At 43.0% G+C, this 58,839-nt stretch overlaps 2 protein-coding genes across 2 annotated transcripts in view; one reads left to right on the forward strand and one right to left on the reverse strand.

Moving 5' to 3' along the window:
- Nucleotides 1-23,498: 23,498 nt before the first annotated feature.
- On the forward strand, nucleotides 23,499-53,444 carry LOC136287130 (gamma-aminobutyric acid receptor subunit rho-1). Its single transcript, XM_066179567.1, has 10 exons — nucleotides 23,499-23,620; nucleotides 36,809-36,862; nucleotides 38,515-38,621; nucleotides 40,004-40,071; nucleotides 41,856-42,079; nucleotides 45,462-45,544; nucleotides 46,730-46,870; nucleotides 47,337-47,489; nucleotides 49,187-49,383; nucleotides 50,223-53,444. The coding sequence occupies exons 1-10, from the start codon at nucleotides 23,499-23,501 to the stop codon at nucleotides 50,508-50,510; spliced, it is 1,437 nt and encodes a 478-aa protein (XP_066035664.1). The 3' UTR covers nucleotides 50,511-53,444.
- A 2,731-nt stretch (nucleotides 53,445-56,175) lies between these two features.
- PM20D2 (peptidase M20 domain containing 2) overlaps nucleotides 56,176-58,839 on the reverse strand; it is a 17,507-nt gene continuing 14,843 nt past the window's right edge. Inside the window, exon 7 of the mRNA XM_066179568.1 lies at nucleotides 56,176-58,434. Coding sequence (XP_066035665.1) covers nucleotides 58,232-58,434 — 203 coding nt within the window. The 3' untranslated portion in view covers nucleotides 56,176-58,231. The remainder of the gene's footprint in view (nucleotides 58,435-58,839) is intronic.

A 58,839-nucleotide genomic window follows, 5' to 3' on the forward strand; every position in this document is an offset into this window, starting at 1 on the left:
CTGAGTCACCAGGTCAGTGCATTTACCATTCATTGCTCATGGAGCTGAAACCTGGATACTCCTCACATTGACAGGTGGAGATTACTACAAGGAAGACACAAAAGATATTAAAGAAATAGACCACTCATCTTTTGAGAGATAAAAGCCTGAGCATAACAGTGCATTCTTCAACATTAGCAGTTTTGAGTGTAAAACAGGAGACAATGTCCCAGCTGGCAGCAGGGACATTGACAGCATGACAACTGCTCATTTCCCCTTTGCTGGGGAAAGGCAGCAGAACTACACCATGAAGCCACCAGAGGGTTCACGGAGTGAGAAGCTTGATTCCTGTGCCCCCCTGTTTTGCCAGTCTTTCGGCATTACCCATGACACATGCCATTGAACTTTGCAGTGCCTCAGCTCCTCCATCTATAAAGTCAGGAGCACTAGGATTTGCCTACCTCATAAGGTGCTGAGGGGCTCAACAGGCATAGATAGCACTTGTGTGGGGCATGGCTATGATTTCTGAGCAGGTCACCCAGTGGGAATCCAATTTTGTATTAGTTACCAGCGAGTTCTTCAAATGCATCCTCTGAACCAGTCCAGCTGGAAGAAAGCAGGTATCTCTCTTGCCTTATGATGCCATTATAACTCCCCTGAATAACTATGATATTAAACCAGGGATAAATGTAGACAAACAGCCAAAAAATGAGCACTGTCAATGAATAATGCCTCCTGGAATACAAAACCCAGGATGTTCTAGTGCTTTACTTTGCCATTTCTTTTTATTACACTTCCCGTTCCCTTGGAAGTTATGTGGTAGCAAAGATGTCCTTTAGGTCCTATCATCTTTGTACTAGCATTCCCAGTAGTTTTAATGTCTAATAGGCATCTTTTGGAGAGGATACCTTACTGTTATTTTATTTGAATGTATACATAACTGATAGAAATTGATGTCTGCTTTTGCCAGCCTATAAAACCATCAAGAGGGTATTTTTCCACTTAAAAAAAAAAAACAACTCCTCTATCTTAGGCATTACTTAAGCTCATTATTAATTGAAACAGTAAATTAAAAGTATAGATGCAAATAAAGCCAAGACTTCTACTTCAGTCATCATTATGAATTATTTTTCTGTTTATTCAGAGGAGAGTGGCTAGGCATGAAGCTAGAACAAATATTTGAAGTGTGGTATTGACAATACATTTCACCTTTGATTTCCCCTGGATTACAAGAGATTCCATGAGCATTGTCTAACTTCCAGTTGCCAGATCCCAAAACCAATGTTTTGAGAGAGAGTGCCTGAAGCTGGGCTCTGAATGCTGTATGGATGGATACAACCCAATTCTGTGAAGCACTAAGCAGATGGACAACAAACCTACTGAAGGAAAGGATTTTCAGAAGTGCACAGGAGATGTGGGCAAATTGAGGCCACTGATGAAAATGCCTTCTCTTGACAACCTGGTCCAATTGCAGAGAGAGAAAAATGTCAGCTCTGCTCATTCTAGGTCTGGCGCCATTGTAATTTTACTTCTAACCAAATCATGTCTTTGAGAAAAAGTAACTATATAGATAAGTCTGCATATGTATTGTGTGAATGCAAGCATAATGTATAACAAATGAAGACACAGGAATGTGTACCTATGTTAAGTAGTGTCCATGTGTGAAATTGCAATATTTTGTATGTAAATTACCATTTATTATGCCCAGAAAACGTACTATGTTGAATGGAAAAAAGGCTCTTATTGTCAGTCAAGGGCCAAGAAATGAGATATTGGCAAAAAATACGGGTTCTCTTACTTTTTTTTTTTTTTCTGAAAAAGGAGGTGTTGATAGGATACAAGCAATGCTGATGCTAAACTTGTGCAGTGGGTACAATCCACTGTGCTGATTGCTGTAATCCAACCTGGTAATAAAATAACAGATGGAAAGGGTGGAAAAGAGTCAATTTCATGGTGTGAACTTTAAAATGTGATTTTAATTCTGTTTGGAAATCTGTTACCTATAAGATGATACCCAGGGGCAAAGGATTTGAATAAACACCTCATTTGTAATTGATTCCAAGTTAAAAAAAAAAAAAATTCAAAAGGTGGAAGTATGCAAGTACTTTGAAGTATGCGAAGCCCTTTGGGAAAAGAGAGCTGTTAATTACAGTTATAAGCTATGGAGACCTTTTGTGAAAACTGCAACCCACAACCAAAGAAATTTTAATAATTGCTTTCCAGTTAATGGCACATTTTCAAAAGATCAGGTGGCAGGTATGCAGCTCAATCTCCGTCTGACTACAAATGAGAACTTGTCATTTAATTCCTGCTTTGTGCCTTTGAAAACATTGTCTTCACACTTCCCAATGGAAGATGAAACTGCTCCAAGGTCCCAGCTGCCTGATCTCAGCTATTATCCCTAATGCAGACTTATGGAACTAAAATAAATGTGCATCGGTGAGGCTGATGCTCGAACCACTGAATAATGGTTGTTGTCAGTCACATTTCCACAGTGGAGAGATTACAGCAAGGTACAGCCCAACTAAGTGAGATTCTGCCCTGCTGAAATGTAAAGAGCAGAAAAAATCATTTAAAAAACAGCAAGCATTTAGCACTATTAAATTAAAATGTAATCCAGTCTCACATTAAGCTGATTAATTACTTTGCACAAATGACATTTGAAATAATGTATCAGGGTCATTACTCTCCTGGTCAGAGGAGCTATCATTCCAGATGAAGAGAGAAGGGAAATTGCACACAAGCATGGAAAAGGTGCCGCTCTTGGTATCCAGCTCTTATGGAAGGACAGGAGCGACCACCAGGCTGAGCAGGGCCTGCTATGGAGGCAAGGGTGAGGGGAAACAACTTTCCCAAGGTATTCGGGTCTGGAAATCACTCATCACCATGTGGCACTCCTTGATTTGGGCACAAAATGTTATCCTCTGCCAGAAGGGGTGGGATCCCCACCAGCCATAGGATAGTCATGAGAGGTGGTGCGGTGCAGGTGGTGTAGCCCATTTTGGCCAGAGGTTTGGGTTCAGTTCTGGCCATGTGTGTCCTTAGCTGGTCCTTGGTCAGGGTTTCACACAGGAGCCACGTGCTTGTGGCAGCCACAGTCAGAGTCCCCTCCTTACCAACACAGAGAGACGTGCCCAGCTCCCAGGTGTACCCCCACCTCACAGCCCATCCTACAGCACTGAAGAGTTGGGAGCTACATCATGGGAATGGCACAGAACATGTCAGCCCTCCCTCTGCAAGCAAGGCAGCCAAGAATCAGGACAGTCCTGCATTTCCCACTCCCCAGAGCAAGCAGCAAAGCCCTTAGCAGATAATTTGACACCTGATTTTAAATATTTCCTCCCCGTGAGAAACTGCTGAAGACTCCTTTTGGCCAGTTGTCCAAACTGGACTTCTTCCACAAGTCTTTGAGAGGTCTCTGAGTGTGTATATGTGCACTAGCAACCATAGAAATTAGCTTGGGAGAAATGCCTGGCAACTCAACCAGTGCAAAATGCATATAAATGATGTGGAAAAAAGGAAGGAAAGATTTTACTGCTCTACTTGTCATGCAGATTTATAGAAGAAAATTGTGTGTTTAGCTTAGAGGGAATTCAGAGAGGGAAATGAAAGGACAAGTTAATTGTAACGACAGTTTGAATTACTTGAACAAATATATTTTGGGAAACGGAACAGAACATTAGAGCTGTAAAACTCTCTAGCCTCCTGGCTCTTTCCATTTTATCTGGATTTTTATTAGGGTCCAAATTCATTTCAACCATGAAATTTTAAACCTTTCTTATTAAGGTGCATAATGACCACATTTTCATTGGTACAGATGGGAGGAGACCTTCAGTGCCCTGCACAGATTGTAATTGCAGCAGCCTCCAAGAAAAAATACTGCTCATTTTGCATCTAGAGTTTCCAGAGAGCTGCTATTCCACAAAACAGGAAAGGCAGTTATTTACCTGTTGGGCAGAGACACAAGATGCTCTCCAAGGAGCTGCACAGGAGAAAGATCCTATCATTTGCACCAGATAGAGGCCTTGACATCTAACACATATTGCTGGGTGCTCAGGTGTGGTGCTGGAGGGGACTTTGTAAGACTCTCCGAAGAAGAAAGGAAACTCCTGCTTGGCCAGACCTGGAGACACCCACCATCTAGGTGGTCATCAGCCCCCATCCATGAATAGCACCATGGATGCAAGCTGCCACCCTGGGGAAGGTGACAAAGGATATTTCCTCAGAGCTTGGTCCATGTTCTGTGCCTCTGTGATATACTTTCTTTAGGGGTCAGTGTCCCCTTGCCCCACAGGTCTCTGAGGCGCTCCCAGGGTGGCACACTGAAAGAGGTGTTTCTTTGATTCTGAGGCTGAGGTGGGGGCTCTCCCTGTGTGTTCCATCCATGAGGGAGGCTGGTGCTCAGTTGAAAAGGTGGTGTCTGCAGGATCTTCCTGTCAAATTCCTGCCACATCAGACCTTCCTTTCATCCTAGTGGTGACCTAGGAGAGGAAGAGGAGGAGGACCTTTTGCTTTGAAGGGCTCCTTTGTTTGGAGAGGGGCTGGTGTGTGACACAGAAAGCAAATGAAAGGATTGAAATGGGAGGTCCTGCTGATTATTTGGGGTCAAATGATCTTCCAGGCTCTTGGGCACTCTGTGCCCTAAATGACAGAGGAGAAGCAATTCAATTTTGAACTGAGCTGCTAAATGGAAATGGCACTTGCTGAGCTGCCATAAGCCTTCACTGCCACTCACGCAGAGTAAGGCTAGGGTAGGAACTCTGTGTGTGTGGTTGTGTACCTCATTAATTTGTCCAGGAACATCTGGAGCTGTCGGGTAGTGATGATACCCAGCAGTGATACTGCCCAGGAACAATGCTGCCCATCAGCTTCCCCTTCCCCATGCTCATCCTCCCACAGAAGGGCTTTCCCCATCTCTTACCCACTCTCCTGCAGATGCAGCTATGCAGTGCTTAGCAGGACATGGCTTCCTTTAAAAAGAGGAAAAAGTAGGGAAAGAGGTAAGAAGAGGAAAAAAGTCCCCCCTGCCCCCTCAATGGAAGTAACTACTTTTGTGACTCTGCCAAAGGCAGTATTTTGCCAAGCCATTAGCTGCTCCTCAGTTCTCCAGCTTTTCTTTAATCACAGCTGTTTGTGCTTTCTCCTCCGCAGTTCTCTGGCAGCTGACGTAAATATTACAGAACGTCACTATTCTTCCCATGTCTCAGCTGTTGACAAAAGCCATGAAAATAAGTGACTAACAACTCCAGTGCAAAACCTTTGTTCTGGTGCTCTGCCAAGGGAAGGGACCATTGAGGCTGCTTCACATATACAAACTCTGTAAGGTTTCCTTACTATGTGAATCCAATTAGTTGACGCAATTTAATTGGGAAGAGGTAAAACAGCCTTAAAAAAAATAATAAAAATTAAAATTTGTTTGACTTCACAGAGGAGGAAGCAACCTCAAAAAGAAGTCCTAGGCTTACCCACGCTTTAGGTCTCAGTCAAGGCTGTGTGGATGCACAACACACAGTGGTGAGAGGAGTCATGGCCTGGTCAGTTGGTGGGTGTGGATCCAAGAGGCAGCCCACAGGAGGACCACCAGTGCACCCAGGATGAACCTTAGACCCAGAGTTTCATTCCTCAATCACTCTATCCCATGCTGCTAAGCTGCCTCCTAAACTATAAAATGTTCACAGTTGCTTCCAGGTGCATCCATTTCCAGTATGGAGGCTGCCCCAATGCTTCATGGCCACTCCAAGGCATGTTTCTGGGCCCTGGCTCAGCCTGTATGGAGCAGAATGCCTCAACGGTAATATCTCATGAGCCTCCAGCCTCAGCTGCCCGTCCAGGTTCAGTACTCTGGTGTTAAACTGCCACTGGTGTCACTTCCTAGCTGCCTCCCTGAACCTGGTAGTCCCTCAAGCCCTCAAGCACCTCACCCATCAAGCCCTCAAGCACCTCGCCCATCTCCCATCCCAGCTTCCCCACCTTATGCTGGCAGTAGAGCAGCTCATGGAGTCAAAGGCTTCAGATGCACTTGCAGCCAAACAGACACCCCTCCAACTGTCTCCTGGTGTCTACCCCAATCCTTGTTCCTGCTCCCCATAAGGCTGTGACAGGAGATCAGGAGTCACTCAGAAACAAGGTGAAGAAAGGCTGAAAAATGTTTGTCGATGATCAGGAAGAATAAGGAGGGTGAAGCTGCTGAGCTGGGTTCTCTGAGTGCTTGGAGCACACACACTTGGCATTAGGGCTCAGTGTGTGCCAGGTCTCAGGCACAGCAGAGCAAGGCTCAACACAGCTACAGCACCAACACCTTTTCGGCCAAGGAATGATAATCTAGGGGCATGTCATCACCACCAGGACAAGGCTGCCATGCCAAGTGCTGCCACAACAGTCAGGCCAAACAGGGCTGGAGGGGGGGACCAGGCAGCTGAGGCTCCTGCACCTGAAGGCATCATTGGCCACATTTAAACCATTTCTAGCAGGTGCTTGTGCAGACTGCTCTTAAAAACCTGCAATGCCACAGCCTCCCCAGAGAGCTTCTACCAGTGATTAACCAGCCTTAAAATTAAGAAATGTTCACCAGTAGCCCAGCTGAATCTCCCTTTCTGGGTCTGTCAAACTCTGTAGGAATGAAGTAAAGTTTATGTACAGTTTATGTACCTAAATTTCTGCAGGTATATCTTTTGTTTCCTCTGCACTTCCCTGGACTAAGTGACCTCTTCTCATCTGAGATCCTCCTCAGAGTTCCCCAGTTTGTTCATGGAAAAAATCTCGTAACAGCCTTACTTCAGTCACAGAATGGGTTAGGTTGGAAGGGGCCTTAAAGACCATCCTGTTCCAACTCCCCTGCCATGGGCAGAGACACTTTCCACTAGACTCGGCCACTCAAAGTCCCATCCAACCTGGCTTTGAATGTCTACGGGGTTGGGGCATCCACGATTTCTCTGGGCAACTTGCTCCAGTGCTTCACCACCCTCACAGTAAAAAATTTCTTCCTAATGTCTAATCTAAACTTACCATCTCTCCATCTGAAAACTGTTTCCCCTTGTCCTATTGCTATCAAGCTATACAAGCCCTGCTTGCATCCACCATTTCCTTCTGCAGAAGTGGCATGATTTGAGATTGGAATGTGATTTTTTTCTTGGCTCTTTCTTTTGGTTAGGTTATGGGCTTTTTTGTGTATATGTTTTTCGTCTATTTCATTAAATGTTTCATTATATTGCAGAGAGGTGGTAACTCTTTCATGAACAACAGCTCCAGCTTTTCCATAATACCTATGAAGATTACCTGGTACCCCAGAAGTGACTCAACTTGCACATCTAAAAAGTCCCACCAGGCAGAATAAACCAATGATTTAACCATCAATGAACTCATGCAATCCATGAATGCATAGAAGGGCTTTTCCATGCCTATGGCATTGCTGGAAATTTTGGTTCCCACCATGGAGGCAAATAATGCCCCCCAGTATAATGCAAAGCAGGACACTTTTTACAGACAGGTCTCTTTTATCAGCTCGACTGCTGGTGAGCTGAGGTTACACCCTGCAGCCAGGCAGCAGGAGGCAGGAGGATGGCTGAGGCCCTGCCCTGCCCTGCCCTGCCCGGCTGCCCTCACTCCCCTGCACCGGCACACGTATGGGCAGACGGGAAGCTGGGCCACGTGAATGCCTGGGATATGGATAAGTGCATTTTCATATTACATCTAATGTAATAAGTCAGTTAAATGCCCCTAGTCCGGGGAGGGCAGCATGTTAATAAATGGTCGTTACCAGCAGCTGACAGTTGGTTAGCACAGATTAATTCCTAATGAAGAAAAAAACTCTTTATGTAATGTAATGCTTCTGGCTGGGGATCAAGGGTTGCAATCATCCACCCACAGCAGACCTTTAAATCCGGCTTTGTTCCTCTGTGGGAAAAACAGACAAAAAAACCCAAACCCTGCTATTTTTTAAAGGTTATGATTCAGCCAGCGTCACTCAGATTCTAATTCCAGGAGCGCTGAGCTTGTTTCCTAAAGAGTACAATATGTTACACCATGGCCTGGTGATGCAGATGTGGCAGAGGGGGTGGTGTGAGGCAGGAGAAGGGCATTGTGTGGACCCTGTGCCCCAGGGATGCAAAAGACGGCCTTGTGGGGGCACACCAGGGCTCTCACAGCTGGAGGGATACTGCCGACTCCCTGATCTCAGCCATGGGGTTTGGGGCTGTCTGATGGGTGTTTGTGTCAAAGGAGTTGCCCTGGGAAGGTGCGAGGAGGAGGGATGCAGCTGTACCGGGCTGTGAGATGGGCTGTGAAAAGCAGGAGGTCAAAGGCAGCTTAAGCAGCAGGGGTTTTGGCAGGGGACTGTGCAGCTGCCCAGATCCAGGCAGTGGATGCTGTGGTGGATGCACACACAGAGACTTTCACCCTCGTAGCCATCAGGAGCCTACCGGGACCTTTATCTCCACTTGCAAGGAAGCAAGGCATTCCACTGACTCACTGATTTTTCCTCTCTCTCCCTTAAGACATTCCCTGAGATGAGGCCTTAGGTGCTGGCTCCTGGGCTACTCCACAGGTGTCACCTTCTCTCCAGGCTATGCCAGTGTCACCCTTGCAGAGGGAGCTTGCAGAGATGCTGGCACCCACCCCAGCAGAGGGTCTGAGATATTCTGCCAAAGTCATGGGACCAAAAGCCAAACTCACTGAAAAACTAAATCTCCTGAAGTACCAATAAATAGTGTCAATAATTACCAGTTAAAAAGCAAAATCACTATCGTTTACCCTGTGACCTAAGGAAATGGACACAATAAAACTGCTTCACATGCAGGAGAGTAATTTGTACTTGTGAGGTCTGTATTTTACTACATGTAGTTTTATTAATTATCTGATAAGAATCTTCCTACTAATTTACTGATGATCTGAGGAATTTTACAACAATGTCTTAAAGCAAGAATTATTCCATTTTACTTGAGCATCTTATCTTTTACGGAACACCGACTTACACAAAATAAATGTACATAAAGCAGGAGAAGCTCCAGAACTTGTGACATGTGAACAGGAGAAGGCAAAGGAGACCCATATCTCCTGAGCAGCATGGATGCTCAGCAGGTAAAATTGGATCTCTCAGATCCTGGGGATTTCTTTAATCTCTTTTCCGTTTCACCTTGCGTTTCTGCAGTGATGCCAAGCTGCAGAAAGCAGATTAAATCTGTAAGAAGTGTGAGAACAAAGTCAGTTCTGTGCAGGCAAAGGACTTCAAAGAGGGAGAAAGGCTGGTGGCAGAGATACCATCATAGGCAGAGACTTCAAAAGAGGCGCAGCAGGTGATTGAATTTGCAGCTGATCAGCGTGGCCAGAGCGAGGTACACGTGAGCGAGGCTGAACTCTGCAGATTTCTATTTATACGCATTCTTAGAGATTTTGCCATTTCTGTACACCCGTGTTAAGGGGACCTGGAAGAGCCCTGTTCTCATGTCTAGGAGCATGATGTTGCCCCTGAGGCCATCTCTCCAACTCCTGAGGATGGAAGGACAGGGGCACCACCATTGAGGGACTGCCAACGCAACAGCCCGGCCAGCAGCACCCCCAGACTGCTCTCTGCAGATTAAACTACACACTGTGGCTAATGAGAGGGGTGGAAAGAAACACCACAGGGCTGCTGCCCGGGGAATATATGTCCAGAAGTCCCTAACAACCAAAGGTCTGTCAGCTGATAGTACCTGGGTGTGCAAAGGAGGCTTCCCTGCAGGCTGCCATGCAAGCAATACGGGTTGGGCACTAAAGTGGGCAGAGAAGATGGTCAACAGCCCCTCTCTGAGGCTGCTTTTTACCACTAAAGTCCCTGAGCAGCTTTCTGCTTCTCAGCACAAAGCAAAATCCAACTACGTTTTACTCATGGACAACTCTACATATGATGTAGTGGAAATTACAGGCCACATTAATAGCCAAGAGAAAATTTTTGAGACCAATACAAAGTGTGCAACAAGATGAAAACATCCAATTATTGACATCAGAGATGAAACAGCCCCATTAGATCATCTTAATCATCTCTCAAAAATGCTGAATATTTTCTAATACTGTGTCTGGGCTATGAAAGAAGTTACTGTTAAAGGGATGCCAGTCTGAAGATTGTTAATAGCTTTTTTGGCTCTGGCACAGTAGACAATGTCTTCAATGTCAAATGGAGAGATAAAGTCTCATAAGGAACTACAGAAACCATGTGCAAAAAGCATGTACAGATTAATAACAACCTCCAGCACTAGAAAAAGACAAAACAACTAGACAACCATTTTTAGAAATCTCAATATAATCTTGAGTTTTGCACTTTAAAAAAAACCAAGTCTTAAAGAAAAGTTCACCAACATTTTCTGTCTCAAAACATGCTGCTTTGATATGTCTGCTCTGTATTTTTTGGGGTTTATTTAATTTCTTTGCTCAGCCTTTGCTCAGAAGCTGGGGAAATGAAGGAAGTCAACAGAAGGAAAAAGTATGAAAAGCTTTCAAGGAAAAAACTTGAAAAGATATATTTTATTGTAGAGGTGAAGACTGTTTCTCCTTTTTTTTTTTTTTTTTTTTTTAATTCAAATGTTGGAGAAGCAGCATTCTCAGAGCTCAACTCTGGGTGGTAGCATAGGACACCCTGCACTGACCACTGATGACAACCATGGAGAGGGCATGATGTCTTCCCATACATGTCACGCTTTATATGTTCAACACAAACCTCATCCATTGTGTTCCTACATACCACAGACTGAATTTCTCGAAATTTCTGGTTTTCCTGGACTGTTTCTGGGCTGACATCAGCAGGCTGTGCTGCAAAGCCATAAACTTGCTACTACACATGATAATAGTCTGTTTTTTGGGTCCTTGCCCAGAGCATCTCAAACCACTATCTCCCCTTCTATTAGCTCTGGATTTCTCTCTGAAATAATGGCATTATTTTCCTTTAAACATAAACCATTCAAATGCTATTAGTATCAAACCTCTGACAACAAATTCACTGTTGCCAGAGAGGGAGTGGGAAGGATTTAGCCTAAGAAATCAGAGCCCATTTTCTGGTGCCTGAGAGTTCAGTGAAGGAAAGATAAATGGTCATTCAAACCAGAGCCATAAACAAACCTACTAATGCTAGGCAGCTTTCCATAGCTAGAGTGATGTCTTTTGACGAGGGAGTGAGGAAGGAGGGATAGATATCTTTCATTTTGGGATTTTTGTATCTTTGGGTGAGTTTTACCACCCATGGAAACCGCTCAGCTGGCTCTCCTGAATCCTCCAGTTAACCACACATTGGAGCGGCTGTAGACTATGGCAATCTGGATTTTTTTTTCACACTTCCCCCACCCTAGGCAGTGAGCATCCTTTCCAACCCTCTGCCTTCCCCAAAGGCTATCAGGAAGATGTCATTTCCCTCCAGATACAAAACCACATCCGTTTATAGTCTCTTTCATGCTGAGATAAACTCCCCTGATACACCAAACTGCAGGACAAAGACCTCTCGATGACCCACCCTGGCCCGGGGGCTATGATGCCGGGGCTTCACAGTGTGGTCATTCCTGCGAGGCCCCATCTGCTGGGACGGGATCAGGCAGCTCGGAAAAGTAACTGAGGAACTGCTTGTGGCCAGCAGGTGGAAGCCTGCCTGCACCGATGCTGCCTGTTCTTGTACTGCTGCCTGCCTGGGTGGCTGCCTCCAGCACTCAGCACCACAGCCTCAACCACCGCCTGCCTGACTGTCACCCTGTCCCCACTGCTCCCCATGTCCCCGCCAGTTCCGCTGCCCACGTTACGCTCCAAGAGGCAGAGACCCAGCCTTGGTCGGTGTCGCTTCCTAATGCAGCTACCCATTGCAGTGTTTGAGATTCTGGAAAAGAAAAAATACCAAGTTGGTATTCCAGATGGAAAAGCACGTGAAAAAAATAGAACGAATGGCAGCAAAATATCCTCCTTTCTTTTTCTTAACCTCCATGTCTCTATACTCCAATGGAAAGAAAAATTGCAGGTGATTCTGTTCCCCTGACTGCCATTACAGGACTTGACCTGTCTGCACAGTGCTGGGTGTGGGGCCCACCCCCATCCTGGCTCATCCCCGAGGTCAGCCCCCAGGTGGGACACAAGCAAATGGCACTGGTGGCAGAAGTGGGGCAGTCTTGATGTGGACACAAGTCCTGTGGACAGGCAGTTGTTCAGGGCCGTGCTGTCCTGCCACTGCTGCAGCTTGTTCACTTACCCTGGCTTGGATGTGCCATGGAATGAGAGCAGGAGGTTGAACTAGAAAGGGAATGTGCTAACTATGAGAGGCTGAAGAGGATAAATGTGTGGAAGAAGAAATATGTGCATAAATCAATGATGTGAGAAACCAAAATGGTCATAGCAAAACCTGTATTAATTGTGTTTGTGGTTTTGACAAGGCTTTCCACTTCTGTGGTCTATCTAATACTTTTTAAAGTCTGCCATCTGCTAGTGTGCTGGCAACAAAGTGAACATACAGTTTTCTCTATTTTATCTGGAAATAAATCATGTAAGGTAAAGACTGCCTCCTCTATCTATTCCACCTCAGTGAGCTGCTGAGACCTTTCTGAACATCTTTTGTGCCTCAGTCCCTCTGGTGATGCACCTTGTGCTTGCTCATATACTTCAGTGACTCTTCTCAATGGCCTCCACACATGATGTCCTTAGAAGTACATGCATGGATTCATACAATTGGCATTGACCTGGTTTGGAAGGGGGAAAGAAGAAACCATGGTGAAATGACACGGAAAAGGTTAAAAAATACAAGGGCTGGCTTCTTCTGTAACACAGCTCACCCAACATGTCACAAGCCCACCACTGCACACCTTCATTTTCAATATCTGGCACTCTGTTTTTCCTATGCAACTTCTGCTTCACAGCAGGTCAAGGCATCTCTGACCCTGCTGAGTTAGCTTGTTCATCAATGATGTGGATGCCTCCTCAGCAAGTTCACAGATGACACAAAGCTGGAAGAGTGGCCGAAACCCCAAAGGGCTGTGCAGCTCTTCAGAAGGACCTCAGCAGTTTAGAGGGATGAGCAGAGAGGAACCTTCTGAAATTCATCAAAGGTAAATGCAGGGTCCTGCACCTAGGGAAGGATAACCCTGAGCACGGGTACAGGCTGGGGGCTGATCTGGCTGATCAGCTTTCTCTGAGGTGTAGACCTGTTCTCAGCAGTGCTCGGCGGAAGGCGAGTGGCAACAGTGACAAGCTGCAGCAAGGTAGAAGGAGAAAGCTGTTTAGAGAGGCTGTGAAAACTTCACCCTTGGAGGTATGAAAAATTCAACTGTACAGGGTCCTGAGAAGCCTGGTCTAATTGGATCTCTCAGGCTGAAGACCAGAAAGTACCACCAAAACGTTTTAGTAGACTGTATAGGAAAACAGACCTGTTCACTAGTGTACGGTCACCAGAAAAGAAACACTAACATCATGACTTCCTCTCAAGGCTCAGTTCGTACTGAACAATAAATACTAAATTCAAATATTCTTGCAAACCAAAGGGAAAAATTAAATCCATGGCATGGGATAAATACATAATCTCCAGACAGTGGCTGTATTAATAATAAATCTGAATCCCACACTATTTCTTGCTATTGCAAGAAACCAGAAACCAAGGCTAATGGTTTCACATCCAATGAACCAAAATTGCTTTACGACTTTGATGTGAAAAGAACCTATCAAAACCTTCAACTACATCTCAAGAGATCAATGATAATTTGTGCTGCAAAAGGAACATCAAAAGGATGCCAATAAAATATTTTAAATTAAATGAAGACCAAAATTAATAGAAGCTCTATTCCAAAAACAAATCTATTCTGTCACTAAGACTTGACAAATAATAGTTGTTACTGACCATGCAGCCTGAAAAATGACAGGATTAAAAGTCATGAACTCCCTCATTCTGCAGAGGGATAAAGCAGGGTGCTCTGACACTAAAGGATCTTTACATACTAAACTTGGTCATTTGCCAATGGAAGTGATTTCTATGCTATACAATCATCTGTTGATTCCTGTACACTTGCAGTCAATGTCTGCAGAACAAGACCTCTTATTAGCATTTTATTTTGGTTAAATATTGCAATCAGACTAATGGTCTACTAATTATAGTCTTGCCCCTTCCCATATTACACCATATGGTATCTGCAGACAAGAGGCAGAAGCTAATCTGGTGGAGAAACACAAAGCATTTCACTGTATTCAGCCCACTACTTCTAAAAAGACACTGACAACAGCAGTAAGACAAACTGAGCAAATCAATATTTTGCTAAATTGAGATCCTGGGAGACAATAAAAAAGTCAATTGTTTCAATTATGATAAAATTTTTAAAACATATGCAAAAAACTAGCTGTATCCTGTACCAAAATTTTTGACAGGGAATTCACTCATTGAGAAAATGGTCTAAAATAACTCCAGTTCATCTCTGTAAATATGGAGGACAGAGTGACTGAGCACCAGTGGGGTTATGCTTCTGGGTAACAGGCTAAAGGGAGACACTGTGAGAAATGTCTGCTGTGGCATTTCTGTTTCATCACAGGTCTGAAGACCTGGAAGGACTGCAGGAGTTTGAGATCCAGAGACAGTGAACAGCATGGGCCGTGCTGGTGAAGCTGTGTCAGGCAGGTTAATTTGTGATAACCAGCTAGCAGCTTTTAGAGGTGGCTGCTGAAGCCAGAATTTCATGTGACAGATTTGTGGCTCCTGTTTGTTGTCCTCTTCCTGGTGTGTTTCAGTGAAGCTCATAATACATGTCAGTGAGGCTCATAATACATGTTCAGTTTGGTTTTTACTGCTGCTTTGAGGCATCATTGTTACAGTGATGAAGATCAGTAGCAGTAGAAAAGGACCCAACCAGTAATTTTCCAAATGACCATGTATAATTCACAGAGCTTCATATATCCAGAAGCCAGCTAATATTTTTTCCACACAGAAATTCAATGAATGTTGTCGTTAGAGTTGACCCAATCTGCAGTCATGATCCAGTGCTAGTGCAAAACTGAAACGTCGCCAAATTGACAGAGCTGAAGATTCTGCAGCATATTCCCAGAGAAAAACAAAACCTACTGGATTTCTTTGTGCCAAAACTAAAAGGTTGCAGTGACTCCAGTGAGGGGAAATATGTAGGAAGCCGTTGGGAAGGGTTGCCCATGGGCATTCCACATACAAGTCTCCATCATTATGAAACAAGACTGGAAAGGTGAGACCTGCTGACGTTGATCATGTCATTGACTCTGCAGCCATGTACGAACTCTGTGAGTCCTGTGTGCAATGGCCAGACACCATTTGGGACTGGCAGGTGAGTCCACCAGATGGACACGCATGAAAGGGAGTGACTCCAAGAAGGAGCTAAAAGACAACCAACATGTGCCTCGGGTTACACCTATTTTTTAAAAACACAAACTGTTATAGTCTATTATTTAAGAAACTCTTTTTGGCTTATCATTTTGTAAAACTTAACTGTTGTAACATCCTGCCCTCTGAAGTTAATTCACCGCCAAATTCAGCAAAGGTTGTCACATCCAAACAAATTTGAGTTTCAAAAGCACTGTTCAAATTTATCACTTATCTGGTGCCAACAGTTGATGGTTCTCAGCCTGGCTCAGTGAGTATTTAATCATCTAATCATCTCTTTGTTATGGCCCTAGTATTAGACTTCTCCAGATTTATCCCTGTCTGAGAACTAATCCAAATCCTTCAGAAAATCATGCTATCTTCAGTCAATAAATACATGCATAATGAAACTAACTTCATTACTATTGTCAAAAAAAATCTATTACAAATTTGTGTTTTGTGGTCTTCCAGGCACTGAATCTTGTAACAAAATTAATAAAGCTATGTTAATAAATCTTTAGCTTGATGGATAGAGGAAAACTCACTTTCAAGACTTGTCCAGTTTTCATCAACCATAAAGAGGAAATATAACCGTCATGCTTCATACTCTAACACCATTCCTTTTTTAAGCACAAAAGCGAGCAAATTTCGTCTCTATTTTCTTTTTTATTTACTTTTTTTAACATTCCATTGGTGTCCAGATTTTCTCCTCCTTATCCTAAAATTATGAGCCATATTCTTGACTGTTAGATACAGTCTAGTATCTACAGAGAGGACAGTTTTTTAGTAAGCTGTGGTCAAATGACAGTAGTAGTTTCTGGGCCTATGATATTCCATTTATTCCTTGTCAGTGCTCCTTATTCCCACATTTTGTCAAGAACAGCATAGGATAAAGAACCAGCCTCTTTGGGGAGCTAATTGCATTACCTGATGAAGATTTGCTATTTACAGTAATATTCAATATGGGGGAGTTTATCCAGTTTTAAAATATTTTAATATTTTCCTTATTTTATCTCAGTACTGTATTGTAGCAGTTCTTTAATAAAAATGCCATGTGGTGCAACATTAAACGCCTTACAGAAGCACATCACAGAGCTCCATTTCCTCTGGCAAACACATTTTAAATTAATCAAAAAAGGATTAACTTGGAAAGATCTATTTTTCTTTAAAGCCATGCTAATTGACATTAATCAAATTACTCACTAACTCTTCATTTATTGAGTGCCATATCAGCCTTTCCAATATTTTGTCAGGCTGAGGGCTGTAATTAGTCCAGTTGTTCCTTTAATCCCCTCTGAATATTGGCAGAACAACTCTCTCATTAAGCACTACTGCCTTGGCTGAATTGCTATTGACAGTTCTGTAGATGTTATTCATATCCGTGTCAGCTTTTGCCTTGAGATGGCCCTGCTGGAATCTCAGTGTTTGTGTGTAAGAATTTCAGACTCATCACCTTTCTTTTTTCTTCCATTTTGTTGCTGTTTTTTTGAAAAACATTTGGAACATTTTTGAAAAACATTTGGACTTTCTTGGTCGACAGGCAGAGGTCCTTAGCATATTGCTGATAAAATTCCCCATGGGGTGCTGCAGATGAACTGTAAGAACAGCAGAGGAAGCTGGGAAACCTTTTTAAAGCCAGGGTTGTATTGTAAGAAATGTACTTATTGCAAAAAAAGCAGAATAGCATGGGCTGGATAGGGAGACTAAGGACCAGAATCTAGTAGCTGGAGTGAAATTAGTCCCTTTCTACAATGTCCAGGGTACAACTTCAATCCAGTCTGAATGCTTTCAAATCTTTTAGCTCTGGATCTCCCAGCAGAACTCCGTTTAAGAGATCAGTCTCTCCTAGTAAATGAGTGCTGTGTACTGTGGGGATTAGGACATACTGGGGAGCATTCTTGACATCTGTAGTATCCCAAATCTGCCTCCCCTGGTATATCTGCTAGTAGCAGACAAAAATCTTTTCCACCAGGCTGCACTAGGCACTGGGATGTAGTTTCAATATTTTAATTCAACCCTGGTAAACGGCTAACAGCAAAGTATACTTGTAAAAGTGTCTTTTAATCGCTCATTTATCTTTTACTCTTTTTTTGGTATATTTTCTTTAGTTTTAGCAACAGAACCTCCACGCAAAAGGTCAGGTGCCCCATGGCCAAGTACCCACAAAGCCGCCTAATCCAGCTAAGGCAGCTCCGGGGAATTGCAGGAGGGGCTGAAACAAAAGGACACAGCTCAGCACGCAACAAAGCGCATAATCTCTCAGACAGAGTGCAGGGCCACGGAGAGGCACTTGCAAACTCAAATATGCCTCCACGGGCACAGAGACACATCGTGGGGGGAGCAAAGACACATTTGGTGGAGAAAGACATCCCTGCGGGAAGGGCTCTAATGAAAGGAGAGTGGCATTAAAGACTGGGGTGTTGTGGCATTGTTATTCATTCTGGCAGCGAGGAACAGCAGCTCAGTGCATTAGTCCCCAAGCAGCGCAATTCACTCAGGCACATTGTTTGCTGTAGCCATTCAGGTTTCTGCTCAGTGCGGGCTTGGCCTATTTCCCTTTTCTTTCAGGCAGGGCACAATCCATTTAGGGATTTATAGCGGCTTAGAGGCCCATGTACACTGCCTTGTCTCTATCTGATTTTTATTCTGTGATAAGAAGGCTCGGGGTCACGGGTTCATGGGCACTTGCTCCTCCTTGCCATTCAAGCTGCACGGAAATCTAATTATTCATTAGTGTTTATGATTTCTTGAGCTTCACCGATGTCCTCATCAGTGCTTGGTTTGCCAGAAAAAGCATCTGAATCTCCTCTGATACGATGTTATAAGCAAGGGGTGCAAGAGACACCAGAGGGGAGCAGGGGCATGAAAACAAATGTGATAACAAAGTGCAAAGACTATTTGTGGTGAAAATCTCAGCCAGCATAAAGTGATGTGATTCCCATCCTGGTGCACCTTTATGCCAGATCGTATAATGAACTTCAACACTGAAAAGTAAAATCTTCCTGTTGGGACATTGTTTCTGCCCAACTCTGGCCAGTAGATCCTGTCCTCTGCTCTCCACAATCACAGCACATCTAGCTACAGCCTGGAAAAGGGTGTATTTGCCTCTTGTGCCCGCAGAGGAAATACTGTCGTATTTTCCTTTCTGTGTGGGTTTCGTTAGTTTTAACCATTACAGTATAAATACGTATCTTCACACTTCTCTCATTCTCTCAACTTCCTGGGGAGTTTGATTTCGAGTCATACAAAAGAGCAGAGCCAGCAAGAGCTAGAAATGCTAGGAATAGCCACCAGCTCTCCTGACGCCACCACAGTGAAACTCAGTGGAAATGCCACTTATCCCTAGGTTGATCAAATTCTATTCCTCATCTGTACTAACATCCTCCTTGGATATGGTCCTGTAATCCAACAAACATGAGGGATCCAGCTGACATATTTCACCTTACACAGAGCATGGATCTCCTGTGAATGTCCCAAAGAATGGAAATACACTTCTTAAAAAGGACGCCAATAATGGATGCGGAAACCTCACTAACTTCATATTAAGACAGATTTTTAAAGTCTCTGACAACACCCATGATAGAAGACACTAAAGAAGTAAAAAACTATTCTCTGACCATTGTGTCCTGGAGCACAAAGTACCATTTCTGAAAGAAACAGAGCTGCAGAGGGGAAATAACTTTCCAGAAGTCATGCAGCACCCGATCTGTTTCACAGGAATTCTTGTGCTCCTCCAGCTCCCGCAAAGGTAAATCACAACAGATACAGTGACACAGTTGTCCATGCTTGCATCAATAGCCTTTAAAAGCAGACACCTGCTGGGGATAGGTTAGAACATCTAAATACTCTTTTATGTGTGTCTGCTATAGCTTGATTATAGCTCCAAGAGTATTTACAAGGAGTGTGCTGTGTATTGGTGCACTTTTTGAAGCTTTGGCTAGCTAGTGAAACAAGAGAAGGCTCATGATTTGACTGGAGTTATCGTTGTGTCAGACACTCTAACTGCACTGTGCCTTGCCCTGAAGGCACTGAAAGTACTCCTGGGTTCCTGTGGTGTGTCTGGTGGTTGGTGTGATTGCTCTCCAGACTGCATTTCTGCTTCTGATCAGTTCAGTATCTCAGTCTATTGTTAACTCAAAGGCAAAAAAAAAAAAAAAAAAAAAAAAAAAGGGTCTCAATTTATTCTTCTGACTATGTTATTTTGGAGATGGATAGGTTATAAATCAAACTGGATAAATAGTTTACTGGAATCAAATGGGAAAAGTGTATATTTAACAAATTATAATAATTTGGTTGAGCCAAATTGAATGAAAATTTTATTTTTGTGACACTTCTTATCATGCTTTGTTAATGAAAATCCAGGAAATCGAGGATTAAAGTTCTGAACAGTCTGGGAAACCTGCATTTCTATGCCTCAGTAACTAAGTAAAAACCCAAGACCCTGTTGAACTCCTCTGAGGAGCATAGTGATCAAAGTGATAAAATTCTCGAGCCAGGAAAGCATCACCAGCTGGCAGGAGCTGAGCAGGCACTGAGCTGAGCAGGAGCTGGGAGTGGCATTTCTGAGGGGAGATCAAGCTGCTGTAAGTGAGGGCAGCTGCTGGGCACTGCCCTCCAACACAACTTCAAACTTTATTCATTGCTACGTACTCAAGAACTCTGATTTCATTTACCTTCCCTGTTCAAGATCGTCTGTCTGAGACACTTTTATATTATTCTTATGGATTATCAACTGCATTCAGCTCCTGCTCTAACCCAAATAAGCCTGGTGTCTGGCTTCAAGCACAAAAGCATTCCAGAAAATATGGGTTCTGCTATGAAATGGGAATAGCTGGCCTTCCCTACTGCAAAACTCAACATTGCTCTGTTGACTTCATGGCTACAGTCCATCCCTACCTCTTTGTCTGTTCCTGGATCAGCTGCAAGCTGGCTTTGAGGGATTTGATGCAATCGTTCTGCATTCGAATGGCTGTCTCCTATCCATAGAACTTGTTAAAAGTTAGGAAAGTCAACAGTATTGTAGCTTTTCCATTTTAAAATTTGCTTTGAGATCTGGTGAGTATCAGATGCAGGTGGAAAGTTAGTACTTATATTATACTAGCTGGATATCAGGAAGGCAGAATGTATGTTAAATTTTATATTTGTGAACACTCATTTGATGAGTCAACAAGAAAAAAAACTGCCAAAGGATTACGAAATCGAATAAAACTAAATAATAAATAAAAATGCAAATATTTTGACATGTATCTCTGGAATTTTCCCACCAAATCTAACAGCCGATAAGATAAATAGTAAAATCATTTGAGGAGACTGCAGTCAGCTCACAGCTAGCCCACAAAATGTAGAAACAGATGAACTTGTTTAAAATACTGTTCATTGCAAATTGCTCATTCTTTTCATAGCTGGTATCCAGAGTGTTTAACCTACTGAATAGTGCTATATCTTTAATCTCTAGACATTCTCATGGAGAAGGCAGGAAAAATTAATTGTCAATCTGCTCAAGATCAATATTAAGCAAAACGGGAGGACAAACTTTTTGAAAGCTGTTTTGTCTAATTTTTCTGTTTTATTTTTCATATACAAGGCACCTGTCCATCTCTCTTCTTATTCCTGTATGTTTGAATTTTTACATATTTTCTAATTCTAATATGGAAACTTTCCATCATTTTTCCTCTGGGAAAATCAGAAAGAATTAGTGCTGGAGGTGATCTTGGGAAGTAACGTAGTCTAACTTTTGGTCCTAAGACAAGATCCGCTTATACCTGTCTTAACTATTTCTAATGATGACAATTGTAAACTCTTTCCATGTAATCTGCTGCAATGCTTCCCTGTCCCTATTGTCAGAAAATATCCCTAGTATCTAATTAAGTATCTAACCTAATTTTTGCCTCATTTCCCCTTTACTAATCTCTCTGTTACCTTTTTGTTCTGTATCTCATGGCCATTTGGAGCAGAGTATTTTTCTGTTTGAAGTGACTTTACATACACACTGTGCTGGTCCTACCCTTTCCAGCCCTCCCTTTGGGTTGCCACCCAGGTGGTTCGCAGCTTCCTTGCAGGTCATTTGCAAAACGTGTTACACCTTGGAGGCTAGGAGATAGTCATGGATGGCTGCTCTCCAGGTACAGCAAGATAAACTGAGCTAAAGCTTGCAATGTTTTGCATCAGTCCTACAGACGCTTCAGCAAGACCATGCTTCTCTGTCTTGCTTATGAGAGTGCTGTATGAGATGGTGTTTAAAGCTTATCTAAATCTACTGCTTCTTCCCCAGCTCTGAAGCCTGTTGGCCTGTCAGGGGAAGAAGTTTCTCACACATATTTATCCTTCAGGAGCCCACGTCTATTCTTCATCTAGACGTTTTCATTAAGGAATTTAGAAGTTGTCTGATGATTTGTTCTAGGATTTTTCTATGAATTGCTCATATTTGACCTTTTCTATCAACAACAATCCAAAAAAAAAAAAAGGCAATTGAACACATTTTTTGGCCTTCTTGATATATTCCTTGGGTAAATTCCCTCTGTTAGTGAGAGGATAATTGTTTCCCTCCTCTCATGTGTACCAAGGCACCTCCAGCTGTTTTAGGGCAGCCAAGTGAGTTCATAGCTATCCATTGTTTGTCAATTCGCACTGCTCCTCTGTTGCACAAGAAAGGGACTAGTATTTTTTTAATTATGTATAAATCAAAATATATTTACATAGGTTATTGAGACTGAGAGGAGTATATAGAATATCTCCACAGGTGAAAATAACAGGTTTTAAGGTGCTTTTTATTCTCCTTGAGAAGGACGCATGAATCAGTGTGAATGGAATGCAGGTGATTTTCAAAGTTAAACGAGTACAACTTCTTTGAACAAAAGCATTGATCAGTCATCAGAACGAACTGCTGGTGACTGATTGCCCATCTCCTGAAGCCTTAGTGAGTTTGTGTAGGAAATGTTTTACCCCCGCAAATCACGGAGCTGAATCTTTGTTGACTGAATGAAATGTTAGTGCCCTTCAGCGCGTCATTCCCGTGGATCCCAAGGTAGCGTAAATGCTCACCAAAGTCAGTAAGGCCACGGCAGCCCAGGCCAGGGAAAGACCTGCTTCCCAGGGACTGTAGAAAGAGATGGGTGAGCTGACAAACTGCGCTGAAATAGAAACCCATGGGTACCAGGCCGAGGAAGAGGAGTCTTGTCAGCAACGGGGCGGGACAAGGCTGGTGGTGTCAGCAGGGCACAGGCGAGGTCGCCAGGAGAAGGCACAAGTCGGAACCAGAGCCGTGAGGCCTTGGGGGGAGGCACAGAGGAGAAGGAGAGTAAAGACGGAGCTGTGGGTTGTGCAGGAAGGGTGTGAGCTCCAAACCGATGGGCAGTGGGGCTGGCTCGACCAGCCCTATTTCTGCCCACGCCGTTTTCTTTTCTTTACTACAGATTAAGATCTTGAGGATCATGCCAGCCACGTGAGACCTGACACACCAGGCCCCCAAGTTCTCCTGCAGCTCTGGTGGGTGTTTGCTGCTCGATTTCGGCAGGATGTCTCCAAACGCCCCTGTGCAGAGGGCAGGAGCCATCTCCTCCATTCTGCCCTTCCCTGTTCCTTGGAACACTGGATACTTTCCAGACATGGTGCTCAGCAGAGCACAAGTTGTGAAAGCACCAACCACTCTGGCCACAGCACCACTGTATACTAAAGTAATGTGGAAGAATATACAGGATCAAATGCTGCTTGTGGAGCTAAATAAATATTTTTTTCAGGAAACTGGTATATGTTTATTAATACTTTTCAATTTATTGCAATCCTTGTAACAAACATTACTGCTACAGAGATAAGTTTGGTGATTAAAGAATTACCAATGACACCTACCTGATGAAATGCACTACTTCACTTAACAAGGCAGAAATACATGTATATGTGCCACAGGTATTTGAATAGGGTTCAATTTAAACCAATTAATAAAATAGCCTGTTTGGACTAAAAATAATTGTTGTCTTAGAATACGTGAATTCAACACTGCTAGAAAATCCCGGCCATCTGACGTAGAAGGATTTATAGGTTTAGTGGAAATTGCTTTCCCCACTGTCCAGATTAAATACTGCAGGATGATTTTTTGTATGAGTAAACATCCTTCCAATAACGATCAGACCGATAATGTCTTAAAAAGAGAAACAGGATCTACATTTAGGTTTTCTTTTTCTTGTATGGACTATTTCTGGATACAAGACCTTCAGGTAACATGTTGACTGTCCATAAAATGCATTTTAGCATCTTCCTCCTGCTGTGGGGATGGATTTTATCCACTGAATGCAGAACCCACCGACAAGGAAAAGAAATACATGAGGCATACAAAAAAGGCAGGTGAGTCTCATTTTTTAACATTCAAGTAGCTACAGTTTGGATAAATGTAATGTTTTAGGTGATGATAAAATGACTGAAAGATAATTTGAGCTTGCATTTGCAGACTGTGATCTCTCAGGCAAAAATATTTTCTGTTGTTTCTTTTGCCAATGAGTAAGTTTTAATGCATTTTCTACAGTGAAAATCACTGCTTCTTTCAAAAAATAGGTTTCTGAAGTGTCTCAAAGTTTGAAACGGTACAAAAAAGGAGAAATATTTCTATTTCTAGTGGTTAAAATGTGATAGAATATTTACATGAAAGTGAAATTTAAATCCATGAGAATTGTTGCATTCACTGAAGATTAGATGGACTTGAGATCTCAGATGAAAACATTCAGAATTTGTTTTATTGTTTCCATGTAATTTGTTTTATAGACCTTTTAAAAGGAAAAAAATAAAGCCTCTCAGCAAGGCAATGGTCAGTTATCAAAAGAAACAGAAAGAGCATTCAGTGTATTGTATTGTATTGTATTAATAAGCTAAAATTATTTAAAACGTTGTCTACTCTTTGTCTCTCTATCTCTCTCTTACAAAAAGACTGATATTTTGCTCTCACTATCTTATAGACAGCCATTTTGGGAGGATTTGAGTTGAGGAAGGGTTTTTTCTACAACTGAGTTCTGATTATTTATATTCTATTTGGGAAATGTTTGTAACTTTGTGTGAGGATTTTTATGCTCAAAACAAGTTACACCTGAAGGAAAAAAACCTTTTTTTTTAAATGGAAGAATATAGCTGACACATTTAATTTTGTTTAAATGCTGTGTACTTCTGCTTGTGACAGACTGAACCTGGGTTGTCTTGCCTTACTACAGTGCTGTTCTGTAAAGACTCTGTATCATCATCATCGGTACTGTAAAGTGTTTAGGCATGGAAATGCAGGAATGTCACAGTCCTAAGGAATTCAAACCACTCCTATTAGCCTTCAGAAAAAACAACTAGAAGGTGGAAGGGATGGAAAATGTTGTGCCTTTTTATTTTCCTACAGCCCCTTGTTGCAGGTGAGGGGTACTTTCCAGAGTGACTGCAGTGTCCCGGTTGGTACTTGGGGATCCATGAACCATTTTATACCTAGGAAGTGGCTTTAGCAGTGACACCACCTCCATGGAGGTAAAACTGGCAAAATGGATGCAGTGCTCTCTTCATGACCAGCCCCCAGGGGATACATTACCAGAGGCAGTATGGGTGCAAGACAGGCACAAAATCCCGTTTTTTGTTGAGGCTTCATGACAGTGACAGCAGAGGTGATGTGTTGGCTGTAGCAAATTAAAGGGGTGAGAAGTAAAGTACCACCGTGTGAGCTGGGAAGCATCCAGATGACAGGAATGTGCACACACAGCCATTTTATTTTTTATCATCTTTAAGGAAAGCTCTACACTGCACTAAATGCTTAAGAGTGTCAGTGCAATGAAGTGACAATATAACAAATCAAAGCAGAAAAGTGTTAAAAATGTGTGAAATGGAAAAGAAACACCTATTCAGTAAATGCAGGAGCTGCCTCTTCACCCATACTTCCTATATAAGGTGTAATTGCTCCAGGGTAAGCCCATCAGAAAACCCTGAGGTGGTGTGGCTCTGGAGAATTGGCTCCACTGCCCTCCCAGCATGGCCTCCCTGGCCTGGGAGGTCATTTTTGACCTATGTCTTCCTCAGTAGGGCACAATGATGTTGAGGAGAGCTGATGGGAAGAGAGGAACAAAGCTGGCCTGTGGCTGTAGGGTTGTCCATCAGAAGTGTGGTGCCCAGTAAAGTGCCCACTTTGCCTTGTGATGGGACAGCCTGTGAGACACCCATGTAAGGTAAAAAAAGATGATTATGGCCATCCATAGGATGACCACAGGACCTTAGGATTTCCTCCTAAGCATGAACAACAAACCTTCTGTACCAAACCCCTGACCTTCAATGTTAAACTCAGAATGGGATTGCAAGTATTTTTAAACTCTGGCTTCCATCCTGTTCTATGCTATCTTGTCTCTTCTCCATTGAGGTGTTTGCAGGTGGATCAAGCCTCCATTCATCTCTGCTTACATACATTTGGGAGATTAAGCTTCTTACATTTCTCAGTGCAGGATGTTTCCCAAGCTTTGACCCAGCCATTTGCTTGTTTTCCCCTGTCCCAAGCTTTGACCCAGCCATTTGCTTGTTTTCCCCTGTCCCATCACTGCTGTTTGAGGATTGACATCAGGACTTGGTGCAGTATTTGTACAGCCCTCCTGCAGGTGCTGTACACAGAGGTAATCCCCCTGACCTTCTAGGACTGCAGTCAGGATCTCCCAGTGGGAAATCATGCCTTCCCAACACTACCAGGCATTTGTGTATGGCAGAACACCTCATCTCAGACATACAGCCAAGCCTATTTGCTCTCATGGGGTAGTCTCTTACATGTTAAGATGCTGGTTATTTAAAACAGTTTTGAAGTAGGCATGATTCCTTAGCACTTCAGTCAAAGTCCATGTCTTTTTCCATCACAGAGTTAGATCCTGGATTCAAATCAGAGCAATGGAAGATGCTATATTACATCAGAAAAACTTGCAGAGAACATTGCTCCTGAACATTTTGGTTTTGACTCTGTTTCCCCCTCAACACCTAGCTCTGAACAGCCTTTACGCAGGAGGAGGAGTAACTGACCTTTTTACTCCTCTCTGAACACTCTTATCTCTTGCTCCATAAGGCTTGTGGTAAGGACCAGGACTGAAATCCATCCTTTCACTGTAACTTTTTCTTTCTGAAGAAAGACACAGACCTCAGTGGAGATTGATGGGAAAAATCCATTTGAAGTGGAAAAGGCTGTCTCCACACCATCACAGGATGCTCAAGATGTCTTGATTTGCACCCATGACCTCCCTAACACCCAGAACCCCTACAGGACAACAAGATCATCCTCTTGCCCTAGAGCCAGAGCTCAGCACCAGCCACCGGTGTTGGCACATGGCAGAGGCCCTGCTGTAAAGATCTGCCACATTGGGTGGGTTGCCAGCATCCTGCTGTTCCTGACAGATGTGTCCAGCTTTGCTCCTGATTCTCATGGTGCAGCTGATGGAGGAATACATAGGCTTTTAGCTTGTTTCTTTGGATGGTGTGTTAGTTTCTTCCAAGGAGACTCACTTGCTCCGAACTCTGCTTTCAAGTTAAAACTCACCACTGGATCTGCAGTTTTCAGCTCCAGGGCTTGTCTTTTCACCTGCCCAGATCCAGCGGAGCTCACATCCACAGCCTTCACATTCTAGAGATATGGTGAATGGAGGATATGGGTCAGACACCTTCTCTGTCACAATTTTTGTCACTACAGGTACCCCATTCTAGCATGAGACACAAGAGCTGTGAAGAAGAGTGAGCAGACAGGTGAGGTTTTGCCCACAAGAGTTCATTCATGCACCACAGTTTGATGAGGACTGGGTTTGCATGACAGGAATTTCAAAAAAGGTCCCAAATAATTCCTTAAATAAAACTGTTGAGGCTTTGTCACATAGTGTGACAAGACAATGGCACTTTGTCTAGGTCAAAGTATGCAGACAGTCACAGTGAAAGTAGCACAGTAGATAGCTTTATTCCATGGGTTTTACTACAGAGCCCTCAAATATTGTAATTCACTGTAAAAATGTCTGTGTGCCAGTCAAAGACTCAACTACTTATTTTTGCTAATCTCCAGGACAAATCACCTCAAAGGAATTTCACTTCACAGAGCAGCAATATGAAAAAAAAAGCTTTCTCACCTTGCAGACCTGTTCACAGCTTGCAGTCAGACGTGTGCAAAACCTGCAGGGATTGCAAGGCTTTTTTATGCCTGTCAGATTCAGAGTGCCAAAACTCCTACAGGAAGGAGCTGAGTTCCGGAGCACTGGCAAGAGAGCTGTCTGCTGTTTTCCCAACTGTTCAGGCTCTTGAAAAGCCACCAGGCTTCGGGAGGTGGGGGGGTGTCACTAGAATGATGCAAAGGCTCACTAAAAGTCACAACATCATTGTGCCAACAAAAGGGCCAAGGCCTGTGCTGCTAATTAAACTGGCAGAATCTACTAGAGAGGATGTCCTGGAGCTGAGCCATGTAGTTCTGCCAGAGCTAACTGCTGGGGGAAAAATCTCTTTTAACACTAAAATCTGCCTGGACAACATTAAAACCACCTTTCAGACAATCAGCTCTCAACAGAAAAGATTTCACTGTAAAAGTTCTACGGATCATGTCTGTTTAATCTTACCTAAGAGACCCACTTCATGTTGTTAGTCATGTCCCTACCATTCCCTGACCATGCTGTAATAATTTTGCCTCACTCTTATCTCCAAATAGTAACCCATTTGCATAAACAAATCTTGCTAATGCAAGCTGTCTTTAGACCAGACTTCTGGAGTGCATGGTAAGACTGTAAAATGCCTGGTGAAGGCATTGCCACATTATCAGCGGCAAGCAAGATCAAGTGAGCCTGCAGCTCCCACTGCATTGCTTTCCAGAATCAGTTTGAGTTGTATTTGGACACCATTTCCTCCAGAGTGCTTGGTCTCAGGACAGCAAGAGGCCCAGTGTAGACTTCAGGCCAGTGCAAGTGGCATCTCTCCATCTCCCCAGTTAGTAACTTGCCTTTCCCTTTCCTCCTTTTATCTTCATCTCCTTCACTTCTTTTCTTGCCCTCTTTCAAGGTTTCTTCTCTTCTTCGATAAGCTGTTCCTTTCTTTTTCTTTTATCCCTTTCTCTGCCCTCTGCTTCACCTGCCTTATTTTTTTTATCCCTAACCACATTTCTTGCCCTTGTCGCACAGCTCTGCCAAGATTTACCCTGTTGCTTTTAACTTCATATTACTTTGTGGCTTACTTCAAACCCTTGTCTTTCCTCCAACACTGCTCCTCTTCTTTATCTTGTTATACATTAGCTTATTTTTTGATATTGCTTCGCTATTTCTCTCATTTGCATTTTCACCCTTGTTGTTCTTTTAAGAAATTTCAATTGTGCATGGCATCTTTTCTCAGACCAGCCAGAAGTGTCCCCCTTCTGCTTCTCATAGCTAGTGATAATGCTTTGAAAACTTAAATTTCTACTTTCATCATTATCACCAGCCTCCTTTCATCCCTTCTAGAATTTACTTTGGGTCTTTGCACCACACAGCTTCCTAACTTTATCAGTTTCAACTGTGGCAGAACAGTCTCTACTGGCATTTCTGTAGCTATATTGATACACCCAAGTACTCTGCAACTTTAGTTGTCCCCCAGTGATAGAAGGTCCAGGCAATACTGCAACTTGCTCAGGATCAGCAGCTTCATGTTTTCTTCTGGCCCACCATTGCTGCAATATGTTTTATGAGCTGGTGTGAGGAGAGATAGCAGACTGTGTGCAGCCTAGCCAAAAAAAACCCCAACCCCAGCCCAATTCAAAGATGCTGCAAGGTAATTTCTTCCCTCCTGAGTGCATATAGATTGATTTTCTCATTGCAGGGTTGAGTTCACATCTGAAATGGTGATGGTTTTTCTTCTAAAAAATGCTCAGTCACCTTCCAAACTCACTTTATGAAAGCACTCACAGATTTCAGAGTGAATTTCACAGTTGATGACATGCCATTTTTATGAACTTTCTTCCAATTTCTTCTCCTTGCTATACATTGTGGAAAATCTTGAGTGACAGATTCTTGTCCACTTGCACCAAGCTACTCCTGAATTCATATACTTTTTCTCCTTTCCCACTCTGAGAGCCCTGTTCAGGCTGCCTGGAAAGCTTCTCCACCTCCAAGATCTCTTCTCTTACTCAGCTATTTTTTCTAGCTATGCACATTAGATGTGAGAGATGTGGACATGCCTTGGTGTTGCTAACAGCACTGAAATGCCTTCTGTCTGGTTTGCTGCTCTGTTCCCAGTAGTCCTGAGCCACTGTTTGTCCTCTTGAGCACTGTGCATCATTAAGCTGAAGTTTATCAACAAATATCACAATGACACTTAGCAGTAACAACTGGTTTGGAGGCCATCACTATTTTAACGCCGTTTCTGAAAGCAAAATGGAAAAAATTAAAAATACAAAGTAGAAAATCAATGTACACTTTTCTGAATTTGTTAGCACTGAATTTTTCTGAAGTCATGAGATTCTGCTGCAATTCTCCACTCATAGTTCTGTTTTTAATTAACTACTTTGAACAGTTACATATCCTCAGTAAATATTGTTTCCAGTAATTACTCTTTTATCCAAAATAATTTATAAAGATATTGAACAACAGTGATCCTATAGGTGTAATGTGACTACACCAATAAACTTTCTGCATGGTAAAAATTCTCCATAATTCCTGTGTTTCTTGTTTTGTAACCATGCACATGTGGGGAGCTTCTTTCTGACTGATTTCTTTGGGAGAAGAACCTGTCAACACTCTTTTGGAATTTGAGGTACAATGTGTCATCTTGATCACTCTTGTCTACAAGGTCACTAACTTTTTAGAGAAGGCCATTATTTTACTACAACTGCCTGAAAGGAGGTTGTAGTGAGATGGGCACCTCTCTTATCCTAGGTAACAAATGACAGGACAAGAGGAAATGGCCTCACGTTGCACCATGAGAGGTTTCGACTAGATGTTAGGAAAAGTATTTTCATATGAAGGATTGTGAACCATTAAACCAGGCTTCCCAGGGAAGTGGTGGAGTCGCCATCCCTGGAAATGTTCAGTAAACATGTGGATATAGATTTGAGGATATGATTTAATGGTCAGCATGGTGGTGGTCCCAGGTTGATGGTTGGACTTGATGATTTTAAAGGTCTTTTCCAAACTTAATGTTTCCATAATTCTGAAGGGCATAATATCCTTCAAGAAATGTCAAACTGCCTCTTGCTCTTCTTCAATACATACTGTATTTATCTGGTATCAACTTTTTGTGGGTTTTACTATCTTTGTAGCTAATTAGTCCAATGGAACAGTCAGATTTTTAGAGTTCCAATGAAGTGGAAAGCTGTTGCCTTCCAATCCTGTGTCACCAATGACAATTGATTCAACAGTTTCTTACTTGGCATTCTTCTGGGTAAAAGCCTGTTGACTTGTTACTGTTCAATCCATTCACTTTGAATCTATCTCTCATCCTGTGCCAATATTAATATTTCTTAATATTTCTGCCCCAACACCAGAATTGTTACAATTCTGCTTCTTCTGTTCTATTCTGTTACAATTCTATTTTTTTAAAGCTAGTTATTCCCCATTCATCATTTATACAATTATTTCTCCATATTCCATGCAGTTCTTAGTATTATCTTTTACTGCAATTCGTTGTATTGCCATCAGACCTTTTCTCCAACATGTTGCGGCTGCTTTGAATTGTGACCCCAGATCCCCAAATGCCTGTTTCTCTTTCAAGCATGCCCTCATGCCTGAGTTTTATAGTTCTGTCATCTGTCTTATTATTGAAAATATTGACCAGCTATTTCCAGGATGAAATCTGTGAAATGTTGTTCAGTGTCTCTCAGCAGCAAATTAATGGCATTACATTAACCATGGTACTTCAGCCATGTTCAAAGTCACAGTTTCATCTCAACCCTATTCCCCTTGTTTAGTAATGAAATATTAAAAACCTCATTCAAATCTACTTTTCCTCCTGCTTACACTAAGGCAGCCAGTTACACCATCAGACAGGACATTAGACTGGTTTGACGTCAATTATTCACATTGACTGATCTTTATAATCTCATTATTCCCTGGGGGAGAGGCAAACCAGTGGATCACTTGAGTTTGTCACAATTTATTTTCAGATCTCGAACCCCCAGCTTCCTTCTTTTGTACCCTTCTTAAAACCAGGTATTATTTTCACCCTCATGCTTTCCCAGGGGCATCACCCATCTCTGAGGAGTCCTTGAAGGTGATGGCTTACTGCTCAGAGTCTACAGTGACTGGTACTCTACTCCTGGTGCTCCTGGGGAAGTGCCATCAGCCTCTGCTGATTTAAATACCTCCAACTATCTAAACACTCCTTTAAATGTTCTTCCCTGATCTACACTGTGCTGATGTCTGCTTGCAAGTCAATTTTTCTTCTGAGACTGGGTCAGATATGAAGCCTTTCAGCACGTTCTGCATTGCCCGGTTATTTCTCCCCTTCCCTTCATTTGTTTCTCCTTTTTACTTGGCTGAGTCCTGGTACCATGCCTGCCTCCTTCTAGCTGTCAGGATGGACCTTCTGCTTCCTCCAACTCTTCCTTTCAACATATGTAACACAAAACTCAGTGAACACCCATGCATGCACTGGATGCAATTCCTGCAACATAGGGGCACTTCCATTTTTGCAATACTAGGTATAGTGTCAATACCTCAGGTGGCACAACTTATCTGTGAATAATCAATATGTGTACGTATGTTCCCTTTTTTTCTTTAGTCAGTGTTTATGTCCAGGCAAATAGCAAAAGAAGTGCAACTTTTGAAGGGTGTATATATGTCTCCTGCATATTTTGGCTTCTGAGACTCACCTGTACTCAAGTAATAATGGATTAAAATGGGATTCTCATTGAATTTTCTGTATCACCCCCCCAAAAAAAAAGATGGTAGAAGAGCTCTGAATCCCACAGTTTCTCAGACTTCATGATGTAAGCATCAAAAATTGCCATTTCCCCCTTTCTTTTCAAATATTTAACAATATATAATAGAACCGTATGACATTTCTTCACAATCTTTAAACCTACTAATCATAAGGACACATGGTCCAAAATAATTACAAACACAAAAGGGCTTGACAAATGCAAAAAACAAAACAAAACAAAACAAAACAAAAAAACCCCCAAAAACCAAACAAACAAAAAACCCAAACCTAAAACACATTTCACGAAAATTTTTCCTCAGTTTTTAGAGTCTTATTTACAGCTCATGGCTTTGCAAGTCTCTCAATTTGAGTACAAATTAGTGAGGTTTTATCCTACATTATTTCTGGGGAATTAATATGTTACACAGCGGATCATGTCTGGTGAAGTGCATGTCACCAGGTTAAAGCAGCTTACTCTCATTTCAGGCTTGCTCTTTCCTCCCTCAGGTGCTGGGCGGATTTTCTTTCCATTTAGCTAGCTCACTTTTCCTCTGCCTGCAAAGCTCTTCTCTGAACTCTAGACGACTTCTCAGTCTTCACCTAGACCTGCTGCACCATGTCTCCTGCTTGCTGAGAAGGCCTTCCTAATTCATTTGCATGCTATAAGGCATGCTGTGGAGGAACTTTCTGTGAACTCCCCACTCCAAACACTGTTTTCTTCCTTTGGGACACAGGCTGAAAAGTCCTTTAACCCAGCAAGGCTCACATGTCTCCAGGAGCTGGACCTTATCTCTGTCCAGCATCACTCTGTGTGAGGGGACACCACTACTCATGAAGGACAGCAGAGGCTCTCTGTGCTCCAGGAGTCATTGCACAAAATGATGAGGCACTGTTTGAGTCTGATGTCTCCTCTCTGCTCCCTCTGATATCTTCTGGCATTATCCAATGTTTCCCTCCCTCCCCACCTCTGCCCATCGAGCCTCTTTTCACCTCAGTCTCACCCAAAGCACAAGCACTGCTGCAGATCCCAGCTCCCTTTGTCTCTGCCCTACTTTTTCCCTGCAGGAACCTCCTGTATGTGTATGCATACAATCCCCAGTTCCTTTTTGCTTCTCTCCCATTCCCTAACCTGGTTTTGGCCTTTAACAGGATGCTGATGTGGTATGAACCCCAGTCACTAACTGGTCATAAAATAGGTAGAATCAAAGCCTAGTCAAATATATAGGCATTTAATAGGTATTTAATAAGATTTTTACATTTCTCACAGATTTCTATAGTACCAATACATCTATTCCAATTACATGTCCATCCTGCCAAGACTGTTCCCTGCAGGGACTTGTGCTGCCTCCGCTGCCCTCTTCTGCTTAACTTTGGCAGATATGAGCTCTGCAGCACATGCTGCGCTGCAGTGTGGCTGATCCACAGACTTCCTCACCACTGATGCAAGGCAGCAGGGGATACTGAGCTTGTTGAACCAGTTTTCAGCAGGACTTCTAATTGGAAAGTAAAGAAAGTGATGAAAGTCCATCATGCCTGCCAGCTGTGCCATGGCACCCAGCGCTGGGCCCCGATCCCTGTGTGAGCAGGGGTGGATAGGTTGTGCTGTGCCTCCCATCCTGCACCTGCTGTGCTGCACAGACCTCATGCCCTGATGGGCAGGAGAATGCACCTGTGCTCTGCTTGGTCTTCCCATCACATTACATCTGGGCAAGAAAGGAGAGGGCAGCGGAGGCAGCACAAGTCCCTGCAGGGAGCAAAGTCTTGGCAGTATGGACACAGGATTGACAAAGGTGTATTGATACTGTAAAGATCTGTGAGATTATAGATGGGAAATGTATGTTGCAGAAGTAATTGCAAGCTAAAATGCTATGATGGGTAATGACCTCTTGCACATTTGTTTTGGTTGCTTCCAAAAGCTCTTATTTCCAAGATGAAGAATAACATGGGGTTTCCAGTGCACACTGTAAGCATGGACCTGACATTCCTCTGGCACATGTCCTGTGAAATTGGGTATTTGGAAATGCCTGCTGGGACCTTCAGATGTCACGGCTGTACGGTTTCTTCTGAAAATCAGACACTGTTAACTCTAACCCTGCAACCCTTTTTGCTGTGTTGGAGTGACTATTAGAGCAAGAGGGAATATCATGCTTTAAAATACAAGAAGAGTAACTGCTTTTTGCCTTTTGTCTGTAGCGGTAGTGATCAAAATCTGGGTTGGCTGATTTTCTTCCCCAGCTATCCTACGCTTCAGCCACATCATTGCCTCCCAGCCCCAGCAAGCCTCAGACTTTGAGGCAGAAGCATCTCAAGATCCCCTGAAGCAGTGGGTAGGTCTGGGGCAATAACAATGCCTTTGAAGATCTTGCATGACCCCAGCTGCCATCAGGGGCCCAAGAGCTACTCTAGTAATGCACAGGGAGCACTGTGAATAAATGCCACTCTGCACCAGTTGTTGCTTTTTCACAAAGCATCTCTGTGAGCTTCATGAGACATGAAATGCCTTTTGGCATTGTAACTGCTGGAGATAAATATTGGCATTGTGGGGGCGGGGGGCAGGAAAGGGTTGTTCATTATTCAGGGTATTTTACCTCAGGAATGATTGTTGAGTTTTGAAGACAGCCTGTCACCCCAGTGAAGGCAGGAGGGACACTCACAGCCAGTTACGCTGAGCAATCTGTGCACAACGTCTGGGCCGAATCTCTTGGCTGAGGCTGTCGACAGCAAACACCCAGAAACAGCGGAAGCCACAGCAGCTTTCCATCGATTCACAGCCCAGACAAGCAGGGTAATGGGGTCCCATGATGGAGCTGCCATTGATCACTGAGCCAGCAGAGGACTCCCCAGGAACCAGAGCAGAAAAGATATTTATTGAGTAGAAAGAAATGGGGCTTCAAACTGAAGTAACTGGGTAACAGGTAAAAATGTTTTGCTGCTACAGAGCTGTGACAAGGGGAACAGGGCTGGCAAAAAAAGCTAAATACCCGAACCAAAGCTTAAATGAACACAGTACCCTGCAGTGGGTGGAGAACGGAGGACATTTTATGCTTGTTTGTTACAAGGAAATAAAGTTCATTTTAGAGGGGATGGAGAAACACCTGGAGGAAATAAAAGGAAGCACCTGGGGTTGCTGAGTGCAGAGGATGGGGATGATTTGGCCACAAATCCTTGATGGCCATGCCTTGAAGTCTCCCTTGACAAAGGAGAATAGAGACAGAGCCACCATGAAGAATTAGATAAAACCTACAAAGGTAATGAAAATTAGGAATTTCTAGAACATGGCCTGCTTCATCCCTGTTCCAAGACCAGCATTATTCCTGAACAGCCAAGAGTTTACTAGGGCACTTTAAAGTCATGTAAATCGGTCAGCTTGTTGCCAGAATCTGCTTATCCCCAAAACACGGGAAATTACTTCCTGACAGCCAGCAGATGAGAAGCAGGCAGCAGTGAGACGTATCAGCAAGGGGGTAGAACAAGGCAGACAGCTCCAGAAAGTGCACCTTGCAAATGTTTTGCTGTGTGATGGCCAGGTCCAACCAGTGCCACAGAAGCTGTTTCTTGTAATGGCAATGGTGCTGCATGGCCCAAAGGCTCCCCCAAACACTGGTCTGCCTGTGCACTTATTCCTAGAATTCCTCTGGGACATACAGAGCAGATTCTGGAAAAAAAATCCTACTCATCCAGTGCTTCACTTCAGGGTGAGTCAATGCTACAGCCCCATGTGCCCATTCCTGTCCTGGTTGTCTGCTTCTCTGTGGCAGCAGCAAGAGGAATTTCCCTCTGATACTACTGGCTTGCGGAATGTTCCCAGGCCAGAAAGGACTGTCCCACAAGGCCTGGGGTCCCTCCACCACACACCAAAGGGTGATGGTGCTCAGGTGCTCACAACCATTACTGCAAAAGGAGTTTTGCCACTGTAAATCTCTACGGAGGGATTTGAAATGTATGCTAATGGGCAAAATACCTAATTAGTAGAGTTGATTAGAGTTAGCATTTATTACAGAGAGAAGCTAATTTTTTTTTTTTAGTTAAAGATGACTTAGAATTCTTAAATGCTTAAAATGTTACTTTTGCTCATACTAGCACTTACATAGCCAAAGGCAATAGTCTTGCTTTTAATGATTAAATAAAATATTGGCCCTAGACCTGAGAAGACCTTTCTTGACAGCCAGCTGGGTGATGGTATGAAGCCAGAAACAATTTTCAGAGTTTTTTCCTTTTTCCCCACCCCGAAATAATTTGAAAATATTTTCTTCTCATGAACACACCTGGCTGACTCTGGTCTGCAGGTGTAACAGCTGAGCCCCCACCACCATGGCAGAGGCCCCCTGGCAGCTCCTGTCTCCAAAGCCCCTGGTGTTGCCAGCCAAAACTGGCCAGGTGGGACATGAGCTGCCTGCCCGGGTACTTTGCCAGACAGTCAAAAACAGAGGCACCCCACCTTACAAAAATCGTGGCTCCCCTCTTTTTGCCCTGTCCCCACTGTGAGCCTGAGCATCCCCCCTCCCCACCCTCTGCCATGCCCAGCCTGACACCCGCCTTTGGTGGAAGGGTAAAAAAAAAGAAGGCAAGCACATTTCTCTCATGCGACAGCAGGCAATGCTGCAGAGATCCGGTGCCTCCCTCCTGAGATCCTCGCCCGTCTGCCCGTGTCCACCTGTCTGAGCTCTCTCTTTCCCCCTTGTTTCCATGCAGCCGGCCGCAGCGGCAGAGGCGCGAAGCCCACGGCGACGTGCACAAACAAGGCAGGTAAGCCAAATCCTCGAGAGGTGGCTGCTGGCCCCGGCCTGCCAGGGGAAAGGGGCAGCACTCACCCAAGCCAGCTGTCTTTAGGCACTAGCCGTGCCATTAGCAGGATCCAGCAGGCCCCAGAGGAAGCCCCACTGCCTGACACCCTCATGGGGGGGAGGCCGTGGCCATTTGCCGCACCCCCTCAGGCTTCCTGTGCTGCTGATGCGCAGTTTGTGTTGCCGTGCCGTGGCCGTGGGCGCCTTCCCTCCAAGAATCGCTCCTGCAGACCTGAGCCCCTTCCATGAGCTCTCTGTCATGGCACTTGTTCCTCCCACTGCCTCTGGCAGGGAGAAAGCGCCTTTCTGAGCACAGTCAAACCTGCTCACAAATGTTTGCTTTGCCACTGGCCTGCTAATACTGCTCCTCTGCCTTGGACGGGCGTAAGCCTTCCCTAATGTACACTCACAGGTCTTTCAAAGGTTGACTTAAACCTAAAGCAGTCACCTTTTAAAATGCCTGGGAGATAATTCATGACTAGAACTCACTGATGGAAGTAGACGGACAACTCAACCCTCCTAGAAATTATTGAATTCAGACTAGGCATCTTTCTAAGATACTTTGTTGTCCAGATAAAGGATTTGAGAGAGGAGTGGCTGAAAACACCATTTGCCTCTGTTAGGAGATTGTTGTATTGGCTTGTTGTTCAACTTTCAACAAGACTTTGAGAAGTGCAGCCTGGCTAAGCTGTTCTAATTTATGAGAAACTTTATGTCAGGAACTTTTTCCTCATTCAGTTGCTTTGTCAGCCTGTTTTCCTTTAATCTACTTCTTACTTGTCTTGTGTATATTCAGACAAGTGCCTCTGTGAGTGTCCCATCTTTTCTAAAATCAAGAGCCAGCAAAACCTTTCCTCCTTCTTTTGAGCCCTCCTGCCACCCAAGTGGCTGGTGTGCAGCTGGCTCTGAGGGCAGCAAAGGCTTCCCCTACACAAGGGAGTAACCACGGAGTTGCTGCCATCACCATCCCAGTCAAAGCACTGGGACACTGAACAGCGCTTTGCGTTTTGGATCTGGAAGGGGATCAGAGCCTGCTCTGTCCAGCATTCAGTGCAACTCCAACAGCTTCTGGAATTACCCTCCCAGGCTCTTTAATGTTCAGAGACCTCACAGGCCTGTAATGCTGCTTTTTATCCTTGATGAAAATCTAGGGCAGATGCTAATAATTTTATCCCAAGTTAGGGAATGGCCTGCCTCCTGGCCTGGTTCCCAGACTGTCTCCATTTTGTTCCTGGGCAACAGCCAGTAGCTTATTTGATATATTTTTTTCCTAATTCCTAGCCTCACACTCCATCATAACTCAATGTCAGGAATGCCTCCCCCTCTCCACTTATCTGCACATACTATTCCTCTAGCCCACACGTTTGAATGACTGTCCCCAAACTGTTGTGTGCAGAGAGAATTTTACAGGGCCAAAAAGCCACCAAACAAATGTTTTCTCAGTGCTAAAATTATCACAGGTGCCTAAACTGTATGCTCAGTGCAGGAATCAGTTTTTAATGACGTGCTGCCAACCACTGCCGCAAGCACAGGCTCATGGTCTAAGGGGTGGATGTTCTGGGGAGTAAATGGCACTGCTCAGAGCTCATAGCTGTGCTTCTCTCCCCCTGGTAGCCCAATCTTAAAACGAAGCCCTGACATCACCAAATCTCCCCTGACGAAGTCAGAGCAGCTGCTGCGAATAGATGACCATGACTTCAGCATGAGACCAGGTTTTGGAGGTATGAAACATGCACATTTGTCACTGTTCTGTTTTACACTGTCACTTCTTTATGCTCTAACATCTATAGCAGTGAAGAAGCATATTGGCTTTTCTTTCTCTAATCTCTTTTGAGTTGTGAATTCAAAAGAATTCACAACTCAAAAGAACTCAGATTCCTGAGTTCTCTCAGGGGAATAGAGATGCAGTGAAATAACCTTCTGGATGAGAAAAAAGCATAGTCAAAGGCATGGAAATGTGATTAACAGGCAACGTATTATTCCTGGTGCTCAGTGATACTTTTTCTGATAAAAATCTGCAAATACACCTTATATTTATTCCTGGATGATGGGGGAAATTCTAAGTTTTTGTCTTAGTAAGGCCATATGTGTGCATAATCAAATGACATACCACACTTACTTCTTTTATAACCCAAAAGAAAATATTTTGACTGCCTGTGTTAATGCTTGCTCACAGTTTTGTGGCTGTGTGCTAGAGCAACTGAAGCTTTCAGGGAAATGGATGAAGGAGAACACGCTTTCTTTCAGCCCATCGGATTAGAGAATGTTGTAATTTATCTACCCTTTCTGGCTGACAGATGGTCATTCAAATCCAGGATACCATTATATACTCTGATGAAAGAAGATTTTATCACTAAATGCTCAATATACCAAATACCAGCATGTTCAATTAATTTAAAAACATTTCAGTTTTACAGCAGTTCGCAAATGTGAGCATTATTTTACTTGACAGCTCTCCTGGACTGTAATTGCCAAAGGTAATATGAGGGACTAGCCTGGAGGAAGGAAAAAGTTCAGAATCCCTATTACATGGGGTCACAGTTGGATCCTTCCCCTCAGGAGCCTCAGGCTCAGTGACACATGCCTGTGTCCTGCAATGTATCCCCTCCTTTCACCCTTTCTTTTCCACAGCTGAGCACTGAGTCTTGTGAAAGTCAAACACACATAGTAGCTCTCATGGATGTTATTAGCCTGCAAGGGGAGCAAAAGTGAGGGAAAATCTCCCACATTCCCTTTGTTGTACCACCATTGGTCTCTCTGTGAATGGATCCTCTTCCAGTAATCTGTCTTGCCAGTCCTGGATCCAAGCAGTAGAGCTAAAAACAATTAAAGTTGCTTTTAAATTTTGAAGGGACACATGTAGGATGACACAATAAAAAGAGAAAGTTAGTAGTGGGTCAGTCTTATTACTGACTTTAATCGTTATTAGGAGATTTTTCTTCTGAATTCCAGTGATTTATACTTTCTATAGGTTTACTGTTGTTTTCATTTCAGACTGAGCATCTATTTCTATCTGTAAGATCATAAAGTCAGAGGATTGCTTTGTCTCAATAGGTTTGTACTTTGTCAACTCCTAATTTTTTTTTTTTTTTTTTTCCCCTAGGCCCTGCAATTCCTGTTGGGGTGGATGTCCAAGTTGAAAGTCTGGACAGCATTTCTGAGGTAGACATGGTAAGAGCCACAGATGGGACCTCTGGAGACCAAAATTCTGCGGGCTACCTGGGTTTATGTTCATGGGATTTGAGTGCCAAGGACAAACACTCCACAGCCTCTAAAGGCAGACTCAGGTTTGATCTGAACCTGCCAACAATTACTTCTATTGACCTCATGCTACCATTTCACGGCCCTTGAGGTAGAAGGAAGAAATCTGACATTTTCTTTTCTCTAGGACAAAATGATAAAACATTGCCAAGAGTGTCTCAAAGGATTTGGGTTTCTATATTTTCTTAAATAGTGATAACACACTTAAAAACTCTGAGGAGACCAATGAATGTGTTTGTTTTAAGGCACTTACATGCTGCAGACATAGTGTCACTTTGGACAATTTCTGAGGCAGTCAGGGGCCAGAGAGCTCCCAAGGAAAAGGGGGAATGGTTTTAAACTGAAAGAGGGTAGGTTTGGATCAGATGTAAGGAAGAAATTCTTTACTTGGAGTGTGATGAGGCACTGAAACAGACTGCCCAGAGAAGCTGTGGCTGCCCCATTCCATTCAAGGTCAGGCTGGAGAGGGCTTTGAACAAAGTTTAGTGGAAGATAGCCTGCCAATGTCAGGGAGGTTGGAACAAGATCGTCTTCAAGGGCACTTTTCCAATCCAAACATTCTATGACCCACAGAGTCTCTCAATAACTCAGGTTTTGCTTTGGAAGAGAAAAAGATCCCTCCCCACTACAGAATATTTTTCAAAATGTTTTGATTTTTCAACGAAATTATCAAACAGCTCTGAAGGTTTCACAGGAAGTCCCAGATTCTCTGTGCTCCTAATTAACAGACAGAGGGATAAAGAGGCTTCACTGGACCTCCTCCCATGCCTGAGCCAGGAACAGGGCTGTGGCAGCCCAGCTGGTGGTTGGCGGACACACTGGTGGCATGTCAGGCTCCTCTCACTGCAGCTATTTCAGCTCTTGTGTGGGCTGAGATATCTGCAGTCATCTGACCTCAGGGGAGAGCATTTTCCCCAGAACTGGGGACCCCTCCAGCTGATTCCCTGACTCCAGTGCTCTTGGCACCCTTACAGCTAGCCATGGCCATCCTGAGCTTTCACCTGCTCTCCTTGAGGAGAAAGCTTGTGAAGGTGGCCAGAGGGCCCCTAAAAAGCTTTGGGACTTGAAAGCAAAGCAGAAGAACTAACACCGAGGAGTTAGAATTTAAAGAAAAAACCCAACCCCCCAAAACAAAACCCAAACAACAAACCTGATCTTTTTTTTTTTTTTTTTTTTTTTATCAAACATTATGATTTTGAGTTAGTTCCCATGGTGTTTGAATATTGCCCCTGTTCCTCCTCTAATGTCATGTTGCAACATGCATCAACATGAGAAAACCACTGAGATGGACTTGGCTTAAAAAAAAAAAAATTAAGAGTAGATTTTGGCTGTTAGTAAAATGATAATGGAGAAGATTTTATATTTTCAGAATCAATACGTTTTAACTCGTGCAGCTTTGTAGAAAAATGCCGTGGTGCTTAGCAAGATCATTACTTGCTTTTTAAATGAAGACACATCATTTACAGCTATTCATTCTGTACTATGTTTAAGCTTGAGAAGTGAGTTGTGTCTGAACCCAGTAAATCTATCTGACCTGATGAATGAATAAGCTGCAGCTGGTGATGCCCCTTGCAGCCCGGCGAGTGGATGTGCCCTCAGGAGAGGTGCTTTACAGTTCATGGTTTGTCCCAGAGAGGAGCAATCACTACTGTACTGATAAGGTGTAAGTTCTGACAGAAGCCTGTTTGCTGCAGGACTTCACCATGACACTTTATCTGAGGCACTACTGGAAAGATGAGAGGCTGTCCTTCCCCAGCACCAACAACCAAAGCATGACCTTTGATGGCAGACTGGTGAAGAAGATCTGGGTCCCCGACATGTTCTTCGTCCACTCCAAGCGTTCCTTCATCCATGACACCACCACAGACAATGTCATGCTGCGGGTCCAGCCAGATGGGAAGGTACTTTATAGCCTCAGGTAAAACTGCATTTGGTCAATGCAAGCTATTAGTGGAAAGAGAAAGTGGTTAAATTGATTCCTGTATTGTGTTTTTGCATGACTTCATACAAAAAAAAAAGGCATTAAAAAGAATGAATGTGCTGGCTATCCACAGACATCTGAGTGCCTGTATGAGTACATTTAAGTGCCTGCTGCAGAAAGCCAGTTTCTATGCCAGCATTATTGGTTCCACCACTGTCCCTTCACCTTGTGAGCATGGCGAGCCCCTGTTCCTGTTGGGAAGCTGCAGTCAGACATGGCAGTCCCTGGGAGCAGCTCTGTGGGGGGCTAGCAGGCTGCAATCTTCACGGGGCACTGCTGAAGAGGCAGGGCACATTCTAAATAAAAGGGCAGTGTCTGGTAATAAAGAGAAGTCCAGGGCAGCTATAGTTATCCACTTCTCTACACATCAAAGTCTTTGGGCTCAGCAAAATGTTCAGTTTCTATTCTTAACAGCAGTAATAAAGAAGTGTAAGTTATACTGAGTGCCACTTTATGATAAGCAAAAAACCAGAGGGAACGTCCTTCAGCACATGAAGTGACAAGCTTCAGAGCAAGGGCGTATAGCTCCGGGTGACTCCCATGTATGGTTAGAGCAACCCAAACACTTAGTTTGGCTCTTCCTGCTTTTTACTCACTTTTCATGTGAAATCCATGAAAGCTTCTTGCAGGAGACATTTTTGGTAATCATTGCTTTGTCCTCTGGCTTGAGGGGTCTTCTGAGCCCTGGCTTTCTCCCTTATTTTCCAGATAGTTCATCAGTTGACGTAAGTCTGAATGTTATTAAACTGAGTTTTTTTAATTTCTGATAAGTAACACTTTCGTGCTTGGAGATGCTAAGTGAGAAGCATCTGTGTCATGATTTAACCCCAGCTGGCCACTAAGCCCCACGTAGCTGCTGGCTCACTCCCTCCTGGTGGGAGGGAGAAGAGAATTGGAACAGTAAAAGGCAAAAAAACCCTCGTGGGTTGAGATAAAGGCAGATAATTAGGTAAAGCAAAAGCCCCGTATACAGGCAAAGCAAATCAAGAAATCCATTCACCACTTCCCGAGGGCAGGCAGGTGTTCAGCCACCCCAGAAAAGCAGGGCTCCATCACATGTAACAGTCACTTTGGGAACATGAATGCCTTTATTCCAAAATTCCACCCCTTCCTTCTTCTTCCCCCACTTCATATGCTAAGCATGATGCCATATGCTGTGGAATGTCCTTTTGGTCAGCTGGGATCAGCTGTCCCCTCCAAACTCCCTGTGCACCCTCAGCCTCCCCCCTTTTGGGGTGGGGTGAGAAGCAGAAAAGGCCTTGATACTGTGGAAGCCCTACTCAGCATTGATGAGAAGATCCCTGTGTCATTAACACTGTTTTTTGGACAAATCCAAGATGTATTCCCACACTAGCTACTGTGAAAAAAAAAATTAACTCTATCCCAGACAATCACTTTGTCAATCTCTAAAAGAAAATAAAATCTGTGCTTCTGTTTTACTTGGCGGCAGTTCCCTCCAGTTAGAAAACAAGTATTGCCAAAGGACCCGTAAAAACATATTAGAAAGGAAATTTCTCTACAATATTCTGATGCAAGAATGTCAACATCACCTCCACAGAAATGAAGTAACAAAATACCTGATAAATAGAGAAAGCATCAGATGATAGATAATATATTCTGAAGGACAAAAAGAAGGAAAACGTGACTGATAGGAGGTCAGTATCAGCAAGACTCCCAGATTTAACGAGTGGAAAGTTGCAGAATGCACTGCTTGTGATGGCTGTGGAAGTTTTTAGGGAATGTTGGTAGTGGCAGAAGTGAAGCTGAGCCTGCCACAAGGTGAGGGGGTAATTTCTCAGCCTGCCAAAGTGTTTTATGATTCTACAAAAAAAAGTCAAGCAAAGAAATTCTTGATTCCCTAGGGGGCATCAGTTTGACAAGAATTCTTTTGTTCTTTAATATTTTTATCCTACCGTTCATTTGAATTCGTAGCCTGAACATTGCCTACCTTCTTATTATCAGAGCTTTTTCTTCACTCAGTAGATTAGACAAGGTTCAGGTATTCTTTAGGCCTTTGCAAAGTTTAGTCAGGTCCTGAGTACCATAAAAAAGGAAAAGAATATGACATATTGTTCAGCTAAAGCATGCATGCCTACACACTCTGCCAATCATCTACATTGCAAGCATTTATGGTTATCTAAAGAAGACGGGAACAAGAGGACATCAGACTACTCAGATGCTGCACAGCCTTGTGCTTAAACAATTGCCCGGTACAAAGGGGTGGCAAATGTTTTCAATAGCAAATTGGCTGAGATTCCGTTTTATTCAGCAGCAGAGGTTGCAAACCTGTGTGAATGCTGGGAAAGGACAAAGGATCCCTTTAAGAACAAACAGGTCGTTACTGCCTGTCTGCTTTGTTAAAAGCCTTTGCCTGCAGATTGTATTTTCCCTTGGTGTCTACCTTTTTAGGGTTCTTTGCCAGACATTGTTTCCTCATCTTGGAAACCACCATAGACCTCACTGGCACCTAAACTTACATTTGAGCCAAGCACTTTCACTCAGAGGCTAAATCCAGACAGGGAAGCAACATCAGACATAACCCACTAGTGCAAAAAGACTACTAACATAAGGGATTGCATTGTGGTTTTATCACTATGTGACAGATGTCTCTCTACCACTAACCCTTCTACAACTTATTAATTCTTTCCCCAATATGATTTATACTTTTATTTTCATTTACCTCTCTAGAGTCCAAACCAACCAAGTCAAGATTTATGGTTGCTTCTGGTTCAAACACTAAATTATGCTATTAAAAATGTGATAATCAGACTATAGCAAGTTTTGACTGATGGGCCAGAGCATTTCGGGGGTCACTGTTGCATTCCAGCTCCAGCCCTATGCCCTCTGGTGGCTGATTCCCATGTGTGGTCACTGGGTTTCCCCTGAGCAGCTGGAAATCCTCTATGAGCAAGGAAATTACCTGCATCCCTCATGGCACTTCGATGGCTTTCATAAATGCAAATTATTTTATCATACAAAGCATCTGTTTAAAGGACAGATGTCTGCAGAGATATGTCCACTGATTGTCAGGGGGGAGGTGTCCTTTTTGCCCTTTCTTATTTTCTTCTCCAATACTTTTGTCAACTAGTTGCAACTTGTAATGGCCTAACTTTCTAGTCACCTTCTTCAACAGTAGTTTGCTGAAAGGAAGAAATGGCTCTAACTAAAGTGGAATGGCTTTAGCTGAGTGGAAGGAATTTATTTTCAGTTGAGGGGTACTGGCTGTAGTTGTTTAATAAAAGACCAAACTCACAGCTTTACTATTTTTCAGTCACATAAGGAGACAAAATTTTAATGGAGTGATTTTTATTATTCCCAGAGTTACAGTAACAGCAATGTGCAACATGGATTTTAGTCGTTTTCCCCTGGACACACAGACATGTTCCCTGGAGATTGAAAGCTGTAAGTAAAGTGGAGGTATAGGGAAGTCAAGGGCACCCCATGGGCACCCAAACTGTGTTATACCATAATTTAATTATATCAATAATTAATTATACCACTAATTGAACTGCTGCTACATTCATGGGAGCTCTAACCAAAGTCATCAGACTTCAACGCCAAGAAAAGCTCCCTGCCTGTATTTTTTCCCTAAAATTAGACGGTGTTTGCAACGAGTGTTTTTAAAAACCAGCTGAGAGCACTGTCTCAGCAGTGGCCCTGAATGCCAGCCAGGCTGCCCCACTGCCACACACCCCCTGGGGCCTGCAGGTCAGCAGTCTCCAACAGCACCTGTTTGCCCAGGTGCCCTCAAACACATGGATAAATGGCCGTATGCCCTTCACAGGCACCATCTGCTCATCTGTGATGTAGAAACCACGATGGGGTGGTGACATTAATTGCCTTCCTCTTACGCTTCTTAGTCCTATTTGAGATAAACCCAGCTTATGCCCTTTGTCCCAAGTATGATGCACAAATGAATTGGCCAGATTTCATATAACATTTTAAACTTTCGGCTTTTTTTGAGTTATTTTCTTCTCCTTCTTAAGCTTGCAATAAGAAATGACAATTTTAATTCTGTTTTAATACATTTATATGTGATTTTTTTTCTCCCTGTGTGAAAAGAGCTGCTACTAAACCCATCTGACAGGGTTAACATTACTGTTACTTCCACATGTATTAAAAAACAAAGTAATGTTCATGTATATCATAGGCAGAAAATTTACCCAGGAGTTTTTCCTCCTGTGTGCCTCACACCATGGATAGATTGCTCCTTTTGTCACCCCAAATGGGCTCTTTCTGCTAAGGCTCCCTCTCTTTGCATCAATTTTACGAGGTTTACAATAAAGGATTTTTCAAGTTCTGATGCAGTGGGTTGCTTGACACACATATTATTTGTGTGAAACTATGATTAGAGAAACAGGAGGATTAACAAAATGTGCCAGGCATCAGGCCTGAGGGCTGTGACACTGAGCTAGTCCCCTCCTTGCCACAGCCATACCCACCACCTAGGTGGGGGGCATTCGGGAATTTGAGCTTTTCAGCTGGGAGCTCTGAGGGAGCCAGGAGGGCTGTGTGGGCATGCCCTGGGTTGTGGGGGTGGTAGCAGCTGTCTTAGTGCACTGTCCTGAGTTTGCTCTGCTTCCATAGATGCCTACACTGAAGATGACCTTATGCTCTACTGGAAGAATGGGAATGATTCCCTTAAAACAGATGAGAGGATATCGCTGTCCCAGTTCCTGATTCAGGAATTTCACACCACTACAAAGCTTGCCTTTTACAGCAGCACAGGTGGGCAACCAGAGCACCTGCCAGAGCTGGGGGAAGAAGAGGTGAAAACTGTCTCTCTTGACCTTGGCCATGGGGGATTGTCCACTGGGGGTTCTCTCTGTGTCCCATCAGACGTGCCACTCCTCTATACCAAGTTTGCTGTCCCTGCCACACACTTTCATCTTAATGGTCATGCAGTCTGGAAGGATAATCTTCAAGGTCACACCAAATCTTAAGTTGAATTAAGATTCTCTGATTAACTCTCTGATTGCATAGGTTATATTTTCTGGAAGATGTCAGCCTGAGAGATGCTTTGACTTTGATTGTTGGTTCAGTAAGGAATTTTTTCTGTAAGTTGTAATGATCTGCAACCATTAACTGTGTTTTAATAAAAGAAAGTTAGTCACTTTTCCCCTGGTGCAACATCACTCTGTCTGAAAGTAGTCTGACGGTGTAACTTCTCTTTTCCCTTCTTTCTCTTTCGCAGGGTGGTACAATCGCCTCTATATAAATTTCACATTACGCCGACACATCTTCTTCTTCCTGCTCCAAACCTACTTCCCTGCCACTCTCATGGTCATGTTGTCCTGGGTGTCCTTCTGGATTGACCGACGAGCAGTTCCTGCCAGAGTCCCATTAGGTAAAAGCAGTCTTGCAGTCAGCAGACCAAAGAGACAAATGCTACAAATGCTACAACCACAGCCTTGACCATCAAGGTGAAATCCCCGGTGCCGTGCACTGCCCCCGTGTTGCCTTGAGGCATGGAAATCATCTGTGCCACACATGCATGTCCCAGGGACAGGGCATGTGTCCCCTCATGGTGCAAACTCTCGTGCCCTGCAGTGCCGAGAGAGTTGCTTTCCCTGTTTGCACAAGATGCACCTGGAATGAATCGGAGAAAAAACGTCCCGCTCTGCTTTTATTGCTCTAAACAGAGACAGGGCACGTGTACAGCCAAGGTGTCAGTATCCGTCAGAGACTTCAGTGAGCAAGAAGGTGAAAATCAGTATCAGCAGCCCTGACAAAATTTCAGCTTATTGAGTTTTGCTAGAGGAGAGAGGGTGGAGGTAACACAGCTGAACTGTGCCGTGCAATTTAACTTGTTAAATGACTTGGCACTGCAGAGTGAGGCATTCAGCTTCCCCTTTTGCAGCATCTTTCAGAGAGATGAAGCCATATGTCACAGGAGTCACCATAGGAGCAGAACTGTATGTGGACATAAATCTTCTTCTAAAGTGGATGCTTTGCCCTCAGCAAAGTGCTGTTTGGTTTTTTGCAGATTATGAGCTCAAGCTTGCTTCCTCTTATTCCAGGCAACATGCCTCAGGATTTTATTTATTCTTAAAATCATATTCCTCAGTGGAGAGAATATAGAGAGACAAAATAGAGATGGCAATAGGGCAGTTTTTCCACGTCTGAATATAGAAACAGCACCCATTGCCTCGAGACATCATTAAAAGAAGCATAAGGGTATGGGCCATGGCTTTTCAGAGGATGTAGGCACTGCCTTAGCAGCATTTTTAGCACCTAGATACTCCTGTGAATTCAGTCCTTTGTGCTTATATACATAATTTCAACTTCCAAAGTACTCACTAATGTGACATAATTAGCCCCTGAAATGAGAGGGCCATGGAGAGGTTCTCTCAGAGTCAGGGTAATGCTGAACTGCATGGGCTCCTGCCCTTGCTCATGTGCTCATTGTGCTTACCCAGGATGTAATGTGGGGCAGCACTGCCTTGTGGGGCACCATATTCCCTGCTTTTGCTCCAGTGAAGGCACAGACCAGGTGTGAGAGTCAGCTGGGGACTTCTGTGACTTCTCATGAAGCAGGACTTCCCAGGAGAAGTCCAGCATACAGAAAACACAGGGGATACAGGTAAAAGTAGCAGCTTCGCTTGTGTCCATGCTGTGGAGGGGTTGAACTAGAAGCTGAGATACTCAGAATCGTAGAGTCATAGAATATCTTGAGTTGGAAGGGACCCATAAGGATAATTGAGTTCAAATCCATGTACTTGTACCTCTCCAGGGACTGTCCTGAGCCTGGAACAGGGTGCAGGCAAAGTGCTGCTGCCTGGCCGTAGGGTGGGAAGCTAATGGTGTGGTGAGGAGGCAGACTAGCAACACCTGAGACCAGAATTAGAGCTGTGCTCACCAGAGACAAGAAAACCCCAGTTACAAGTCAGGGCTGCCTGGACCCTCCTCAGGCAGTGAAACTCATTACCCAGGTGTGAAAAAAATTATTGCAAGGTGTCAGGAAATTGTAACAGATGCTGTATTTGTGATGAAGAGTCTGGTTTGAAGGCATCTAATGGTCTCTTCTGCTGGTGTTTTCCCCAGGGATAACCACCGTGCTGACCATGTCCACGATCATCACTGGGGTGAATGCCTCCATGCCTCGTGTTTCCTACATCAAAGCAGTGGACATTTACCTGTGGGTCAGTTTTGTGTTTGTCTTCCTCTCAGTGTTGGAATACGCAGCAGTGAATTACCTGACAACGGTGCAAGAGCGGAAGGAGAGGAAACTGCGGGACAAGGTGGGGTTTTCTGTTTCCAATGTCATTTTATTGGCCCTGGTAAAAGGTGTGGCAAAAGTCTGGAAGTGTTCAAAGCTTTGCAACTGCAGAGTGCTGCTCTCAGCTGCCTGGGGAAAATGCAGTGCGTGCAAAAAGACACCAGCAGTGAGGCATTGTGGGTTACAAAGATTTCCCACATCCAAGCTCACTCTTCTTTCTTTGGAGTGTGCACAGGCTAACTCCCTCTAGGTATAGTCCTCCACTGCCTATATAGATGGGATGGGTCTTAGGATTTTACATTTCAGTATTTATTTTTTTTTTATACTGTAGATTAAAACCTGTGGATAGAATCAGTTGAATTCTGCATTTTGGGTTTCAGATGACGTGACAGATAATCCCCCACTTTTGTCTGTGCACAGTCTAAACTTACACAATGGTCTCAGTTTTCCTGTTCCGCCCTTGTTACATTAAATTTTAACTAAAATTTCAGCCTAAGATCTCTCCAAATGGGGCAGGCATCGTACATTCCTTCTTGTGGTTTCCCTCTGTCTTGCTCTGATTTTCTCAGCTGCAAAGTGCAGGTCCAACCTTCGTTTACACCCTGATACCTGTGTCTAAGCCAAAGGAACTTTTCCACAGACAGTCCTGCTCTCTCCCTGACTGCACCTGTGCCTTGCAGGCATGGAAGTGCAGATGGAAGAAGCTCCTGCCCAGCTCCACCGTTTTGCTCTCCCTTTTGCATCTCAGCAGCCTGAGTCCCCCAGGCCTTTCCCCACCTCTGTGGGATGGAAGGAGCAAAGGGATGTCTGTGACCTTGTGGACACAGCTCAAACCTTTACTGCCCTTGTCTGTGCCCACAGCCTGCCTGTGCATGCAGCCTACCTCAGCCCCGGCCCATGATGGTGGACGGCAGCTACAACGACGGGGACGTGAATGAGCTGGGGCACTTCATGTCCGAGGACGGGGACAAGCAGGACCGGATGATGGTGCAGCTGGCGCTGGGCTCCGAGAGGGGCTCGGCCAGGAGGAAAAACCAGAGATACGTCAGCATGCGGATCGACACCCATGCCATCGACAAGTACTCCAGGATAATATTCCCTGGGGCATACATTCTATTTAATTTGATATACTGGTCCATTTTTTCATAAAAATTCAGGGCTTCTGTAGTCACAGAGCATTATGGCATTAAATGAAAGTACAGTCTCACAGGCTAACAACGCAAATCAAGAATTGTTTTAATTGGAAGGAAGACTGATTTTTTTTCCAGGAAATTTTTTTTTTTTTTTTTTTTTTTTAATTAGAGGCAACTCATCTGTGGCATAAATAATTGTGGAAGTTTCACATGTCAGCAAAATATAGGATATACAATCTAAAATTTTATACTTATTTAAAGTTGTGCTATGTTCCTTCTTGTGCCTCACAGGCCACTGTAAACTATTTTAACAAGTGACTATAATTGCCAGTTGGTTATATATGGTGCATCCTCCATTTTGTACCCCCGAAATCCTAATTCTCTGAGTACCTGAGTGCATGCATACATCTCTCAGCTCAGCAGACTGACCACATTCAATAGCAATAAATACAAGAATATGCAAATACTTGCATGTTTGCAGGATGAGGTCAGAAATGGTAATTACAAGCACAAAATATCCAGTACTGGGAAACGCTCTGGCAAGGTTATTGATGGCTACGTCTTTCACAGCTTAATGCATGACTCATTAGCAGTACTGCATTGACAGGTCCACGTAGCAATACTTTCAGACTTGTGCTCTATCTTAATAGTATTTAAAACATGGAAATATTTCCAAACTGTCTTGACTAAGTTTTTAAAATATGAGTTGCAATGTATATTTAATAAGGTATGAACAAAAGCCAGACTTCCTGTAATGCTAACCAAATCTTCTGGGAAATACAGGAGCTCTCCTTGGATCTGCTTATTTGGGTCACTGGTAGTTTTGCTCTTGAGTTTCCTGTGAATGGGTTTCTCTACAAAATGATCCAGTGGAGACAATCTGTTGTCTGTGAAAAAATCCCCAAACTACTTCAGGAGAACCCTCTTTCCTCTGATATAGTCTGGGCATTACCAGCCTGTGTAAGCCTGAAAACCTGTTGCAGCCTGCAATGCCAGCAGTGACTGTACTCGCTTCCAGGAAAATCCAGGTTCATCTGTTTGTAGTAAAAGCAAAATAGAAAGGTGCTCGACAGCTGACAAAGCAGTAGTAAGGACTTTACAAGAGATACCATGCCAAAACCTTTGGAATGAAGAAAACAGCTTTCACCATAAGACAGCAGGTCCACTGCAGACACAGGTACGACTAACAGAATCTGCTTTCATACTGCATTGTCCCCCAGCATCCTGCAGCCCACCATGCCCTCAGAGAAGGCTCAGCACGTTCTGAGGCAGAGCAAGGGGACACAGCTGGAGCTGGGGGCAGTTGGCACTGACTTAAGTCCCAGCTCTCCAACACAGTGTCTGGAGAGCAGGCAGTCAGTGTGAATACATATGAAAAAGGCAGAATCTGTAATACAGAAGTGATAAAATAGTTCAGAAAAACAAGAATCAGTTGAATGGAATCAGGGGCCTTTACAACACCAGCAGCACCAAAGGTGTCTCAGAATTGTGAGCATTCAGTTGTTCCGCTGCTACATGATATACACACACCTGTGTTCACAAAGCTGCCTGAGGGTTTGCATTCACAGGACGTTAAACACACACATGGTTTTGCACACAGCTGCAGAATTCATTACTGCCATTCAACACACTACAAGAGCAGATACTCTTGAGTTTTACTGGTGGAGCTTCTCTGAGCATCAGACCAAAGCAGCTGTGACTCCACAAGGAGAGTAAATCTTCTTACGTGACACCTGCCCTGGCCTGCCTGTTCTGTCACTTTACCATCAGGTGTGTGACACAGTCATTGCAGTTGTTTAAACACTGCTGGTTGTTGTTTTTATTTCCTGTGTAAATAAACGTTACGTAAACATACTCAGCATTTCTTAAAACTGGTAAAATTGTGACCTGAAAAACTACCTACACTTATCTCACACTTACAGCCTACACTCCATAGCTAAGGCAGTTAAATCACAAAAACTAAAAAAATCAGAGAGACACACCCATCCATAAGATAGTTGTACTACTTATTTCTACAGGGTTTTTTTCCGCATGCACAGATACTATCATACCTTTGTTTCATCAAGTACCCTTCATATCATATTATTCTCCTGTAAGTTTTTTCAAGAGATTAAAAAATGCCTTTTTTTTTCTGGTTTGGTTTGGGTTGGGGCTTTTGGGGGGTTTTTGTTGGTTTTTGTTTGTTTGTTTGTTGTTTGTTTGTTTAAACCTTGCAGTCAAATGAAAGTGGAAAGGTCACTCTGGCAAAAGCAGATAGACGGTTGACTACCAGGTTTGCCCACCCTACTTTATTCCTTATTTTGATGACAACTTTCCCCACAAATAGCTCAAAGATTTCTTGGGCAAACTTGCACAGGAATGTATTTAGATTCTCAGTATTGCAAGAACCCATTTATTTCTACAATTTAAGAATAGCATGAACAGGAGTGCCAGATTTTATAGTAAGCTCTTCAGCTCCATAAGAAGCTTAATGTTCTGTAGTTTGCTGCAGTACACTACATTCCTTTATAGACTCATTAATCTCATACTACATACATTATTTGGCATCTGATCAGTATATTAAAGGAGATTTTGAAGATGCAAATGGGAGCTGGACTTTTGAATTCCCTGGCTTTCAGTGGGAACCTAGTTTCTAACTTCCCATGTGATTTTTCAAAATTTCCCTTCCAGCACAACTCCCTAAATTGATTCCCCAACCTCAGTGTTTGGATTTACACTGTTAATTTACTTGTGTTTTATTTGGGAAACTTCAGTGCCTTTTCAGTCTCATATAAATGTGTATATACATATATTCTATAACTACAGGATATGTCATATACAGTCAGTGTTTGCTATCAGCAACTGTACTCATTAAACATATTTACATATGCACTTTTTTGGCTTTTAATCTTTCACTGTATAGCTTTTGTATCTAATCATTAACACTCTGCTCCTTTCCACTTCTACAATAAATCAGAGAGGTTTGTTTGATTTTGTTAATTTCTAGAAACACTCAAAATCACAATAAAACTTCACATTTGTACAGCATTGTGTGTTTTCTACCTTCAAAAGCGTGATCTCCATGAGTTTATACATGGAGAGCTCAGGACCTGATCCAGATGAATACCAAATGCATCCTTAAATCTGGTTATGTTGGTGGAGCTGCAGATTTCCAGAGTTTCACAAGCAGAGCTCTGATTAGAAGCCTGCATGCAAAGTCCAGATCACCATGCTGATGACACTCAGCTTTCCATCTCAGACTGTGTGTGTTACAGTCCTCTTTCTTCTCGCTTTGGGTGACAATCCGCAACTTCTTGGAGATTAACCCAAAACCCAACCTGCAATGAGGCTATGGACAGAAGGCAGGTCTGTGTGTATTGTGGATAGACACAGGTTCTGCCTGTGAGCACATCCAGCTCGGTTCTAGCTTTGGAGGCTGAAGCCTTTGGTAGTCTTTAAGGATGGTGATGATGATAGGGTGAAGCAGCAAGGAAGCACACTTCAGTCTGCCACTGAGAAGCTGCAGATACCCCATCCCTGGGAGTGCTTAAGGCCAGGCTGGAGTAGGAAAAGAAATTGAATGGTTCTAGGAGTAATGAGAAGGCATGAAGAACTAGATGGTCTTTTAATCTCTCTTCCAACCCAAACCATTCTGTGATTCTCTGAAACTGTAGAGCTATCATACACAATAGCACCATATTTTTACACTATCCTCAACTCTGTGGACTTCATTAGGACTAAAGCATTTGGCTTCTCACTTTATTTTTAAATAAGGACATTAGATGCAGTTGGAGCTTGAGAAAAATCCTCAGTGAGTTTGTCAGATACTTTTGGCTTCCATTAATGCCTAGAGGAATCTAAACCAGCAGACATCTTATGCAACCTTGGCTTAGTATAGTTTGGGTATGAATACTTATACAGGATGCACTTGTGCTCCCTAGTAAGAACAAAATGTGGGCAGCAGCAGCCAATGAAACAGTCTGGTGGACAGAGGCTCTCTAGAGGGCTGCTACCTGCAGGACAAGGAAATTTCAAACCTCAGGGGTAAAAAGGAAATAATGTAGACTGACTTTTTCTTTGTTATTTTCAAGTTATTTATTCCTAAACATTTTGCCCTAAATAAAAGTCTGTTTTCAGGAATGCTGTTAGCAAGTTTGAGATCACCCAATGAATACTAGAGAGACTTCAGCAGCTAATGGGTCGTGACTCTTCCTCATAAGAACACAGTCCTGCTCCTTGTGACTGCAATGGGAGCAGGTACAGAGCACTCATAGTGGGGGGAAACAATGACAGAAACAAGATTCACAAGAACGTTAAAAACTGTTTCCCATTTATGGGTTGAAGAAAGACTGCTGGGCTCTTCTACACCAGGTTGCAAGTTGTCTCCTCCAAATCTTTTCATAAAAAATCAACTCATCACATTTCATGTTTTATTTTTTGTTTTGCTTTAAACCAGGTGTATCTTTTACTCAGGTTCTAAGACAGATACTAAATAAGGAAATACTGTAGTTTGGTTGGCTGGCAGAGGCTTTCAGTTCTTCACAACATCTGGACATCATCACCTCATCCTTTTACAGCTGTGATTTGCCATCAGCAGTTAAGAATAATTTCAGCCATTACAGTTCATTTCCTACACATTTTGATTCATTACTGAGAATACTATTCCTGACAAATATTCCAATATTTTTAAATTACAAACTGCTTGGGGAAGACTGCAGTTAGGGCAACTTAAAAAGCATGTTGGATGTTGTCCTGGGTTGTAGTATACGATGTGCACAAAGTATTATATCACCATCTTCATGAACTGTTGAATCCAGGTGGGGCAGTGTTTTCCCAGACCCCCTCCCTCTGGGCCATTATCTTCTGTTAATGGCCCATCAGATGCCTTGCCCATGACTCATAGATAACTCCCTCCTGGAGCTATCTCTCTTTAATGGGCCATCAAGGACCCCCTGCATGACCCATCATCCCATTGTGAGATGCTCCGCCCAGGGGGAGGAACCAAGCATTCTCATCTGGATATAATCTGAGGTTTGAGACAGTACAGGGGGTCCTTACCCACTGGATTCCCAGAGGAACAGAGCTACCAGACCTTTCTACAGGATCACTGCTTCAGGAAGACCACCTCATCTGGACTGCTTCCATCACTCTGCTCAGGTTGTATTCTGACTCTGTCAGTGGTCTTTTGTATTATTGCAGCTATTTTATTTTACTTTCTCTCCTTTTTTCCTATTAAATTGTATCTCTGACTTGGAGCCACTCATTTGTTTTGCTTTCAAACCACTAGAGATGTTTTCATGTATGTGTGATTTATGAGCATAAATGACTGAAAACTAAAGCTTTATTCCCACAGGAACTAAAATTCTCCCATACATAGTATCACTGTGATAGTACAATTGCAAGGTTAAATTCCAAACTGCTTTAATTCTGGATCTCAAGAATTAACATTCTGAGACAAACTGGAATTAGCTCACATGGGGAGTTGAGAAAGAAGGTTGAAAGAGGATTCAAGGATTCGGCAAATGAAGCCAGTATCACCTGACCTAGTGTTGGTGCTAATCCCACTTCAAACTGGAGGCTACACCAGCTTTAGCCTAACAGAGATCCTTCAGTGATGACTCACAAGCTCACATTTCAACTTATTCTATCAATTCCAACATGTTTTAACAGTTAAAACAGCCATAGGATTATAAGGATTAACATTAAATACTGCATTTGAAAAGCATTTACCCTCACAAACACAGACCAAAAGGGAAAACTTAAAACACCCTTAATCTCACATAATCATAACTAGGGGGGAAAAAGAAAAAACTAAAAATGCTACTCACAACCATGCAGCGTCTCAATATTAAGAAAAGGACAAGAAAAGTCAATCAATTAAGCTCCTTTATTAATATGAACTCATCTTTAATCAGTACTTCAATTCAGTACAGCAATGATTACAACAAAATGAAGACACACTTTTAGTTCAGAGAAGTTTAATTAACTGATCTTGGATACGATGCAGCCAAGAAGTCTGGACAAAGAGAACTGAGAAAGCTTTAACGCATATCAGCTTGTAGGAAACACAACAAGGCATGTGGTACCTATGTGGGATCCAAACACTCCATCTTAAAAACAGCAAAGCAATGAGATAAGCAGTTCTTGCAGGAGGAGATAAGAAGTCACACATGCCAAGGAAATCAATGTACTAGCCTGTTAACCCTGTAGATCTTAATGAATTGCAATTGCATCTGAGAGCTGGCAAGGCAGACTGTAAATTAAAAGGACAAAGTTCTTTGACAAACCTTACAACAAATTTCAGTTGGATTTAGTATTCAACTTACTATCCTGGACACATCTATAGCTCAGTCCCACCTTCATCTGTTTCACACATCCGTGAAAACCACTTGCTAATGAAAGCAAGGCTACTGGCGTAAAATTAAAGTCAATACAGAAATCAATAAACTATAAATGCTGAACAGAATTTTAGAGTTTACCACTTATTTAGACACTGTTAAGGAAAAAAAAAAAAGGTTCCTGAAAGTCAGTTATTCTGACTTCCTAAGGAATACAGCTTGCCTGCCTTCCTTTCTGAAGCTTACAGAAATACCTGTGCTTAGGAAAATGTTAATTAGTAAGTTGCTTTCTCACTCCATCTGTCCACTGACTTCTTTTCTGTGTACTCATGAGATCCTTTAACCAGTGAATTAAAAGACATCCTAACATGTTTGGGCACACAGACCACCACCTAAATAAAACTGCAGTATTAATGTCTCTACGAGGATTGACTATGCAAGACACAGAAAGGACAACTGGCAAGACTTAACAGATCTGCTGCTTAGGACATGGGAACAAACAGGTTAAAGAAGCCAGCTACTGCACCAGCGGTCCTCACTGCAAGCTCCTCTGAGCTTCCTAGAGGGCCTTGCACACAACTATTTATTACTTCATGGCACCACATTTGTAGCTTTGTGACAAAAATCTCCACTGGTTCAGCTAAATTTATACACCTCCTTCAGATCAGTTAAGCTAATGTAACGCCTTGTGTGGACACCTGTATTGCCTCAGAGCAGAATTTTTCCTGCAGTCATTTAAATGTGTTTATTTAATCTATTAAACATTTAGCTGCTTTCCAATTTTGTGATCTGTGACTTCTCCACAACACTTGCAAAATTTATTAGGAGGAAAATCAATGTGTTTCAGGACAATCAAGCTTTATAGACTGCATTCCCATACAAACAGTCCTCTTCCATTGCTAGGAGCTACTATTATCAAAACCAGGTATATTTCCAAACATAGCCCCTTCTCTCCAGTGAAACCAGCTCATGTTTTAAGTCTCCATCTTGACCCAAGAAAAGTGACTGACCAGAAATTTTATAAAAACTTCACAGATCAGATTCAGCATATGATCACTGAATGAAAAGTGCTTATTTTAAAAGAGAAAACTGCCATACTTCCTTTATAAGGAATACTACTATAGCACTACACAGAAAATCACTGACAAGGGATCTAAACACTGTAATTTATTCAACACTGCAAATTAAAGAGAACATATTTGAAATCTCTGTATGAAAATCATCACCATAGTGAACACAAACATTACAGCTAGATGAAATTTCACATTTTTGAAAGCAATGATACTATTTACTTCTCCTAAAGTCCAAATAAAATAAGATCATCATTTCTTCAGCTATGTATTTATCCAGCCCCTACTAGGATTTAAATACAGCATCTCGTCAATCCTACTGAGAATGTTTTAATCAAGTTTAATCAAGTTTAGTGTGATGCACACGCTCCTACACCAACACCAGATTCTTTTTTAGGTTCTGCTGCATTTATTTGCTCCTCTTCTTTCAGCTTCACTTCTCTAAAGTCTTCCCTGACTTCTTCTAACAGACCTGGCTTGAAAATGACATCCAGTGCAGTCATTGCCAAAGCCTTTGCTGTGCGCAAGGCGTAGAACTGAGCAGTGTGTGAGCCTGCAAAAAAAAAAAGTAAGAGGAATTTCAGGTGAGATTACCAATATTAAACCACTTGCTTACTGCATAAAGGGATATTTCATAAAATAGGATCCTAAGTTTCAGCTGCAAGAACATTTTCTTAAAAATCTACTTGCATGAAATAAACCTATTTTCCCATGCCTCAAAACAATTTTTTCTTTTGCAACTACATAATTTTCTGCTACTGATACAAACAACTAAGACTGAGAACAGGAAAGTGAGTGTTCACATCATGCTCTTTAGAAAATGTGGAGTTTTATAAGCTAGCCTGTTACATTTCCTAAGTACTGTGTTTTAGAAGTAAAAATGACTTTTATCTTTTGGCTCATGTTTAGAAATTCTTCTGAATATGCTGTTATGGATAATCCTTCTCATTTCTTTTGT

This window comes from Chamaea fasciata, unplaced genomic scaffold (assembly GCF_029207755.1).
Source record: "Chamaea fasciata isolate MVZ Bird 193981 ecotype frontalis unplaced genomic scaffold, bChaFas1.0.hap1 SCAF_3, whole genome shotgun sequence".
Classification (NCBI taxonomy): Eukaryota; Metazoa; Chordata; class Aves; order Passeriformes; family Sylviidae; genus Chamaea; species Chamaea fasciata.

Bases quoted from the DNA above. Each gene is read 5' to 3' on its own strand.
- LOC136287130 (XM_066179567.1), top strand. From the start codon at position 23,499: ATGTTGACTGTCCATAAAATGCATTTTAGCATCTTCCTCCTGCTGTGG. The intron at 23,621-36,808 runs GTGAGTCTCATT...GTTTCCATGCAG, and splicing joins GAGGCATACAAAAAAGGCAG to CCGGCCGCAGCGGCAGAGGC. The intron at 46,871-47,336 runs GTGGGCAACCAG...TCTCTTTCGCAG, and splicing joins TGCCTTTTACAGCAGCACAG to GGTGGTACAATCGCCTCTAT.